Source organism: Gambusia affinis, linkage group LG16, assembly GCF_019740435.1.
Source record: "Gambusia affinis linkage group LG16, SWU_Gaff_1.0, whole genome shotgun sequence".
NCBI classification, from domain to species: Eukaryota; Metazoa; Chordata; class Actinopteri; order Cyprinodontiformes; family Poeciliidae; genus Gambusia; species Gambusia affinis.
This window is the reverse complement of record NC_057883.1, coordinates 18,751,663-18,808,718: the sequence shown is the minus strand read 5'-3', so window position 1 is coordinate 18,808,718 and position 57,056 is coordinate 18,751,663. Positions and strand designations below refer to the sequence as shown.

General features: G+C 38.2%; 2 protein-coding genes and 1 long non-coding RNA gene across 5 annotated transcripts; 2 read left to right on the top strand and 1 right to left on the bottom strand.

Moving 5' to 3' along the window:
• Window positions 1–8,264: 8,264 nt before the first annotated feature.
• Window positions 8,265–11,650, top strand: LOC122846295 (transmembrane protein 179). 2 transcript variants are annotated; one of them, XM_044143161.1, is made up of 4 exons: window positions 8,265–8,761; window positions 9,585–9,722; window positions 9,804–9,882; window positions 9,959–11,650. In XM_044143161.1, the coding sequence occupies exons 1-4, from the start codon at window positions 8,376–8,378 to the stop codon at window positions 10,130–10,132; spliced, it is 777 nt and encodes a 258-aa protein (XP_043999096.1). In that variant the 5' UTR covers window positions 8,265–8,375; the 3' UTR covers window positions 10,133–11,650. The 2 variants fall into 2 exon arrangements, with proteins under 2 accessions (XP_043999096.1, XP_043999095.1); XM_044143160.1 differs by having other exon boundaries at window positions 8,270–8,761; window positions 9,582–9,722.
• lg16h14orf180 (linkage group 16 C14orf180 homolog) lies at window positions 11,479–30,061 on the bottom strand. Of its 2 annotated transcripts, XM_044143157.1 has the most exons (10): window positions 29,621–30,061; window positions 28,332–28,362; window positions 24,079–24,165; window positions 22,077–22,197; window positions 19,317–19,347; window positions 18,780–18,888; window positions 15,679–15,842; window positions 15,461–15,590; window positions 15,133–15,156; window positions 11,479–13,909 (listed from the first exon to the last, which is right to left on the bottom strand). In XM_044143157.1, the coding sequence occupies exons 1-10, from the start codon at window positions 29,771–29,773 to the stop codon at window positions 13,704–13,706; spliced, it is 1,056 nt and encodes a 351-aa protein (XP_043999092.1). In that variant the 5' UTR covers window positions 29,774–30,061; the 3' UTR covers window positions 11,479–13,703. The 2 variants fall into 2 exon arrangements, with proteins under 2 accessions (XP_043999092.1, XP_043999093.1); XM_044143158.1 differs by lacking the exon at window positions 15,133–15,156 and having other exon boundaries at window positions 29,621–30,059.
• Window positions 30,062–46,719: 16,658 nt separating this feature from the next.
• On the top strand, window positions 46,720–47,781 carry LOC122846206. Its single transcript, XR_006373200.1, has 3 exons — window positions 46,720–46,738; window positions 46,858–46,997; window positions 47,491–47,781. It is a non-coding gene; the product is annotated as an uncharacterized LOC122846206 (long non-coding RNA).
• Window positions 47,782–57,056: the final 9,275 nt, after the last annotated feature.

The following is a 57,056-nucleotide window of genomic DNA, read 5'->3' as shown; positions in this document are numbered from 1 at the left end:
GGTCCACCGGCGGCTCACGTCGCTCTTTCCGGGCAGGCAGAGGATGTAGTGTTCCCGGAAGGCGACGCGGGGCCGGGTCCACCGGCGGCTCACGTCGCTGTTGCCGGGCAAACAGCGGAGGTGGTGTTCCCAGAAGGCGACGAGGGGCCGGATCCACCGGCGGCTCACGCCGCTTCTTCCGGCAGACTTCGAGGTTGTGCTCCCAGGCGGGAAAACGGCCGGGAGCGAATCCGGGGGGTGCCAAGGCCAGTCTCGTCCCCCGGAAAGCCTCCCTCTGCAAGTCGTAGTCCGACTTCAGACCCATCTCCTCCAGCAACAGCGGAGAAGGCAGGATCTCTACATCCTTGTAGAGATCCCTCTGTGCCAACTCCAACTGCTGCTGGATCCAGTTCTCTCGGTTCATCTGCCCCCAAAGGGGAGCGCCCTCACCTCGGTTGTGGTCGGATCCTTCTGTCATGTTGGGGTGTGGAGGTGAGGCAGAAACGCAGCTGGACTGGATTGAATGCAAAATAATGAATTTAATGAAATAAACCAGATCACAGGGAACAGGACGACGGAGGGACGAGACATAGACGTGACGAATGACGAAGTATGACGAGGATCCGACAAGACACAGAGACACAGGTGACACTAAATACACAGAGGGTAATCAGGGAACGAGACACACCTGGGAACTAATCAAGGGGAGACAGGACAACACGGAGACTCAGACACACAGGAAACTTCAAAATAAACACAGGAAAACACAGAACATGACACATTTGCACAAATCCTATGTTGAAATGAAAAGCAAAGGATTTGGAAACATAATAGAGAGCGTATCAAACCTAAGAACACAAAACCCCCTTCCAGACATAGTGGTAGTAACATCGTCAAAACCTCAATTTACTCAATTTAGGCTGCATCTAGTATAACGTCCATGTCCATCATGAGTTTATGTCATTTCTGATCAGCACTAAAGCTTTGTGTTCTTTATTACAGTGAGGTTGTGTGGCCAAAGAAACCAAAGAGAAAATCAAACAGCAGAGAAGTATTTCTGTCAGTACAGGCTCTGCGCCGCCTCACTCCAAGCCCATTCTCAATGGAACCTGTGGAAGAAACCGAACAAAAAGCAAATACAGAGGATGACCAAGGGGAACACTATGCTCTCAATTCTGTATGCAGTTTAAGTTCCCATAGTTATTATTTTTTTTAATGCATATGCATTTTCAAGTGAAACAGTCACAGATCTTTGTGTCTTTGTTACAGAATCAATCTGAAACACCGGACATTCTGACTTCTGAGAATCAAAGGTCTTTGTCTGCCCTTTCTTTCTCCTCTGCCTCATCTGCACCTCTGTCGAAACATCCTCACTTCTTTGAGAGCACCATAACTTTGCAGAGGATTTCAGCTTTTCTCACTGATCAGGAGATCCTAATTAAAGGAGATGATGAAGATAATGAGGATAATTTCACCTCAGTGTCCGATTCTTTGCCACAATGCTGGGAGCCAAAACTGTCACCAGATGGCGCTACAGAACAACTTTTCCAGCATGACTATGACAAAAGTTTAAAGTACCAAGATAAAGTAATATCTTATGCTTTGCAAGGTGAAGAAGACGACAGGAAGTACACACCAGGAGAGCAAGTTGTTGATGATTCTCCCAAAATGGTCGCTTCAGGTTCCCACAAGAGGGAAGACCAGTCAGATAGTTTTGTGGTAATATCAGCAGATCAGGTGGGCACAGCTCACAAATATGAAACTATATATGTTCTGTTGTCTGTTTTTTACTGCACATTTCATGATCAGGAAGGGGATGAGCACCACCAGCAGAAGGATGCTCTGGGATGTGGCATTCAAAACTTCTCCAGCACACCATCAACAACCCTCCAAGATCCAGTGACTGACCTGAACCAAAGCTTAGTTTCAGAGGACAACACTGGCCCGCCAACAATTGGTAAGCAGGACATCTCAGGTTGTAGCTCCGAGCCATCCTACAGCTACATATCCACTTCTACTCTCTTGACTGCTTAGAATTCCTCAAAATTTAAGTATGTCTAGAAAATAAAAAAATTTTTTTAGATTGCTATACATTTTTCTAACAACACCAAGTAGCCTGGTTGTATCCCCCCTTCTGAAGTTTCATCCACACTGCCGGATGAACAGTTTTTGTCCTCTTCTCTTTAATCAACAATTCCAATTGCTTCATAATCCTGGGTGAAGAAAGAGTTTCCACCAAAAAGTCTGCACCCATCCACCTCCACAAAATTCATCCACTTTATCATACACAGATTCTCAAGTAGCCAAAGGGCTCATTCCATCACTGTTCTGTTTTACCAATATATTTCTTCTCAAAAGATTTTTTTGTCCAAAGAAACCAAAATTGGTTGTGATTTATCTGTTTCACGCTTTGAAGATTGAAGGTCTTCTAGCTTGAACACACAATTAACTGTTAAATTGTATATTGCAGAAAAATAAATTAATTGCTAATTAGTTCTTTTGAGAGATGACTGAATCACAGAGAAACTGTTGTGCTGTTCAAGGGTTAGAAATACAAGTAGCAGCACCAAAGGGATAGGGACTGGGGAGAGATTGGTTTCCTTAACCTTGTGGTGGTAGCCATTCATCCATAAACAACCCCTATTTCTCCACTGCATTTCCCCCACCCCATAGTCTGTGTATGCATGTGTGAGTGTGTGTACGGGGAGTACCTTAGAGCTCTGCAGATGCACCTCTTTTGATCACAGCTGGGCTTGTTGTCCCTCACTCATGCATGAGACTGGTTGAAAATTATGGGAACATTTTTTTCTTACCCAACGGTTCATCTTATGTGATGGTTTCTTCTAAAAGGATCTTTAATGCTCACACAATGCTGACTTAATAGCGATATCTTCCACATTTACCTTTCTCAATTCATACTTTTCCTTCTACTTGCTCACAGAAAACACCACGTCTTCCTGTCTACTTGGTCTCTCATTCACCAACAGTCTGGCCAACTTTACTGATTTTTCTGCAAAGCAAACAGATGACAAACAGGTACTTTATTTTTTTTCCAGTTCTTCATATATAGAGCCGTTGTCGTCAACGATGTGAAATATTATCCGGCCTTTAGGGGGCACTATTGCTCCAGTTAGCTTCTTGGTGTTGCTGGGATGATCTCATTTTTAGGCCCTTGGGATTTCTCCTCATCACAGCCCAGCAGGTGTCCTCTTTACTCCCCTTCATCAGTTGTTCTTCTGTCCTACAGCGTAAACATCACTGCTTTTTAAGATCTCCTCCCACAATGATGTCATTCTTAAAACAGAAGTGCAGGTCACATTGTTGCTTTTGTACATTTGTTAAAAAAATACATGTGCTCTGCCCAGTCTGACTAGTTTCATATGGATTTTGTGCTTTTTCTTTGACCTAGAGGACTAAAGGACTCATTGGTGGATTAAGATGTGTGTACCTCAATTTTATGCTGATTGGGTAATGAATTATTAGGGATGTTGTATTATTATTATTGAGAACAGGAGTGGGTCCACACAAAGCTGTAGTTCATTAAACTGTATGGTTAATATAAAACAACTACAGATTATTAACCTAACTGCGGTGCCCTGCAAAATATGTTGAAATTTACATTTTGTCATCTAAGAACTTCAGTTTTTTTTTTGTATTTTGTTTGCAAGTAACACATAAAATTTAAGCTGAAGTAAAACAATACACAGTCTTCAGTTTTTCTGCAAATTAAAATTCTGAAACATGTGGTGAGGATTTATATTTAGCCAACTAACACACATGCACACACGCCTACACATGCATGAAAACAACAGATCAGGCAATCAACCTAAACTTGAAACAGAGCACTGAGAGTCAAAATTGAATTGGTGACACTCACAGAACAGCAATACAGTCAAAAACTGGAAATACAGTCAAAAACCAATTGGTAAGCATACATTTGAGACAATACAATTAGAAAAATAACGGTTCTATGCCAGTTTCTTATTCAAACCCTGTTTTACTGCTTGTAAATTCTGAATCCAGAATGGTTCTCTTTGTAACAAGTCTGCTTCTGTCATGCCTTCTTTCAGAAACAGGCATTTAATTTTCTTGACATTTAAAGATGACTAGCTATGTTAAATTGTCTAGCCACAGAGGATTTCTCATCTTTATCCCAAACATTACTTTCGTGTCCCGAAATGTCTGACTTTTGTTCAGTTTCATCAATCAATCCAAAGCCGCATAGGCATTTCTATGAATAAGCTATATTGTATTGATATGGTATTTGCAGCTCCTCTGGAGTTCCCACAGGCATCTTGACTGATCCTCTGATTATTTCCTTTTCCAACCGTTAGTATAGATTAACATCCATGTCTTCAAAAGCTTGTAGTGCTATTGATGGCTTGAACTGACTTAAAAGACATGTTCAAACTTAACTCTTCTTTAACTTCCCCACAACGTTGTCCTTAACCTGTCTGCTGGATTCCTCGGGCTAATGTTATCTAACAAACCTCTAAGGCCTTCACAAAACAGTCTTATTTGTACTGAGATTAATCAACATGCAAGTGGACTGCACTGATTAGGTGACCTTTATAAATGATTTGTTGCAATGGATTTTATGTAAGCTAATGAGGAAACTAACATTTCTTTTGGTTTGGAAAATCCAAAAGAAGGATATTTAAACTAGCACATGTAGACGTGCAAAATTAAATGTAAAAAATCTGGATTAAAACGGCACTGCTTGCTCAAAGAAACATGAAGCAATGCAGTGCTGGACACTGCTACAAGTTAAAATGTTAAAGGTTTAAGGTGAGATGAATGGTCTCTATTAGGAGCATTTAATCAGTAGTTGGCCCAGTGCATCCTTTCTACTGCACCCCCTCAAGGGGAAAGATTAATGGGTACAGGATATTTCATTAAGCCCTTCACATCACTGCTCAGGATATGAGGCTGTAATTGTGTCTGTTTTTCACTCTTGCTTTGTGTTACAGGCAGAAGGAAAGGAGCTTGCAAGTTGGAGAGGGAAGGCTCCACAACAAAGAGTCTTGAGTGGAAGAACACAATCCAGGAAAGGCAAACGAGTGAAGAGAACATGATGAAAATAATGCATGAAAAAAAGACAGTTTTTTTTGAAGACATGAAACTTGTTTACATATCATGAACTCACACTCTGTAACACTGACCGATCAACTAAACACTGGACATATTTCTCTGAGCTATATCTGAAAGTTTCACAATATATATATATATATTTATATATATATATATATATATATATATATATATATATATATATATATATTCACCATTGTCTGTTCATTATTAAAAGGATACATATTGTTCCAGATAAAGACACAAATACACCATATTAAAAATCCACTGATGTTATCCTTGGAAGTGATTCCACTCTGTACATTCTTTGCTGGCTTCCCCCATGCTTGGAAAAAAATGGGATGTTTGCTTTGCAACCATAGTATCTCATGAAAAATGGATGACCTCCCAATGCTTTCTTCAGCCCATTCCCCTCTATATTTACCCAGAGTCCAGGGAATGCATTTGGGTTAGCGTCCCTCCCCTTATCCCTCTCTTGTTCGGGTGAGTGAATAACTTAACACATATTTCAGGTTGACACACTTCTCCTGCAGATCTCCCCTGGGCGCCCAGTTCACGAGCCCACACATGTTGTATAATTTAAAAATGAGCTTTGGAATTCTGCTCATGTAATTTCCTCTTCTGGCTTTTTTAAATTTAAGACTTTGACCTTGCAGTTGTTGCAGCACTTCTGATAGCAGATGTTGTCCGAGGTCTAATCAGGTAGGACATCAGCTCGACTACATTTAGTTAACTTTGTGTTGAGAAACAATCCATCTGTTTCTCAGATGGATTTAATTAATTTTTTTAAACGGATGGATCCTTCTCTTTCTAAATTAGTGATACTATTACATGATTAAAATGACAAAAGAGATTTATGCTTATTTCCCAGCATTTAGATTCTTTTGTTACAAAAATGTCATTATTCCAATTTAAGATTATATGAACCATCATTGAGGATTGCTTTCCAGTTGAAGGACACTTAATATTATTAAATTAATAAGAAACCTTCCAGGTTAATTGGAGTAAACAGGAAGGACAATCAGAGGTTCAGATATTGGAATGACTCCACTACAGACCGTTCCAGTGGTGCTCAAAGTCAGTCCTGGTGATAGTACAATACATATGGACCCAGGTGCATCAAAATAAAGACTCCTGCATCTTAACGGGGAATTTTGTATGGGGTATATACATATATATATATATATATATATATATATATATATATATATATATATATATATATATATATATATATATATATATATATATATATATATATATATATATATATATATATATATATATATATATATATATATATATATATATATATATATATATATATTATTAAACTGTAAAAGAAAATCTCCATCCCAAAATTTTCTGTTGTATACTTTTCAGAAGCCTTTAAAATGATATGAAAATACCATAAAACCGTCTCAGTACTTTGGAATCAAATCAACTTTAAAGCCTAAACCTCTCACACACAAACATAAGTCAAGTTAATCTGTGAGCTGATAAGATCATGAAAATCAGAGTGCAGAGCTGCAGCAAAATGACAACGCCTAAATCACACACCAGGGAGATAATGCAAAATACTGCAGTTCATATGATGGATACAAATAGCCTTCTGTTATCTCTAAAGCACACATATAAATACTTGTCTTTATGTTGTATTGAATATTGCAAGGCAAACTACAAGAATAATAGTAATGGATCCTGGTTTTAAAAGACTCCATAAGACCCCTGATGATGAAAAAGCTATTGGTTCACATTAATGACATCCATCCATCCATTTTCTAACACCCTTTCCCTTAGTGGGCTCGGGAGGAGGGCTGCTGCCTATCTCCAGCCAACGTTCCGGGCGAGAGGCGGGGTTCACCCTGGACAGGTCGCCAGTCTGTCACAGCACATTAATGACGTATTAATTAAAATAACTCTGTATTTGTAAACCCTTTTGTTGCAGAATGTAAAACTTGAATGTTTTGACATTTTGCAACAAAAAGGTTTACAATTAAAGCTGGTGATCATAACATGTCTGCAGACTAGCAGCTGGGACTTTTGCCCACTGGAGGGCGCTGTGAGAAGGCAAAGTCCCACCAAGTGGACAGAGACACCTTGCTCAGCTCAGCAGATGGGCTCATTGAAGCATGTCAGATGGCTGCGACAGGCAGCTACCTGCCCTTCCCTTAAGACTGCCACCATGTATAAACAAACCATTACTCTTATTTTTGTGTATGTATTGCAAAATGTAGGCTATCAGTGCAGTAAGGATATGTCACATCTCATATAATTAGAATATAATATGACACATATCTCATGTCAGACATGAGATATGTTACATCTCATGTAACAGATAAGTATTTTGAAAAACATGTTTTTTAATTAGAATTTGATATTTTATTATTTTTCTACTTGATAATTGTCTATTTGTATTCATGTAGTTAAAACATTTTACTGCAGATGATGAAATGTGTTGATATCCATAATAAAAATGTCAAGTTTTGTTTAAATAAAAATATTGTTTAATGCTAAAATTATCATTAATATATTATTATTATCATCATAACTGGAGTACTTCCTAGGACCACATTATTGGGCCAAAGTAAGGGCAGCATTCAAGAAAACGTGTTGAAGACAAAAGCTGGTTACTAAATGATAGAAGGCAAATAAAGATCCACACTGAAAAACAGAAGTCAACAGGGTCTTTCCAATGAAAAGCTAAAACTACAATCAGAATTGTATCAAATACTTGAAGTTCTTAAAGTAGAGAAGATAAGTAGAAGGAATCTTTATGCTAAAAAAAATATGTAATATGGAGTACCAGATGTGTCCCAAAAAGTCTAACAGATCATGATCTCCCCAATTTAGCTCCCACTGTGTTGATAAAACTGTTTGGTTTTTATATTTAGCTTATTACTCTTTATTTCTCTTGCATGAGATTTTTTTTTTATCAAAATGCAGTTTGTAGGGTTTTTTGGGAGATATGAAAATAAAATACAATTTTATTATTATTATTATTATTATTATTATTATTATTATTATTATTATTATTATTATTATTATTATTATTATTATTATTAGATAAAACTACAGTGCGTTTAACCCAACATAGTTACGGCAAGGTACCGTGCATATCAGCTTTGGTCAAATCCACTCCAACAGTAGTAGTTGCGCTCTAAAACGTGGCTGCTCTTAAATCCTTCTCAGCAGTTTAAGACCGGAGCAGCAGTGGAGCGGTTCATCGCATACGGTCTGGATGCAGATGGAGAGCCCTGAAGGCCTCTGCCCACTCATTAATTTGCTGCACAGTTCGTCCTCGGATGCTGCGCCTCCGCTCGTCTCTGCTTCCACTGCGCAGCCGCACTTTCTCCGGCGGGCAGAAGGCAGAGGCGTCAGACGGGAAAATGGCCCTCGACAATCTGATCTTCGCGCAGTGCATTCTCTACTTTCTGGCCTTCGTGTTCGGCTTCATCGCTGTGGTGCCGCTGTCGGAGAACTCGGAGGACTTCGGGGGGAAATGTCTGCTGTTCACCCGTGGAATGTGGCAAAATGAGAACATCACCGTGTCGAAGCAGCGTTTCATCGTGGAGGAGTGGGGACCCGAGTGCTCCTGCAGCTTCATCACTTTTATCGGGATTGCATCCCTCATCCTATCCGCAGTGCAGGCATGGAGGCTGCTGTTCTTTTTGTGCAAAGGACACGACGAGTGAGTGGCAGTTCACATGTTCCCCTTGAGCAGCTACGTAGGAAAAATGATGCAAAGATAATGGAAGCACGATGCACCACTTATATGTTTAACAATTTGCTTTAAAAGCTACGTCCAACGCCTGGGATGTTGTGTCACAATTCCAAAATGTTTTCCGCATCTTCTAAAACGCGCAGTCATCGTACACTGCAACTGGAAAATTACGCTGTACCTCTTCAGAATATGAAAAATTCGCCTTAGTCTCTAATGTAAACCACAATAATACATTTTTTTTTAAATAAAAGTCTGGATTTGTGATGAACTGCATAATTATCACCAAAATTAAGCTATGTTGAATCATTCTATGACGTCTAGGCCTTCCTGGTATAAAGTGTTTATTTCTGCTAATTTTGATGGTTATGTCTCACTTCACTTCATTAAAAAAAAAAAAAACTAAAATTCAGTATCTCAGAAAAGCGTCATATCATGTAACATCAATAAAAAGAGTATCTCACAAAGAAATTTTATGTTGCTTTCCATCATCCAGTCAATGACACCCTGCACAAGGAGGATACGTCTAAAAAGGCTGATGAAAAAGAAGCTTCTCTATCCACAGAGAGCTGTATCCATATTATTGGAAAGTGTGGGGTGTCAATAACTGTCTTCTAGATAATTGTCCCTTAGAAGTGTTCTTACATAACATTTCTGTATAAAAATCTTTTTTCTGTTGGTCTTATGCAATATTCACATTTTCCAAGAAAGAAAATTCTGGTTTATATTAGTTGTATTATAGCTTCAAGAGCAGCATATACTGATTTTGTATGTTTCTTCTTTCTCTCAGCAGCTCATTTTTCAATGCCTTCCTCAACCTGATGATAAGCTCCCTGGTGATGTTCACCATCTTCCTGTCCAGCACCATTGTCAGCGTGGGTTTCAACCTGTGGTGCGATGCAGTCACTGAGAGTGGGACCATGCCTAACAGGTGAAATAGTAGCACACGATAATTGACTCCAAGACAAAAAGCATCATATAGTTCCTTTTAACATCTGGTTAATTTGTTTAGCTGTGAGGAGCTGCAGGACACGGACCTTGAACTCGGCGTGGACAATTCTGCCTTCTATGACCAGTTTGTAATAGCTCAGGTAATGGTTTTTGTTTCCTAGATCAATCAGATTATTCTTGAAGTGCAGTCATAAATGGAGGATGTCCTTGTTTCAGTTTGGCCTTTGGGCAGCCTGGCTGTCCTGGCTTGGGATCACAGTATTAGCCTTCCTGAAGGTCTACCATAACTACAGACAGGAGGATCTGCTCGACTCCCTGATCCACGAGAAGGAACTGCTGCTCAGCCGCTCTTCACGCTGCAACTCTGACCTCAAAACTGGCTTGATCTAGAAACTACAACTCTCTCATCTCTGCCCTACAGTGCTCGTCACAAGTTCACATACGCTCGACATCCACATGGATCTCATTTTAGATATTGATGATGCATTTGAACCGTTTTTTAGGGTGGGCTGATAATACAACAAACAACTTCACAGAATTTCATAGACAATTACATCCACAAGTTATCTCTAATTTATTGGTCAAAATGTCAGGTTAGGTTGTGGAGATGTTAAATTCTGGGCTTAAATTTTTACTACTGTTTTGGAAAAAAAAATTATTTGCCAGGCAATTTTAGTTTAAACCACTCAATTAGGTTTATTTATGTGCTGCACAAAAACAGTCCAAAATAAAGCTCTCAATAAAAGCTCAGTCAAACAACCACCACATATTTTTTCTTTTCTTTTTTTTTTCTCCCAAGGACAAGACAGTAGAGAGACTGTCTGTCAGAATTCTTGTTTTAAAATTCAGTGTAGTGAGTTGCTGTAACACCAGTTTAGCATAAAAAAACTGTTGAAATGCACAACTAAAAACCCAAATAAATATGAAAGTTGTTGTGAGTTTATGTAAACCTACTTGTGACCAGAACTGTAGGTTCTCATCTGCCATAAGATTCACCAACGTTTGCCTGTGGAGACAATCAAAATGAATTGGCTTCTGCTTTACATTGTCATAGAATCAAATCAAATGAATCATTTTCTTCCTTGTATGAAAGTCATAGTCAGACAAAGATCTCCAGGTTTTAACCACTGCTTGTTGATTACAAACCAAGCCAACTATTTACCTGAAATATTCACGGTACTTGAGTTTTCTTCAACTCTTAATTTTCTAGCCACTCAGTATTTATGAGTTTGTTTATTTGTAAATCATATTTCTTTGTAAAGTTTTTGCATGGTACCCAGTGCATGACAAGCTGAGCGGGTGGTTTTAGATATAAAGAGGTGTAGTTGTTTTCTGGTCTTCTCTAGATAAACATTCTCCTTAGGTAGGCTTTTGTTGTGAAAAGGCACATCTTGGTGAACTCAGGCTCATTTGCATGCTTAAACAAAGTAGATCAATCTGTGCTTTTGCAGTGTGTTTACACAGCAGCTACCAATAGTTGTGTATGACAAATTGCATCTCAAAGCATCAATATATTTAGCAGCTAGTCCAAAAAAGCTTTTAGCATCAGTGGGATATAAAAGAAACAAACAGATTTTATGATGTGCTGTTTAGTGACTGAGGCTTCTTCTTCTCACTTAATAGGCTACAAAAACAATGTATTTTGCTGCTGTGACATATGTATGTATACCTGCATGCGTTCCCGTGGCTACTACATTACATCCTATATTGGTCAGGAAGAGCACAAACAAGCTATCTGATTTTGATAGGCAATGACAGTTTTATTCAAAACAATTGAAAACATAAAACAAAAGGAACAAAGAAAACCCTCCATAAAGGCACTTTTTCCAAAGTGACCATAAATGTTCAGACAACAGTAAAAAGCAGCTAAGTGTGCATATACAGCAGGGGTCTCAAACTCCAGTCCTCGAGGGCTGCAGTCCTGCAGGTTTTAGATGTGCCACAGGTACAAAACACTGGAATGAAATGGCTTAATTACCTCCACCTTGTGTAGATCAGTTCTCCAGAGCCTTAATTATTCTATCCAGGTGTGGTGCAGCAGAGGCACATCTAAAAGTTGCAGGACTGCGGCCCTCGAGGACTGGAGTTTGAGACCCCTGATATACAGGATGTGAGTTTACTGGGAATCCTTTTATTGCTAATGACAATTTAGTTTGACAGTACGGAGCGGTGGGTGTTATTTTTGTTTTTCTTTTATTTTTTTTCTTTTGTGCAGGCATTGATTTGCCATATTGCTTCAAAATTCACATGTGAGATCTCCACAATCAAACAGGATCATGATGATTTCCCTGAAACCTGTCATACAGAGAGCACTGTTCTGTCATTGTCTTATTGCTTATAACGAGGTATGTTGGATGTGCATCACTGTTCCCTTTGATTCCTATATAATCCATTTGTGTGCAAGTTTGGCTGCTTTTTTGAATTTCTTTGCTTCATTTGATAAAGGAACTCATATGTAACTCATATCTACAATAAATTCAGTATGTGGTTCTGATATAATTCTGAGTTTGGCCTCAATTGTTTCAGGGTTTTCTTTTGGTCTAAATATAAACAGAAGTTTGGAATTGGAGTTACACCAACATCAGGTGAGAAAATAGAAAACAATAAAAATAAAAGTATATTTTGGGATTTTTGAATTGATAGAGACACACAGTAGAAGACAGACATATATATGCATATATATACATAACAGGTGAGATTCAAGGATGAGGGGCATCAGGCAGTTTGTTAAAGCTGTCATCCTTCATATACAGTGCCTTGCAAAACTATTGACCCTCACCATGACATTTTGCAACTGTATAGCCAGAAACTTTAATGTTTTTTGTTGGGATTTTATGTAACGGACTGACAAAATATAGAGTATTGTGAAAAGGATAGGAAACGTTTCCAGTATACTATACAAGTAGAAGTCAAAAAACTAAGGGTCAGTTTGCAGATGAGTTTAAAAGAGGGAACCAGAGGAGAAAGAGGTAGTGACTACTTATAAATATGTGATTGGCTCCTTTTACTCTGATATTCATAAAGAACGCCAAGAGTATCAGAGAAAAACTAGCTTAATACAAACAAAGACATAAATCTGACCTCATCTAGCCCCTATTACTTTGATACCTCTAAATTAAATCAAATGCAACCAAAGTACCTTACGCTCTCTAAGTTTATATCCATAGGAATGTAGAAATCATGGATTGCTCTCGTTCCACTTCACAATCTTGTGTTGCTCTGTCACTTCAAATAAAGATAAAGCATAACAGAAAAGAGCATGTAAAGGCTTTTTGCAAGGCACTGTAGTTTAAGTATATTCTCTTCGATTAACAAGTATGTGCTACAGATGTTACGCCCAGAAGGAACAGATGGACAAGAAAGAATAAAGTGTTTTCCCTCTCATTTAACCCCGCAGTATGAGGTGATGTAGCCCTGTGTTCACCAAACACCCGATTCTATGCCCTGCAGTTGGGCACTTCTGAAACATTTTCCAACAGCTCTACATTCTTTAATATGGAATTACAAGGTTAAATACTGATAGTGATAGACCTTATTATATTGAGCCATATATACACATTCATTTGTTTGAGATATATTAATCACACAAATTGTGTTCTGTAATAAAATAAATATTTGCATTCCTTGGAAACATCCACTCACAGGCAAAAGACTTGTACCCGAACTGAAGGATGAAATCATTGTGGGGATTATGTGAACATTATAGTTGCAAATGTGCAAAATATTTTCACAACTTACATATGGAGTGGCATATCCAAACTGTAGTGCATACGTAGATACATACATACAGAGATGGAAGCTACATGTTTCTGGGATTAAACATATTCCCTTTTCAGTGGGGAAGAGGTGCAGAGTTACCATTGCAGAGCCTTGCAACATGGCAGAGCTGTTTGTAGGCTTTAGGCACCTCCAAATATATAAAAAAGAAAAGCTCCATGTCTCCATTTGTGGTCTGTCACAGTCACTGCATGGTCAGCCATATCCAGCAGCCCCACAGGAGCTGCTTCATGTGAACCAGGTAGACGGCCAAAGCAGCCTCCAGCTCCTCGCATGCTCTCTGCGGCCGCCTGCGGTCGGTGCAGTACATCGCAACGCCGAGGAATGACATGAGCAGGAAGAGGCAGGTGAACAGGGCAAGATGGGGCCGGGCCGGCGTTGTCTCATAGGCTGAAAAATGAAAGCACTTTGTAAGTGTTTTGGCTTGTAAATGGCTAGCACTTAAATGAAAGTGTGCAAAAGACTTTCTCTTTGGATCCAAGAAGCACAGAATAGAAAAAAGCTGATTGTCTGCAATCAAAAGGCAAATAACATCACATTTTAGAGTCATAAACCTGTAAATATTAAAACCAGGAAATTTAAATATGTCATAATTAACCTTTCCACTAATTTTCAAAGTAGATAAGTACTTTTAAAAAAGATTTTTCTCACAAAACAGGAAGTGCCTAATGGGTTATTGTGGTACACAGACTTTCTAACTGTCACTTTTTGGTGACAGAAAAACGGTGGAATGATTATGAAGATTGCCTATTGATTATAGTGATAAGGTGAATGAAAGTACATAAGTGAAGAGGATGTGTTTCTCATGCAGATCTTCCCTATCTGTTAAGGGAATGAACAACACAAACCCAAGAAGCTGGAACAGATAGCTTTAGCAGAAAATCAACAGCTAGGCCACAAAACCAACTGCAGCTGTTGTTTGCAAAAATATTGTTTACTAGGTAAAAAACACTTTCTTTTATAACAGTCTTTTAGTCTGCGTACAAAACATCGGGTGATGTCTGCAGATTGCATTAAATCATGAACTGCTGTCTCCTCCAACATGTTTAGAAAAAAACAATTATGAGCTTTAGGTTATAATTTCTCCCAATGAAGAAAAGGGTGCTAGACTCAAAGGTTGAAGTAATTTTTGGGATCCAATCTTCTATGTGTATGATTGATTTTGTATAAATTTAATTTACTGCTTAGTCCTGTAAAATTTATTTTCTTCTCTGAATTGAACAGACATCACTCAGGGTAAGAAACAAAACTATCATGACCTCCAAATCTGAAAAATTATGTCACAGTCACTGCATGGTCAGCCATATCCAGCAGCCCCACAGGAGCTGCTTCATGTGAACCAGGTAGACGGTGACAGAAAAACGGTGGAATACTAGGCCCTTTGATGACAAATTAACCATTTTTGTACAATTTGTGATATTCATTTGCCTTTGATTCTTAAAAACAAGGGAGTATCAGTGATTAGTGTAACCACGCTGTGCATATCAAGCAAAAGTAGCTTGTAACAAATTATGAAAGCTAACTATTGTGATGATTTTCTATAGATATTGGCAACAATATTGCAGTGTTGGTGCTCCCCCATGCAACTCAGTGTTCCTTTTGAATAAACTTACCACCTAAAGTGTCACAGTAAATATCTGTGAAACCAACAGAGAATAGATTTTGAGTCAACAAAAGCCAACTTCAATGATATACACCAGTTACAAATCAGTTATTGTGGTCTGACAGTCCACTTTCACTCAGCACTTAATGTACTGTCATTTGCATTGCAAGAGTTATTTGCTCTTTCATGTTTGGTCGCATATGCATTCCTATGCTTGAGTGCATTTTCTTAATTAAATTCCTGTGAATGTACAGCTGACAGTGACAAACATCAGGGAAAAGACTTTTAAAAGTCGTGCAACTGAACTCTGCAAAGTGTTAAAAGTTTCGTTTTCTCACCATGTACAGTGGTTTCTGGCTCCCTGAATCGAACCCTGCGCTCGCCCTTCCGTCTGTGGTTAATTTCTGCGTCTGACCCATAGGGACTTGGCCTCTTTAGAATGGAGGTAGGGACTTTGCCACTGGTTGCCTACATTAAAATGAACTCAACATGAATAATCAATGGACAAAAAAAACGAGAAATAACACAGATTTTGTGAACAGGTCCCCACCCCTACCTTAGGATTTGGCGTGTCTTCCTGTTGGAGGTGGGCATCTTTTCTGTGACGCACCTCGCAAACTTTCTCACGGTGGGAATGAGGAAGACAGTTGACGGTGTCTCTGAGGGACTCTGCAGCAGCGAAGCGTTTGGACAGCGCCGACACGCACTGGCCCAGAGAATCTAGAGAGAAAACCATGATCACACAGTGCATGAGCAGGGAGCTGATTAATGTTTCTGTCTGAGGTAAAGACAGAGAGAGTGAACCGAAGGTAAATGTGGAACATGCAAATGTGTCCCAACACAGGAGCCAGGATGTTAACCCTTGCATGTTGCTATTGTTCTACTATTGTTCAGCATTAAAGTATGAATTTCCCTCTGGGATTGATAAAGTATGTATATTGTGTTCAGTTCTATTCAATTCAATAGAATATTTGAGAAGTGATCAATAATGAAAATGCAACTATGGATAAAGATTGTAAAAGCACTTTATCTGATTTTCTAAACAATTATTACTACTTAATAATCTTGTTAAATATCTGAGCAGCAAATGAGTTTAATCTATATTTTTCAACAGAAATCAATGTGCAATGTGGATGTAGTGATCATTGCCATCCATTAAAAAACTCCTCATAATGTTTACAGTTTTCTTACAGGTGTATAATATTTCCTTAGCTGATACTTCAGCCACTGATGCAGACTGAAATCCTAACAGCTCAGGAACCCTTATAGTATTTAGGAGCCTCTATCCTGATTGTGAGGCAGCTTTAATGTTTCATTTTTTCCAGTGTATAATAAAAGCTTGTGTTTTCATTTCAACAGCTCTAACTCCATGTTGAGTTAGAGCTGGAGGTAGGGACTTTGCCACTAGTTACCTACATTAAAATTAACATGCTCAATGGTAACCATGTAATGTAAGTTAATGCATAGGGTGGGTTGTTTATTGACTGAAAAATGCAAATGATTCAAGAGGTCATGTTACATTTATTTAATTAACTGGCAGATAAACACTCCTTATAGTTTGTGGCACCCAACAGGGGTCAGTGTTGGGCACTAAATTGACTAAATTGTTTGTTTTATAAACCAATGAGAATTTAGCTTATCCAAAGAGAACTAGAGAACTAAGTGTGCTTATTTGCGGAATTTACTTGGTGTGATGACTATGCTAAAACATATAGATTTCACATTTTATTTAAGCAAAAACAGTACGTAAAAAAAAATAAAATAAATACTAATTACTATTTTCTATATCTTTTCCAGAAATACTGCTCTACTAAGTCTAAATAGCTCAAAACCTCATTAGTTATTACTACATTTTGCTGTAGTGCATCTACTGTAGTCCTGTATTGCCACACTTAATCTGATTAAATACTTTAGGTTATCTTGTGTCTAAAGGTCTATTAGGACAAACACGCCTAAAAATAACAGAGAGAGACTAAGGACAAACCCGAATCAGAAGTCAAAACAAACAATGATAAATCCTATAGATGATCTAGAAAGCTTAGCTTAGAATGAGTCTGCATGTTGCTACAGGCACTTCGGCGACAAGAGTCTGGTTTCTATTTATGAGTGAAACAAATCTGAATTGATGAAAAAGCCTGGAGGCAGACTCTACAGTTGGCAACTTTGAACTACACAACTTTGCAGCAGCTTTACATTCACAGAGCAGTTTAAAACACACAAAGGTGATCAAAGAATACATCATTATTTTTTAATGAAAATGATAATTGAAGTTGTATTATTTTTACAGATAGATAATCAGATTATGGAAACAGTCTGTTTGTGTTAACAAAATTAGTAAATTAGATTGATAAAAATAAAACATATTTTAGCTTTTTATCCATTTTGGGCCCATTTATGTAGATTCGTTATAAATTATCTAAATAATACAATGTATTGTGTTTTAAAGGAGTTAATCATTGTTCAACATTAATATGTGATGGGGATACAAACACGATGAAGTATACAACTTGTTGTGTATTTGGAAATTACTGTTTATCAATGGTAATGTCCCAACAGCTGCTGACCAAAAACAAAGCTAAAACGCACCAAGCAGAAAACATGGTGGTGATTTATGATTTTTTTAAATTATTATTTTAACCTCAAGTGCACAGGAGCTGTGCAACAGAATGATAATTCCACTTATAAAAGGCCCAGTCAACATGGCCCAGTCAAAGTCTGGACTTAAACCCAATAGGGTTACTCTGGTTTGTTTAGAAACTCTTATATGAGGTTGAATTAAAATAACTATGCAAAGATAGCGGGGAAAAATCATTGCAAATTAGCAGATACTTAAAAGCAGTTGTAGAAATGAATGGCACAAGTTGATATGAACAGCTTTTTCCCCCTTTAACTAATCAAATAATGACCTAAAACCTAATGCTGTATTAACTTGGGTTATATATAAGAGACTAAATACTTTTTGACAACAAACAGTAACAAAAAAACAGAACAAGCGTCTATTTATTTCATCTAAATTTCTGCTTTCCTCAACACAAGACAACATTTTGGTGAAGCAAGACCTTGTTTCTAATCTTCTCTGAGCAATAAAGGATTCTGATAAGCTTTCTGGTATAACATGTATATTGCTGTGTCTCTTTGACACTGTACAAAGTACAGCTACCATTTGGCCCCACAGAAAGCTGACTTAGCAGTCTGCGTGATTTTAATGCATTATTCTTTTTACAACACAGCAGTCCTCACAAAAATGCAGAGTAAAGAAGATGGAAGGAAGAAAGAGAGGGAGAGAGTCTTTGGCTTTGCAAGTGCAAGCGAAGCATACTCACGACGCAACAAATCGTGGCCTCAAACTATCACAGAGCCATATATCTGCTTGTTGTTCTGCATAAAACCATTTCTATGTTCAACGCAACTGCAAGTGTTTATTAATTTTACATGTTCACTGGTTGATGTTATTCTTTGCAGAAGCACTTCAGATCAGCTGTGCATTTTCACAGGCACTGCCCCTGAACAATGTTAACAGGCGTCTTCCACTAGTTACACACCCATGTTTAATTTACAGCAGCTATTAAGTTGTGTATTTTAAGCATCTCTGTTGTAACATTTCTTCGGAAGGAGACTTGTGTTTGCTTTGCTCTTGTGCAACATTTGAGTGTTTACCTGAATATTCAGTCTTGCCGATCTCAGCATAGACGGTTGCCATAAGCTCCAGGCTTCTGGCTGTTATTGGATGGTCGTTACCAAAGGTCCTCTGATGAATCTTTGTAGCCTAAATCACACAGATAAAGGCATGTTTAATCTTTAAAATGGATGCTGTAGCAAACAAGAAAACAATGTAGAGAAGCCAAAACATGTAACATATCCATACTTTTTCACCCCAATAATTAGACGAGTAGCAGCATTTTGAAAATGGAGAATTGATTTAAACCAACATGCAAAAAGTGCCAGTAATACAAGTGAGTGGATATGAAAAGTGAATAACTTCATTGAGATCTTTGGGAGACAGGAAGGACTCTACCTAGCTAAAAGTTTCAATTGGTAAAAATCTGCTTTTACAATGGAGCTAACAAACTTCTCAAATTAATATATATATATTTAGAGGTATCAGAATAATTTTAAGAAAGATATTGTCCAAATAAACAATATTCTTTATATATGCACAGGCAGAAAAAGCAGTAATAAAATTCACAAACATACCTTACCACTGTATTCTAGGGCAAGATGTGGTCTAAGAAGAGAAGAGAGAGAATTGCCATTACACAAAAATGACTATATCTTTTTTCTGTTCATAATAACAATAATAAGAAAATGTTAAAAATAAGTCTTTGCAGAGACACTACCAATAGGAACTTCACCACCAAATCAGTTCTAGTTCTAAACCAGTGCAACTGCTTACTTAGAATCAGCTATTCCTGTTTCCACTGCTGCAAACTCAGGCATCAATCAACATTGTTAGGCCTGGGTTTAATACTTGGTAGATATAATAATTTGTTTTGAGTCTCATTTAAGACAAAAACAGTAAAAAACAAAGAGCTTCATTATGAACAAGCAGGATCAGTATCAGTTTAACTTGAGCTCACTGCCTCTTATCTTAAACCTGTTTATTTTACTATCATCTAACATTGCTTGAGCAGGTCATTGCGACACATTGAGCTCTATAAACAGTAGATATATTCCAGTAAATCCACAAATGATTCAGAGTTTTATTTCCCTTCCGTTTAGATGTTGATTTAGTTAACCAGGAGGGAGCAGATATTAAGTAATTAGGAAAAATATGACTCTTGAGTTTATAATTTGCGCTAATCAGTTTTTAGATTTCGATTTTCAGTGCTTCTTTTACATTGGTTTAAAAATAATCTTTAAGCAATACAGAGATGTCTTTGTGCTTCTTTAGAGTGATCAAGATAGAATATTAACTCACTGCTGTTTGATCAATAATTAAATGTGACCTACAATATAAAAGCTGTTATTCACAACCAGCAGGGTTGAGTTTCACAGTTTGGATCATAACAGCAGGACATTTGAACATGTGCACGCTGTGAGTGGACGACACAGCTGTAGGCATGCAGGCGCCTCGTTGAGGACGTGGAGACCTTTCATTTCTGCCAGCGCTGCCGCCTTCTATCCTCCAGGGAGAATTATGGAAGGAATGCTGCTTACAGGTTGGTTTACTGTCTCATGCTTCCCTGTTGGTATCCTGTCAAGTGCTAAGCTAAGTGAACGTGATGTGTTTCATTGAAGACCTGCCAGTTGTTCCATGCATAAGTGCCCTAAAAAAGTCAACCAAGGGCATTTGTGGCCCTCATAGCCAAGCATGTGCCTGTTGTTGTAGAGCAAGCTGTGTTTAGTGTTCAGCTTGTAGGTACCAGGTGCCAGGTTCATACAAATTCATCATTTCAAAAATGTCATACTTTTCATACCGGTCTTCAAATGTTCTGTAAATCTAAGTGCAAAAGCTTTATACTACAAATGTGTAGTGATTATAATATTTTTGTTTTGTTTTTATGGTCCAAGAATCATAAAACTACATAACGGTCAAATCTTTTATGTTTGTCTTCCTGTTTTGCATTTTGGCTGATTTAGGTCAGCTCTGCTTTAATAAAAATCTAATTAGTCAAATTAGTTTCTAATGAGCCAATTGATATGAAGTCCTCACCAGATGTCAGTAACAACCCAAGCAACACAAGAAAACCAGCGCATATAAATCCATAAATTGGATGCCAAGTAATGTCATAAAAATTACATTAAAATAAGGATGGAATAAGCTTACAGAAATAATTAAATACTGAATAAAAGTCTGTTTTTGATAATAATCACCTCCATATATCTTCCATTTCTCCATATGTGTAAATTACTTGAGTTGTTACCTGAATATAAATATGTTCAAATGTTGGGTTCCATACTTAGTTTATCCTCTCCATGAGAAAATCTCTGTCCAAAGAACTCCTTACTCTAAAATATTAAGGATCAGTTACACATTTTTATTTACAAGGAAGAAGGCCTGAGACTTATATCTAGTCAGAGCATCGAGGGATCATTTTCATACATGCAGAGGCCGAAGAGAGTTAACATGTTTTTCAAGCTATCCAGCCATTTTTGGGTTACATTTCAAAAGCACAGAGGAACAATGTAAGAGGAGAATCAAATTCCTGTGTCCTTATTTAGGTGGAAACCCGAGCCATGACAGAGTATAGCCATGCTCAGTCATTACCATCTCATTTATGTTTAACTACTGTATGCTGCTTGCATTAATTAAGCGCAGTGACCAGCACACCACTGTGCAAACATTCCACCCTCTGTTACCCTCCACAGCAATCAGGTTAAATGGCCTTTTCTTAGCAACGACAACAGAGGCAGAGAAAATAAAGAGTATGGTACGGGCTGAACAAAGTACCAACACTACCGGAGACACCGGATACAGGGAGAGAGAGCAGTGTCTTTTTCCTCAGTATATGCAAAAACATTCAACTCATTAAAGTTAGAGTTCTCCATAAGTGGAAAATAAGTTATATAAAAAGCCTAATATAGCTATTTGTAATAAAAAATTTTTAGGAATGATTTTGGCTAAATTCCTAAAATAGTAAACTATGAGCATGTGTATAGATATAGATTCTTGAATTTTTATATTTTACTTTTTGCAAGGCAGTGAATCTTCATTAAAATTCAGTAACCCCCACACAACACATAAACTATTTATATTTATATATTGAATTTTTAGGGCCTAGTTCTACATCGGTTTTGTGAGGCAAATAAGAAAAGGCAACAGAACCATCCAGCCTCCCATATGATGTTAGCATTATTTAGAAAATAAAAATCTAAGTATCACAATAAAATTATATAGTTTGTGACAGTAAATCCACCCATGATGAGCCTGTTGAGTCGTTAAACCTGCAAAATGTCTTACACCCCATTAACTACTTTACATTTGAGGCCTCAACAGGATATAGTTTTACCTACTGTTTGCTCATGATGCAGAGCTGAGCCAGCCGTTCGAGGTGTTGCGCTTGAGAGGCCTGCTCTGAAAGCTCCTCTGGGTTTGTCCATCCTCCAGAGCCCAGGGTGGCCTCCTCCTGAGGCCCTGTTACCGAAACACAGGGCATGGAGTAAGTCAGTCAATAATGAGCAATCTCCCCTTGAGTTTTTCAGTCTTCCCAATCCAGACAGAGTGCAAAAGATAAATTTCAGCAACCAACTATCAGCCTGTCTGACACTGCTGCAAACTATAAGCCTGAAATGTGACGAGGATCCAACTGAGGGCCGGAGACAAGAGAGCAGAGATAAGCACAGGACAGAGCAGATAAGGGCGTCAGACAACACGGTTTCCACGCCCACGATGAGAAGCACACAGTGGCCAACCACAAACAGAAGGAGAGCCCATTAAGCACACAAAACACATACGCTATCAATGTCACAAGTGAATGAAAACAAATCAGTGGTACAGGCGAAGACTTCCTACTCAATTTGAATCCAAATACAGTGATAAATAGGTCAGCAGTCAGAAAGGAAATACACTGAGGTGGATTAGAAAAATGGCTTCTCTGACCCGGGAGAAGTCTACAGTCCAACCTGAGTCAGTGCTGATTCAGGTGCTTCGGTTAGCTGGAGTGACACAATTCCTAATGAAAAAATGTGACCATTTGTCTCCCACTACGCCTGTCCCTGACCTCCTCCACCAATCCCACACAACACTAGTCTGCTGCCTCAGCAGCAGACGGAGGGGAACAGGCAGCCGTCTGGAGCGGCTGCCTGTTCTAACTCAGAATGCTTGACACAAGGCATCCCCAAGCTTATCGTAAAACAAGATACAGCTGTCAACTTTAAAATGTTTAAATGTCTGACTTGTTGACTTTTGAAAATTACATGTATACACTTTATTTTAGCAAACTAGTTTATTCCCACTCTGGCATCAAAAATTGTTGAGTGAAGAAAACACAAAGTTGACCAGCTTCAGTTTTTTGAGAGGTGTTGAAAATAGTTTTCAGATGAAGAACAAAAGCTGTAGGAAACTAGAAATGAAGCTGTATTTTCTATGCCGAACAGACATTTGTTTTTCGGTTTGTAGTTGGAACTTGGATTTTCCCAGCTCTCAGTCAGAAATTCAAAGAATGTTTTTGAAAGCTGAGACCAGAAGCACACATTATGCTGTATTATGTCTTTTGTTATCATCTGGTAGCTAATAGCAGTGGGCACTACAATAATTAAGAAATCCGATATGACCAAGTACTATTCAGATGTGAGGTCATTCCCAGATTTAAGCTCCAACTTCCAAAACACAAACAGTGTAACACATCAGCACTAGAACAGGAACCTAAACCTGTTCTGTTTCAACCTTTTAAAAGATCTAAAGTTAGTAAAAACATTTTAATTGCAGAGCTGTGCAACAGCATTTTTTTCTCTCCCTGTTATGTTGCCTCTGATATAGATTATGACAAAAAAAAAGCTTAGTATGGCTCCTATATAGTTACAGCGAATGAATGATTTCACAATAAATCAGACAACATAAATTAAATCTTCTGTTATCGATTTTAACAAGATCTGGTATGAAAACTATTTTGTGAAATGTACCTGTAACTTATTTTTATGTAAATGAAAGCTCTTAAAAGAAAAAAATCACAATCAACTAAAGTTGATACTGGCATGTCAGAAATCAGCCACATCTGTTACTTATGGATCCTTATAATTTTATACTCACTAAAAGACAAAATTCCTATGATATTGCTATTATTCAGCAAAGATTTTAAAGCTACTTTCTTAAAGTGTTGTTTGCTATATATGAGCAGCCAAATGTCATAAATATTACCTGGAAATGTAGGTCATTGGAAATTCTCGGAAGCCAGAGTCAAACACCACAAAATCAAAGTCCATTATTGAGCAGTGGACTTTGTGTGGACGCAGTGTGTGTGCACTAATTTTCCTAGAAATCTTCCCTGAAAAGTGGAACTTTAAAAAAAATACTCACCTGGGCTCCCCTGAAGAGCGGTGAGCTCGATCAATGCCACTTCGTAGAACATCTTTTCAGCCTGGATGAACTGGAGGGCCTTCCCATCTGTTTATATAGGTGAAGGACTGGTCTCACATGACAACAGGATTAGTCAGTTGTGGGAGTCAAAAACAGCCGTCACGTTTCTTTTTTCCGTCCCGCTGGACAACAGCCATTCAGGCCAAACAGAAGGTGCAGCAATCCAAACCAGGCTGTTAGTCTCATCATGTGGATCTTAAAGTTCAGATTTAGTGTCTGAATCACACATTGTCTTGAAGAGTAAACAAATCTCTTACTGCATTAAATCCTTTTTTTGAAGCCAATTTTAATCTCTTAAGTTTCTAATTTCAGTTAAAATTCTTTGCAAAACATTTCGACAGGAGTTTTTTGTTCCCATAAAAAGACTCTATGAATAACATCCTAAAAATAGCTCACTTTGCAAAAGCATTCAGGGCACTTAATGTACTTGTCACTGAAAAGAGACACCATTGATGTACGTCGGATTATTATGACGACCAATGGAACAGAGAGTGCTTAAAATAAATCCACCAGTCTCTTTTTAGGTGTCCTACTTAACGTCAGATTTCCCATGAGTAAAACTTACAACCAAAACATCTCAGTTTGTATCAGTTCTGTGACTCCACATGAAAATTACACCAAAACATCAACAAGGTTAAGAATACAAACAATAGATTTTTCTCTTCTGAAGAGTAGGAGGGTTGCCTGATTATGTTACATGCACAAAACCATAAAACTTTACAATCCAAACAAAAAAACTTATCTAAAAACCCATAAATGGACAAAATGGAAGACACGTTGCTATTCAAAACTATTCACAATCCTTGAATATTTTGACATTTTGCCACATTACTTTGATACCTCTTATTAAAACCTGTTAACAGTTTTCAGAAATCATACTTAGTCAGCAGACACCTCGGAGATATTGTTCTGGAGAGCTTCAGACTAAAGAAGAGCACATTAAGCAAACAGAAGACATATGCTATCAATACCACAACCAAGTGAAAATGAATCAGAGGTACAAGCAGAGGTTTTCTGCTTAATTAGAATCCAAATACAGTTATAAAGCCGAAATACGGTGAGGTGTGCAAGAAAAACAGTAGCTCTGACCCAGGAGAAGTACTGCTCAACCTGAGCAAGCAGTTGGGCCATCTGTGCAGGAGAATAAAGGGGATGAGGCATTGCCCAAGGTTGGCGCACTTCTTCTGACTACTATATTTAACTCCCCTGAAGCATAACAATCCATCAACAGGAACCATGCACAATCCTTTCCTGGGAACAGCCTCTGCTCTGAACTGGTAATAGGACCCCAATAAAAAAAAAATGTAAAAAAATAAAACAACAGCTTGCATTAACACTAGGAACTTCAAAGGCAAATCCGCTCCCACGTGCCACGAGACCCAGGTGTAAACTGAAATGACCTCCTGGGGAAACAACTAAACTTTAAACTCAGAAACCATTTTAAAGAATTGGTCTCAACATAATTATGTAGGTTTTAAAACTAAAAGACACTCAACAAATTTGATTGAATTCTAAAAAAACAGGAGTAGGTTTATAACTGCGATATAAATCATACCAAACATTGTTTAAACAAAACAAAACAAAATAAACAACCTTTAAATATATCCGAATAAGGCAAAATGCAAACCATGTTGCATCCAGGAGCCAGAAATGATTTCAAGTTAAAATAAAATAATTATTATTTTGCAGTTTCATCAACTCAAGTTTAGACTAAATTGATGTCAGTAGCTCTGCAAGGTAGAGATATGCTTAACATTCACACTTTGATCAAAATAACTGTTTTTAAACTAGATTTAAACAGGAAATCTTCTATACAGTATTATATTCTGAGTGTCATTGAATTTGCCTTCAAAATTCTAATGTTTTCCAACAAAAGTCATGACATAAAGAGATTTTTAAATTGGATTTCACTAATACTAATACTGCAGATTATTTTTATTTTCATCTCTAATACAACACAGTGGCTACAATTTCTGGCACATTTTCTGTGTGCAGATTGGTCTTTCACATCAGCAGGGAATTAGGCTATTTGAATATTTAAATTCTCTTCCCAGGTCATGTATTTATATTTTGCATAGAGAAACATAAGAGAAGAAGCTGGTATTTTTGCTCTCATAAAACATTTGTGTGAAACCATAAAGTTCCCACATTCTATTTCCTGTTTGGGCAGACTGACCTCTAACCTTCTTCCCCAGAATGCAGCTGAAAAAAGAGCACAGCTCTACTACTTCTGCTCATGTGAAAATTACTTGAGTGCCTTCCAAATTATTCACGTCAACTGAATGTCTTGTACTTTTCTTCTCAGTACAACCATTAACCTCAAGTAGTGCTTGATTTTGAAGCAGAAGGAAAGTCGAACGTGGTTTTCAATTTCTTTTAAAGACAACATTCTAAAAAGTGTGACATGCATTTAACCAGTTCCATTTACTCTGAAAATCTTGTGTAGACAGTTCCCTTTAAAGTGATATAATTTCAAAAAAAAGAGGCCACGTAGGCAATACAACAATTCTATAAATACAGCAAAACTAACAGGCTTGTTGGAGAGCATTAAAGAACAAACATTAAGGATTAAGGAAACGATAGAAGAGGTGGGATAAAATTGCGAAATTTAAAGAAGCATTTCAGCCCCGTTCAATCAATCATGTAGGAACTGAAGGAGTGTGCCACATGGTAACTCTAGAGGAGCTGCACAGATCTACATCTCAGGTTGGAATATCAGAACACATCGTTCCCCATGCTCAAACACAGGTATTTTAGTCCCTAGAATCAACTCTAAATTAGCTTTTGGTTCTTTCTATTTCATTATGCTCCTGTTTTCCTATGTTTGCTCCCAAAACCAAAGAGCTGGAACTGCAGAATCATGTCTCAAAATTAAAGAATTATGTAAAATTTTTAATTAGACTGAATGTTTTGTGCCTGTGTACTGTTTTAAATCCAATATCAAACCTTTGGGCCGACATATCAACAGTGGTGCATAGTGCAGAACATGAACAGTGGTCAGAGATGAAAAATCCCAAAAAATTCTTAAAGAAAACATTTAAAATCTGCATAGATACTATAGATAAAACTGAAGGTTTACCCTCCAGCATGACAACAACCCTGAACATAAACCCAGTGTATATAATGGAATAGTTTAGATCTAAGCGTATCCATTATTTTTTTTAATCAAAGTTCAGACATAATCCTATTGGAAATCTGTGTCAATATTGAAAAATGTTGTTTAAATGTGCTCTCTATCCAATTGTACAGAGCTTCAGCTATTTTACAGACTATGGAAGACGTTATTGCCACTTTGCATTGGTCTGTAACATAAAATATCAGTAAAATACACGGATGATTCAGGTTGCTACTATAGATTATTAGCACCATATTTAAATTCATTGCAGCTTGGTTTTAACAATTATTATTATTATTATTATTATTATTTCAACTATTATTAATACAACAGGACATTCTTATGGCTGTAATGTTACACTAAAAGTAAGAGAGTGTTACTCTACTGTACATGAAACACCCCAATCTGACCTGACAAAACCCAATACTATTAATGAGCTCATGTAACTCAAAAGATTTAACTCTGTGATGGTGTCCTGAGCAGGCTGGGAGGTTGCAGTGCAGTAGCCACTGATAGACAAACTCTGCAAATGAACCTGTTTTAGACAGAGATAGGTAAAGTCATGCTGAGGTGGATAACCTGAGCTGGCTAAATTAAGCACAGAAGTATCTCAGTAACAAGGAGACGAGCCGCGAGGGTAATATATCCTGAAACAGAACACCTTTCTATTATCTCAGTGTCCTGTACTGCTGTAGTTTATAGTGGCAGTGAAGTGGAAATCCATGCATGCGCTTCTCGGCGCAAATGCAGGTTAATTAGTGCTCTCCCATTCTGTTGTACTGAGATAAGAGCCCACAAATCCTCTTAAGAGACAAACACACCTTCTGAGTGACACACAAAGCATGTGGCATTCTGGGACAAATGGGTTATTATGAACTTGTCCAAAGACATCCGCTCATCCCATTCTGCTTAAATTACCTTCTATAAATGGTCTACATCTTCCATTGTCCTGGAATTTGCTACGCCTGTTTCATGCATGTTTGCCTCACAAAGAAAAAATAGTATTTTAGTTTGCTTTCTGGGACAAGTTTTAATTTAAAAAAATATGGCAAGCAAGACAGTCTTTTAGGAAGGATACAGTTCTTTTCAGTGATGAACAGTTCAGCAATCTGTGAAGTATAGAAAGACAACCAAAAAAACAATATATAACAATATATCAATATACGTACTGGGAGTTACTTATACATTTTGGCAGATAAAAAATGTTGAAAAATTCTGCTACATGAGCATTACAGCTTACTCAAAGTAATATAGTTTTACCACGTGTTTCTACAGAATTGTAATAGAACTGCGATTCAAATATCCCAACAACAATATTATTTGATTTCATCTTGTGATATGCAGATTCTTCACTCACTGGATTCTTGAAACTGAAGTCGATGGCATAAGTTACTTTTTAATTAATTTGGCGAGTAATAATCTGAATGCACTCATGAATTGCTGATATTTAATTCCTAGTAAGTCAGTTGATCCTTGACTTAAAAAATAAGATGAGAAAATGGTTATAGGAAAAGTTATACACCTCATCCTCACACAGCAGAAGACTGTGAATTCCACACCTTTGATTCCAATATACTGTACATGCAATACAGGATAGTACTGCATGCACTTCAGAAATTTATAATTTCCTAAGGAAATTAAATTAATGCAAATTGTGTTTTTCACAACATCCACATAAAGGGCAAAATATTTGAATAATATGCAGTGTTGGATTTTTCTGTTCTTTTATTTTGATATTTAGATTCTCTTTGTTTTGGTTGTTTTAGTCATCACTACTGGATTATATTTTATATATATGATAAAATATTCAAGCTTGGAGGTGGGAAATGCACGGTGCTAGTTGTTAAAGCTTGTTATATTGCTCTAGTCACAGACAGGCAGGTCTGGTCAACATCATGCTGTGTTGTAAAGTTCTGGAATGAAGGCAGTGTTTTGACTTTAGGCACATTCCTTTATGCACTACTACAGGGTGAAAACATTACAGCTTTGCTACTGTGAAGCAAACAAACAAAAAGAAAACCCTGTAAAACACCCTGAAATATAATCAACTAAAAGCCAACTAAGTACAAAAACATAATTCTCCTAACGTAAAAAGAAGACTGTCACTGGACTCCTGCTATCACTCAGCAGCATTCTGGATGGGATGAAGGGGATCTTCCAGAGTCAGCAAGTAAGCACATAACAGGCTGCTCTGTTAAACTCGATATTGGTGCTCAAGATATCAAGGTTAAATATGGCCATTACTGTGGTGCTAGATAATATTATCTATACATAAAGTGATGCAAATGTGTCTGCACAGCTGGGCAAACATATGATCCTGCGAGGAGAAAGCTGTACTTGTATGTGTCCCGCTCCCATCCAACTCACCTGGTGCAGGCAGTTGGGCAGAGAGGTGAAGCTCTGTACATGGGTCAGTCCCAAAAGACAGCTGAGGAAGCAGTGGAGGGCGGCCTGGTACTCCCCCTGCTGCTGGAGCTGCTGTCCCAGCTCAAACAGGCCCTCCCTCCCTCCGTTCAGCATCCCCAGTCCCAGCCAGAGTCAAAGCTGCCTCCCATCAGAGCTCTCACTGGCCGACGATGAACGTCTTTCACTTCTGCAGCAAAGCACCACAGGTATAAGAGCACAGCCACAGGGGGGAAATGTTATTTAAAAAAAAAAAAAAAAAAAAAAAAAAAAAGACTGGTGGCAGATAAACAAACAGGAAAGCTGTTGAAGGAAGCCTGCTGTCTGTGCCGCCCGTGCTCACTAAGTCAAGGACAGGTGGTAAGGAGCAGTGTGAGATAGTGCCGGCGTCTCACACAGAAAAGATCCATTCCCCTCCCTCCTCTCAGGCTGCACCAGGAAAGGAGGACAGAGGAAGTTGGAGAGTATTTGCTGTGTGAGTGGCAGTGCTCTGAGCCAACCTCTGCTTTGATTTGGCGTGGTAGCTCCACCAGTGTGCCGAGTGTTTCTCCAATCCATGAGCAGGGATAGAAAGATGAACAAAGTGCCTAAGGGAAGTCTTCATTCCTCTGTAACCTTGTCACATGTTTCGAAAGAACAAACTTTTTTTCTTTTCTGGAGTTTTTTATGTGGTAGACAAACACAAAGCTGTACATTCTGGCTTGATGTCGTCTCAGAACAGACCAAACAGATCCACAAAAAAAAAACAATGAGCACAGAATACAGGTCAGAGAAAAAGCAGCACAAAAATTTAAAGAAAGGTCTAACATCTGAAAAAATTTTTAGTATAACCTTTAGTATAACCACCAAACTGACAGGCTTTGTTTGGAGATCAATAAGAATAGTTGCAAGAGAAGATACAGAAAAGTGGTGAGCTGAGCAATCCACATAATCAGCTTCATGGAAGAGTAGTGAAAAGAAAGAAAGTGACTAAATGTCACATTGGCAGTTAGCCACAATACATAAAGGGGACACATAAAACATGTCCTCTTCAGATAATATCTACTTAAAATGCAATCTGTCACACAAAACTACATGGCGGTGGCAGCATCATGCTGTGCAAATGCGATTTCTTTTTTTTTTTTTTTGTATGAATAGGGAAGGTGCTGGGAGTTGACATGAAGGAGGAAATAAATACAGGACAATCTGGAAGGAAAACTTGTTAGGGCTGTAGAAGACCTGAAACTGGGGCAAAGATTTATCTATTAGCAAAAATATCCCATTAAAACAATAATCCAGCCAGAGATATAAGGGAATGGCATCAATCGGAACATATTTATTAGAATGACTTAGGTAAACCCCAAATATCAGAGTAATTTAGATGCTTCTCATTCCTTAACCAATCCACACAGCATGAGAAGGGTGGAGGAAAGCTCTGATTTTTAAAAAAATGAAAGAATTAATTTTTAAAATTTATTTTCACAATCAAACACTACTTTGTGGTAAATTATCATCTAGAGTTCAAATAAAAAATATGGAGATATGTGAAAGTATATGTGATAAAACCTAAAGAGGTATGCCTACATTAGTGAGATACAGAATTTAAGTAAGCTTTGCAAAAAGCTCAAACTGCTCCATCCTCCCACGAAGCGTCTGCTCTGTGCATTTGAAATCTCACTGCCTTTTCAATTATTTATAAACAGGAGTGGAATAAGGATTTGAATGCAAGTATGTACATCTTCATTTTCAACATAAGATTAAAGCAGCAGCTGCAAACACGGAGTAATTAAACAGTGCCTTTTCTGCATGTGTGCAAGAAAAATAAACTCAGGTCAAACAACAAAAGGGAATATTTATTCAAGAGGCTTGCCTCCTCAGGATGTTTGCTCACTGCCTTTCATGGTTATCAGCACGGTTGTGGGTCCATTATGTAATCAGAAAACAGAGGAAGTTTGGAGAGGAAATCCAATTATTACACCTGGTCTGCTAAGTAATCCAAATGTTCATGAATGTGTCTTAACTGTGAGAGCAACCTTTCCTGCTCCATTCAGAAAGAAGCTACTTATTTTGGAAGATCTGAACTTCAGGGTTAAGAACAGTGATTTGTGAACAGTCCTTATTTTGGAGGAACAGCACCAGCAGAGGTAATTGATTAGGCTGATGCAGGCCAACTCATTCCCCCCAGACAGTTTATTGTGCTCACTTTACTGTCCGGTCAATGCAGTTGAGTCAGAATCCAGCGAGAGGGAAAATAAACCTTTCAATGTAATGCAGTTGGAAACTCTCTGAAGGACACTCAGAGCTCAACTCTAATGGTGAAAATGATTGCAGACAAGTCGAGCTTTAAGGACCAGGGCCCTTGGAGAATCATTTTAGCAGAAGTTGGAATACATGGAGGACGTTCACTAATAACATCTCAATTAGGAGATCAAAAAAACTAAGAAGCCTACCAGATGTCACCAGAGGCATGTGAATGTAAATTTATTTTTTATTATTTTATCTTGATTAAATAATACTTTCCAATAAAACAGCAAAACAAATACATGAACTGATCACCATGTGTTTTTCTTTGGGTGACAAATTAAGTGAGTTTGATTCTACAGAAAAGTCTGGCACATAGCTTTGTTTTTACTGAGCTACATGCTCTGTAAAAAGCAATTTGCTTATATCTTGCTCTAAGCTAACTTTACGTCCTTGTGCGGGGAATCTTTCTGACAATGATACTGACTGATGCTCACTTTTCTCCGGGTCAAGAAGGGAAACCTACCTGTAATTGGAATATTGATCGTCTGTCCTGTGGAGTTGCTGGAAAAATGCATCAGAATAATCAGTAAACATATCACACATTCACATGGAGGAGCCAATACATCAGACTAATGTAAATGAATAAGGAGCAGAGTCAGTGAGAGAATGCAGAGGAGAGAAAGTGTGTCATTCACACCCGGTTATTGCCAAGCTGTAAATTTTTTAATATTAAATCACCGTTGATGTGTTGTGTAAAATCCATTTACTGTGGTGTACCTATCAAGTTGCTGTAAATATAACAATACATTCTCGGCATGATGCTAAATATATGAATTTTATTATGAGGTATCAGCTCTAAGACTCTGATGTGTTTACATGTTTGGGCCTTACCTAGTTACAAGGCTAAATTTTATATCTCATGAAACATTTGTTAGAACACATTTCCCAGCAGGTTTTGTAGAGAAACATTTGCTCTTCTGTGCAGAGTCGTCCTGTGACACTGCGGATGGCCCGACATCAGCATATACTATTTATATTTACTGCACAGTGCAGATATATGGCCACTCTGTGCAATATTTCTACAGCCCAGAGATCTTTGATCTCTGTGTGAGTGAATTCCAAATGTCATCACAATAGGAAAAATCACTGATTTTTCTTTTTGTCATAAACCTTCCTGGAAGATCTACAGGTAAGAAAGTTCACAAAAAGCAATGTCAGATATTGCTTTCTTCAAACTGCATAGTTATTTTATGAATACTCTCTCGGTCTTGATGCCTTCAATTTTTTTTCTTTTTTAAGTTGCAATTTCTTCCTTGAACAGCAGCAACCCTCTAAGATTCAAGCTCTGGTGGTTTAATAGGCTTGGTCTTGGCACCCCTCCCAGCTACTGAGAGCAAGTTTACAGCCTCCATGTAATCAGCAGTAAATGCTGCAGCCATCTGTCTCTTTTCATTCAATTATCTGACCCACTGACTTTTACTGACAAATGCTGTCCAGGTAAACACAGAACTGCAAAGCCCTCAGCCAAAATTTTGACGCGCCTATAAGTCTTCTGAATCGCCAGGTTTTCTTGATGGTCCAGTTAAATTTGAGCACTACTTTGCATCTTTTGTCTATGAGCAGCACATTCAAAGACCTTAGAATATATTCTTTTATTCTCACCACTGTTAAAGAGGAGACAAAGAGCCCAGAAGAGGCTGAATCATAACACATCTGAGCTTTATGGAAATGTCCACTTATAAGGATTTATGAGGATTCATCTCAGTCATTCTGAGTTAAAATCAATGTGTTAAAAAATGTTACTTAAACGGAAAGCTTCACGCACCATTCTTGTACAGCTCGGTATCTTTTGCTCTACTCTTGCACCCTCTAGTGGCTAGTTGGAGGATGTTAACAAAAAGGGTTTGACTAAACCTTTGTTTTCACTGAGTGCCAAAACCATCTTAAACCTTTCCACGTACCTGATGTTGCAGGCACTGTCTTTGATTGAGATTTTACGGGAAATATTTCCCGTAAAATCTGTGAAGATAAATGTGAAATAATGAAAATGCTGCACTGTTTTCAAGTTGTTGTTTTTTTTTTTTCCAAAACCAGAAATCTGAACTAACCTCCCCAAGTCTGTACTTTCCAGAACCACCTTTTGCTGCAGTTACCGATCCAATTCTTCTAGGATATGTATATACTTGGTAAGGAGAGTGAATGCGAATAAAGACAAATTATTGCACTTTTTCTGGCAAAAGTCCTAAAAACCATGTATTGTTTTCCTTCAGTTAACAGTTACACACAACTTTGTGTTGGTCTCACACAAAGTCCTAATAAAATATTGAAGTTTGTGTTCAGAACATGTCAGAGTTAGGTAATAATAACAATAACTTGAAAACAAGACATTGGATTCCCAAACTAAGCTGATTAATAGCTAAAGGCTATTCCAGTTCACTTCATCTATGATTTATGTCTAAATGTCATAACTGCCTAGTTATATAACCGCATCATATGCAAATAGTTTGAATATATGTATTATTTTTAACAAACAAGAAGTTTTTCCAAAACAGCTAACCGAATATTAAATAATATATTAATATTAAATAATATTAAATATTAAATTGGAGGTTTAAGCTCACATTTTAGAGCTCACTCTTTTTTTCAATTTAGAGAATTCAGAGCCATCTGTTACCAAAAAATAATGTGAAGGCTTGTTGTCTCTTTGTGGGAGGTAAATTGACAGAAAACAGCGGTGTCGGAAAACAGATTTTTTTCCTCTCACTTCATTAATTTGACCAATCTAACATTAAATCCGATGCGACTGCTGGCTGAGACTGTATAACTCCTACTTCTTCTATTTTATGAAACTTTCAAAGTCATGTATTACATGTAAACAGTTTTCATCATCACTGCTCTTTAAGCCATGATGTCAGAGCATGAGACAGGAGTGCTAACAGTGATGCAGCTTACTCATCCTAAGATATAATGAGTCAGACATTTACAGAATTTCTGTCCCTTCTCACACACATCTTGGTTTTAAAGCACATTCATTTAGGCTGAGAGGTCGAGCTGCTTACAACATCATGAACAGTAGGAGCTTGATTTTTTTGTTCGATACAACTCTGAACATATTCAGAGTCATGCTGAGCTCCCCGTTTCTCATTTGGAGGAGACAAAGTGAAAATCAGCACACATGAGGTTACCATGCCAACTGGCATCAGCCCATTCAAGGTGTTTTCTAGTTGTTCAACAGGCCACTGAACTAATACCTGAGTGAAATTCAAAATAGACAAGAGAAAAAGAACAAAGAAAGGGAAACCTGCAGTCTTGATGGCTAAATTTGTTGTTAGGTTATCATTGGAGGCAATTGTTCATACTGTTGCCTCAAAACGAGGTATTTGTATGTTCCACTGAATATGTGTGTGCTGACAACATTCAAAGTCATATGTAATTCTGATTAGCTGCTCTCAAGCACATGAAGGAGATTTTGTGAGCAAAGTGATGATCTGACAATCTGTTAAGGGTTTCCTCCACCTGAACGCTGACGATAAGAACCAGTTTTACCCCTTCGAATTCTTCACGGCAAACTCCAAGATCTCAGATGTTTCTTATGCGAGTTACTGAAAGGATTGAATAGTAAAAACTAAGCTTAGAAGTAAAGAGTTTCTATGAGGTGAAATAATTCTTTTTGAACTGTGACTTCATGTTTCCCTTTCTTGGTTCTTGGTTCTCAGAAAAATAATGTAAGTTGAAATTATGCATGGATCAGTGTGTCCTTTCAAAATATGATAACCATCAGAAAAAAATATCCGTGCAACTTTGAAAAGAAAGACTGGCAAAGACACAGGGTGGATCTCTGTTGCAGCTACCAATCAATGTAATATGTTTTTTGGGTTTTTTTTGTAAAATTTTATTAAACTTTAGAAAAAAAAAATGTTTGAACATCTGCTAAATTTTACTGCTAAATGACATATATTTTTGTCATTTTGTTGTAAAATAGCCTAAGCATTTAGTTAATACGAAATAGTAAATGTGCCTACAGTCAGCTGTTTAATAAAACAGAGCTTGTTTAAATTAGCTTACTTGTGAAAAATTTTGAAAAAAAACAGTTGAATTATTCAAACCCTCATAAGATTTCCATAAGCATCAAATCACAAGAAATAACAGTTTGGTATGAAAGACACATTTATTCAGATTTTAATTAGTTTATTTTGTTTTATATCACATGTATGCTGTTTTATCTCTCCTCCTGTTTTATCTTCTGTGTTTTAATAACTTATAATTTGCAAAACACTTAGGTAAAGGGCAATAAGAAGTTCACATAATAAGGAACTTGAACATAGAACAAATTTTCTTGACATAATCCCAGGATGTTTTTATCATTTTGTGTCAGTAGCCGAATACCTAGAAACTCAATATTTTTACAAGTCTTTGTAGCTGGAAAAACAAGATTAAATTATCTTTCAGAAAAATTACACGCAAATTGTATTTTTATTAAGTAATACAATATTTTATTCCACAGGCCTTACATTAAATAAAGACGTGTGCATTTAGTTCTATTCAGCATCACTTCCAGCATTGCATAAAGAAATCCAGCACCAACATGACAACTACATCTCTCTGTTCCTGTATGAGGCATTTTTGCTTGTGTTCAGGCACATTACTCTTTGGTAGACTTTATTCTTTTATGTCAGCTCTTTATAACATCAGGTATGAACAAGTGGATGAGAGAAGCACAGTTTTGTGCAAATTACTTCAGATGATTTATATATCTGTGCAGGCTTTGCTTCTAAGGGGTCTTTGTAGTGAGAGGAGCGTTTTAATTTGCTGTCCTAGCAACTTTATTAGCAGTTCTCTTTGATTTGTTATTCTAACCATCAACTGCAAAACTTAACTGTTAAATTTCAAGTCAATATTATAATATATAAAAACAGCAAACAGAACCACTTCCTGCTATAGAGTAAGTTACATCCACAAACATCAATAAGAAAAACATAAATTTAATGAGATCAAACTTCTGTTGCAATAAAAGCTGCAAGTCGCTTGGATTCAAACATCTACAGGCCTAAATCTTTGTTCATTCTACTTTGCAAAATAACCAAAATGAATAGAAAACCTCCACAAATATCAATTTAAGTTTTAACACAGATTCACAATTGTATTCACTAAATGCTTAAGTCTTTGTACTTTGAATAGGCCATTTCATTTTAGGTTTGGCTGCATGTTTAAGGTTATTGTCCTGTTGGAGGTAAACCTCCATGCTTGTCTCAAGTCTTTTAGAATCCTTAGTTTTCTTCTCGGATTTACCTACATATAAAAAGAAAACACACTACATTTTGTGGTTGTAATGTGACAAAATGTGAAAAATATTGAAGGGAGACATACAACTTCACAACACACTGTAAAGGGATATGTGGATATCCATAATTTGTCCAAAGAAATACATAAATGAGAGATTTGTAGAGGTGAAATGTTTTTGAATTTCAATTTGTTGCACCTGATTATCTGGTGTCTTCTATTCTAAGAAAAATGCACAAACATCTAATAGGTTTGAAGGTGTACCTGTGGTTAAATAAAAGGTTAAGTTGTCTCACGTTGACCGACCCACTGATTTGATCATGACTCTTGATTCCACAGCCTCAGGAGAACTTATGGTGAGCGTCACGGTCATTCAACCACTGATTTGGGCTTCACAGACACAAAGCTCACGATTACTCAATCTGTTTAGATTACTCCCATGACCAGCAGGGAGTGACCACACACTAAAAATGTTTACAACATCAATCCCACACCAAGAGGAGCTTTTCTCAAATGTGTTTTTATTGTGGTTCGTTCAAAATTGAAAAAAAAAAAGGGGGAGCATTAAAATTTAATTGGTTGGAAAATTTGGTCGTTTTGTTTTTTGTGGCATGGCAGTTTGCTGCTAATGCACTCAATTCTGGGGATTTCTAGTCGTTTTACATGTGAGTGGTTTAGAGAGCGTCAAGGAAATTGGCTCATCACTCAATAAGAGCTGTGAGACCTCTGTTGATGACATTTCCATTAACAACAGGATATAATATGTTTATAGATCCCTGCTTTCTGGACCTTTTAATTTCTCCCTTTGCAACACAGTTTCTAATGTAGACATGGGGGTGTGGATGGTGGACTTTATGGATTAGCTACACAGGGAATCTATAGGCAGTAAATTGTGCTGACAATGCATATTAAAGTGACTGATACAGAAAACTGCATCTCATATTGACTTACAAAGCAAAAAACTACTTTAAAGAAAAAAATTGTAATTAAAAAAGAAACCCTAAATTTTAGAGCTTAAAATAAATTTACAAATGAAGATATTTTCAAATTATCAAATAAACTGAGCATCATATAAATGGATTTTCTGAATTTATAAAGAAACAGGAAGGTAACTGTTGCAACAGGACTTCCTGTTCAGTGTCGTTTTCAAGCAGGTATTGCGATGTCCATAAATTATGTGCATCTGATTTAACCTTTGTTGACCAAGTCTACTTTTAGCATGTATTTCAGTTGCAAGACCATGAAAAATAAATGCTTTTTCCATGGTTCAAAGATTTGTAAATGTTTCATGACCTCTCTGTCTTATTGTTCTGAAGTCAGGATTGCGTGTAAACTTGGTGTCTTGGGAGCAGAGAAACAAATGACAGCTTTGTTCATTGACACGACACGACTTAAAGCAACTGCATTGACTTACATAAATGATTTAATATTAGAAGAAAATTCCCCTGAAATACAGATGTGGACAAATTTGTTGGTAAACATGTACAAAATGTTTTGTATTGCAGTTGCTTAATCAAACATTGAAATTTTTTTAAATAACCAACGTTTAATTTGTGCATAGTTTTTCTGAAAAGTAATCTATGAATTCCTGTTTCCCTAGCATCCAAAGTTTATGTGATATAGGGGTTCATTTTCACCACACTGGTTGAGCATGATGGCAAAAATATCTTTAAAGTTAACTGATAGAGACAGAGTGGAATCAAACTGTGACATCTGGGGGTCCCAAGTTTCCATAACAACCATTAGGGAGCATCTACTTGCCAACTGGTTGTTTGGGAATGATTCCAAAAAAAGTTATTGTTCTGTCCTACCATCACTAAGAACAACACATGGAGTTTGCTAAGGACTACTGGGACTTGAAAACCATGTCCAAGTAAAATCAGAATTATATTGACCTTCACATTTTAAAATTTTGGTATTATCTTTCAGGACTTGTCAAATTATCAAGCACCTGATTATATCTCTGACCTGAAACAGCAATAGCGCTGTACTAGATCATAAAGGATTAGAAGGTGTTACTGATCTGCCAAAGCATCTTAAAGCTGCAGAAGGTAACCTTTAAAAAATGGTTTATTATATTTCTTAAAATTGTCACTATCTCCTGGCAGTGTAACGAGATAAGGAATCTGTGGTAAAAAAAAAAAGAAAATCAACCTCATCTACCTCTTCCCAGGAGTCCTACTGAGACCTGTAGAAATCTTAAACTAAAAGACAGATTTTTCTTAAATGTTCAGTACAGTAAGGGTTTTAACACTTTTCTTTACCTATGGTGTAAATGGTCAACTATGGTCAACACTCGGTGTTGTGTTTATGTTTTGAAAGGTAAAAACATGTATATGGAGCGTAATAATTGCACATTTTAAAGTAAAAGACATTTGACAAAGCATTTGCTCTCAACTCTCTCTGATTTGTTACTACTTCAAAGGAAAAAAGAAAAGGTTGCACATCTACGCAAGCTTCCACAGTGATGATTACACAATAATAATTGCTGTTGTCACCGCCAGCCAAGAACTGCTGCTCCATAAACTGTTTATTTACGAAGTCATCAACCTGCGGACAATTTCATCATGGGAAATAAACTATCAGGGTCACGTCCTTCACTCATGAAATATGCTGTCTTGTCTGTGAGGTGGCACGTTAATAAAACATCCTGGCAGAGGGGCATAAAACTCAAGTATTAGGTGTACACGTGTGCACAAAACCACTCTAACAAGGTTTTAGACCAGATTTGGCTCCAGATAAACAGACAAAATGAGAAGCTTATTGTGACATTGCAGTTCACCTAATTAATAGAATCCAACAGGGGATTGTGGTTCTGACACAATTTGGATTTTCATTTGTTTGATGTGAAATTGGAACTCTCAAAGGACACATTCTGTACACAAAGAGCTCAGATTTGCTATAAGATCTGAAGGAGCAAAGATTAATATTAGAGTCTAGTATAAAAGAGACAAATCTTGCTTTTTAAATTGAATAAAAACTAAATAAAGCAAACATTTTATTGTGACAAAGAATAGATTTCATTTATAAAGCACCAGAATTATATAAATAGCTGTTTTTTACCCTGCACTAACTTCTTAGTGTGTAAAATCTTTGGATGCATGAATAAAATATAAATTAAAACACAACTACAGCATAATTGTTTTTAGGTGAAATAAATCAAGATCTTTATTCACGAGAGAATGGCAGTAGTAATTGGTATGCTGATTTATGGCACGTCTTCTCGATTTTGCTGATAATTGAGCTGAATCTAAGCCGTGCTCCCCGTCAAACAGCACGCAAACGCACCTTTTTAAAAATGGGGTTTTAACTCTTTTCATCTGGCTGTGACGCCCGTAAAGCATGTCCGCTCAGGGTGTCGTGTGTGGGGTCGGTAGCTCTCATGGGAAATCTAGGAGTTTGTTTGTCAGGAAACAGGAGGCGTAAACAAATGGAAGGCAGTGCAGGATTTACAGCTTCCTGATGCATGCATCTCTGCAGTGGGACAATCCCACCTGCTCAGCCATGGCTCATTCTGACAGGCACCTGAGAGCACGCTGAGCCTGTAAGCATTGAGACGGACTACTGCTCTTTTGTTATACAATACACACGCAAAATGCACTAAAACTGGAGAAGCAACATAAAAACCATAAACTTTTTGGTGGAAAACATCTGACGGCTTGGAGATCACTTTTAGTAGATTTTTGCCTGCTATAAATGTGATATACACACCCATACCCAGCCAGCATGCATGAGTGGGCCCCACTTGGGTTTGTTGTGGGGTACATGGGTAATGAGTGGGCATGGGTTTTATCTGGGCAAACTGCATGAGACACATGTGGTTAACCTAACATGGGACCCATATGGGCTGGCCCATTTGGGCTAAATGTATGGGCCCTATTTAGCAGTGATGTGGGCTAACTGGGAATGGGACAGATGTGGGCTACGCTGTGTGGGGCCCATATGGTTTCTGTATCATGGGCCCCACATAGGAAGCCCATGTGGGCTGACCACATTGAACCCACATGACATAAACATGGGCTGACCGTACATGGGTTGGACCTGGGCATGGATATGTAGGCCCCAGTCCTATTTTATGTGGGCTAACTGGGAATGGGACAGAAATGGGCTACACTGTGTGGGGCCCATATAGTTTCAGTATCATGGGCCCCACATAGGAAGCCCATGTGGGCTGACCACATTGAACCCACATGACATAAGCATGGGCTGACCGTACAGGGGTTGGACCTGGGCATGGATATGTAGGCCCTAGTCCTTTTTTATGTGGGCTAACTGGGAATGGGACAGAAATGGGCTACACTGTGTGGGGCCCATATAGTTTCAGTATCATGGGCCCCACATAGGAAGCCCATGTGGGCTGACCACATTGAACCCACATGACATAAACATGGGCTGACCGTACATGGGTTGGACCTGGGCATGGATATGTAGGCCCTAGTCCTTTTTTATGTGGGCTAACTGGGAATGGGACAGAAATGGGCTACACTGTGGGGCCCATATAGTTTCAGTATCATGGGCCCCACATAGGAAGCCCATGTGGGCTGACCACATTGAACCCACATGACATAACCATGGGCCGACCATACATGGGTTAGACCTGGGCATGGACATGTAGGCCCTAGTCCTTTTTTATGTGGGCTAACTGGGAATGGGACAGAAATTGGCTACACTGTGTGGGGCCCATATAGTTTCAGTATCATGGGCCCCACATAGGAAGCCCATGTGGGCTGACCACATTGAACCCACATGACATAAGCATGGGCTGACCGCACCCGGGTTGGACCTGGGCATGGACATGTAGGCCCTAGTCCTTTTTTATGTGGGCTAACTGGGAATGGGACAGAAATGGGCTACACTCTGTGGGGCCCATATAGTTTCAGTATCATGGGCCCCACATAGGAAGCCCATGTGGGCTGACCACATTGAACCCACATCACATAAACATGGGCTGACCGTACATGGGTTGGACCTGGGCATGGATATGTAGGCCCTAGTCCTGTTTATGTGGGCTAACTGGGAATGGGACAGAAATGGGCTACACTCTGTGGGGCCCATATAGTTCAGTATCATGGGCCCCACATAGGAAGCCCATGTGGGCTGACCACATTGAACCCACATCACATAAACATGGGCTGACCGTATGGGTTGGACCTGGGCATGGATATGTAGTCCTTTTTATGTGGGCTAACTGGGAATGGGACAGAAATGGGCTACACTGTGTGGGGCCCATATAGTTTCAGTATCATGGGCCCCACATAGGAAGCCCATGTGGGCTGACCACATTGAACCCACATCACATAAGCATGGGCTGACCGTACATGGGTTGGACCTGGGCATGGATATGTAGGCCCTAGTCCTATTTTATGTGGGCTAACTGGGAATGGGACAGAAATGGGCTACACTGTGTGGGGCCCATATAGTTTCAGTATCATGGGCCCCACATAGGAAGCCCATGTGGGCTGACCACATTGAACCCACATGACATAAACATGGGCTGACCGTACATGGGTTGGACCTGGGCATGGATATGTAGGCCCCAGTCCTATTTTATGTGGGCTAACTGGGAATGGGACAGAAATGGGCTACACTGTGTGGGGCCCGTATAGTTTCAGTATCATGGGCCCCACATAGGAAGCCCATGTGGGCTGACCACATTGAACCCACATCACATAAGCATGGGCTGACCGTACATGGGTTGGACCTGGGCATGGATATGTAGGCCCTAGTCCTTTTTATGTGGGCTAACTGGGAATGGGACAGAAATGGGCTACACTCTGTGGGGCCCATATAGTTTAAGTATCATGGGCCCCACATAGGAAGCCCATGTGGGCTGACCACATTGAACCCACATCACATAAACATGGGCTGACCGTACATGGGTTGGACCTGGGCATGGATATGTAGGCCCTAGTCCTTTTTATGTGGGCTAACTGGGAATGGGACAGAAATGGGCTACACTGTGTGGGGCCCATATAGATTAAGTAACATGGTCCCCAAATAGGAAGCCCATTAGGGCTGACCACATTGAACCCACATGACATAAACATGGGCTGACCGTACATGGGTTGGACCTGGGCATGGATATGTAGGCCCCAGTCCTATTTTATGTGGGCTAACTGGGAATGGGACAGAAATGGGCTACACTGTGTGGGGCCCATATAGTTTCAGTATCATGGGCCCCACATAGGAAGCCCATGTGGGCTGACCACATTGAACCCACATGACATAACCATGGGCCGACCGTACATGGGTTAGACCTGGGCATGGACATGTAGGCCCTAGTCCTTTTTTATGTGGGCTAACTGGGAATGGGACAGAAATGGGCTACACTGTGTGGGGCCCATATAGTTTCAGTATTATGGGCCCCACATAGGAAGCCCATGTGGGCTGACCACATTGAACCCACATCACATAAGCATGGGCTGACCGTACAATGGGTTGGACCTGGGCATGGACATGTAGGCCCTAGTCCTTTTTTATGTGGGCTAACTGGGAATGGGACAGAAATGGGCTACACTGTGTGGGGCCCATATAGTTTCAGTATTATGGGCCCCACATAGGAAGCCCATGTGGGCTTTCCACATCGAACCCACATGACATAAACATGGCCGTACATGAGTTGGACCTCAACAAGGAAATGTAGACCCTATAGATTTTTATGTCAGTTAATGGTACAAAACTTTGGAACATCTTAATAGAGAATGTGGTTAACCTGTAACTTTCAAACTTTTCACTATATGTCAAAAGCAAAAGCTGCAAGAGCAAGAAACTAAAAATTTGGAAAAAAAATTACCCAAAGTATCAGATTGATGGTCTTGCCAAGGCAATTTGTACTCAGTTGGCCTCTAATGTAGTTGATATGAAGTGTAGAAGCAATTGCATAAGCTTTTCTGTCTACAGAAGGAAAAGCTTTCCTTGGATGGTTACCTCGTCTTGGAAGTCACCAAGGTGTATTGTATTTGTACCTAAAACATGCTCACTATGTGATCTCTGTGTCTGGCTCATTTACTAACACCGACATGACACTACGCTTCCAAAAAGACCAGGATATTGCCATTAAAAAATAATGCTTCAATGCTTTATTTTTTAAAACAGTTCAGTATTGTTCTTACTACACTTTGAACACCTAACGGTTTTTCTTTTTATTATTTACACTAGAACAGTCCAGTCCAGTCTGGATGTGATTTTTGAGACATAATCTGTTTTAAATATGCACCATGTATATGTAATCTTCTGCTCACTCAAAATTAGGTTCAGATCTGGACTTTTCACCTTGCTTTTTTTAATGCAAAGGGTTTATTGCAGCTTTTTCACAACAGGATTTAATTCTTATTTGGAGAAATTGTTCAGATCAGACCATTGTGAAAAATATTACAAAATGTTTAGAAAATAAATTTAAGCAAAACTCATTATCAAGTGAGAAAGACTAAAATTTTGAGCATCTGTTTCATATATCTGCAAACATTTTCCAAGTTGTCAGCATAAATAAAATGAAATAAAAACTTAACATTTCTATTAATGATTAATTTTATATATTTTAATCTGGTTGCTATGATCTTTTTAACCATTTTATTGCTCTATTGCAGCGACGTCAAACTCCAGTCCTCAAGGGCAGGTGTACTGCAGCGTATAGATGTGCCTCTCCTGCGCCACACCTGAATAAAATAATTAGTTCATTAAGGCTCTGTAGAACTTATCTACACAAGGAGGAGGTCATTAAACCATTTCATTCCAGGGTTCTGTACATGTGGCACATCTATACGCTGCAGGACATGGAGGACAGGAGTTTGACACTTGTGCTCTTGGCACCTTTGCCAATAAAGATTGGTGAATTGAAGTAGGCATTTTACACATCCACTAAAGAAAATAGTTCCAAAGAACATTTGAATAAGGAGGACGACCAGATTTATTTATTTTGTTTGAGCACGTTTTTGAGTGTTACATCGGTTTTACATTTGTTAAACCGATGTAACACTCAAAATTAATCTTGTGTTTCTTGGAAAACGTAAAATTAACTGCGGATGGATATGCGGTTTCACACTCCAACGTATTCTCCTCATCAGTCCGTTTGCGCGGAATCTGCAGGTTGACTGTCCTACGAAACAATCTGTAAGTACTTCTCTTCTGTCTTTTTTACGTGTATTATATCAAATTTTAGGGAGATTTTAAATCGCCAGTTAAAGAAATGTGCTGGTCGTAACAGATCGGATGACCGGCGCACCCCAAAAGATTATTTATGGGTTTTTTTTTTTTTATCCTTTCTTGTGACAGTTTTTTCTGATATTGTTAAAACACAATAAATAATCTACCATCAATAAGATAAGAATATTTTGGTGCAGAGCGATTTCAAACTCCGTATTGTTTTGAGCCATAACATTTTCAAATAATGCGGCGCCATTATTTGCTGAGCTACCATTGGTTCATTTGAGCGCTAACCCGGCAGAATAAATTCGGTTCACTAAAGAATCTAAGTTGCTAGCAGAATTTGTTTCAGTGTCTTGACACAATAAAAACACTTGCATGATTTAAAAAGAGTAACTATTGTGATTTCATTCTATGTACATGGGCTTTTAATAATCTTTCTCACAATCAGTTAAACCAGCATGCATGGGTGGCTTGGCTGGGACCCACCTATGCAAGGGTGCTTTTTTTTATTTTAAATGAAACTGCATTGAACGTTTTGTTGTGGGCTAGATTGGTAGTGATTGGGCATGGATTTTGTGTGGGTGACTGCATGAGCCCCATATGTTTAACCTAAGATGGGAGCCATATTGTTGACCCATTTGGGCTAATTGTATGGGCCTTATTCAGCATTAATGTGGGCTAACTGGGAATGGGATAGATATGGGGCCCCTGCGATGGACTGGCGACCTGTCCAGGGTGAACAGCCCGGAAAGTAGCCGGGGATAGGCACCAGCAACCCTCCTGACCCCATTAGGGACAAAGGGTGTATAGAAAATGGATGGATGGATGGATATGGGGCCCACTTGGTTTCAGTATATTGGGCCTAAAAGCTTTTTTGTAAATAAAATAAAGGCATAGCAGTTAATATTTTTAAATCATGTTTGTTTTATCATGTAAGTGACACTTTAAAGTGTTTTGTTTTCTCATAATTTGTTTCAGTCTGCAGCTGTTGTGTGTTGGTCTATAGACTAGTCTTCAGTGGCCAAGCCTGATTCAATGATTGAAAGATGAAGAATTTCTCTGATATTTTTGCAATATTTTGCTAGCACTTATGTGAAATATACTTATATTTAAGTGTAGCTCTTGTTCTTTTATGTGTACAATATTTTAGGATTTATTAGTAATATTTATTAGTGATTTTTCTAAACTACTCTTAAGATTAATACTACTGTCAGTCCTGTCACAGTACCAAATAAATGAGGATAATTGCATTAGTGAAACTGTTCAGTGTTTACAATATAAGGCTTCAGTGATTAATCTATACAAAGGCTGATTTGCCTTAAATATATATAGGCTTTTGAAAAGCCCAAATGTTATTTTAACTGGACTAATAAATATTTTTCGCAGACTTCAAGAGCATCAACCTGTGAAGATCGCTTTGACGATTTGAAAAAGGTAAATTAATACAAAAATTAAGCATAAGTGGGAAATAATAACAAACTGATTAATAAAAATAAAATGTATCATGTATTCTGATTTCAAAATGTTGTCTTATTATTGTCATTATACCTAAGGTTGCCATGGTTACAGAAATTGGAGGAGTGTCCAGCTGTGCGAGTCCTCATGCCCCATGAATTGGCGGTCCAGTTCAGCCTTTTTGGACGACATTGGAAACACAAGCTCCGTGACCCGCGTCTCTTTGAAGTTGTGTATGGTAAATATCAATTTTAATGGTCAGAGTAAATTCTTTTTCCACTTTTCTTTCTTAAACATATGTTAATTTATTTTGGTTGTTATATGCTTTTTGTTTGGTATTTTTAGTAATCTTTTAGGTTAAAAACTGAGACTTCAATTTTTGGTTTTATTTTCATAGTTTTCTTTCATTGTGTTGAGAACTTAAAAAGTTTTGTTACATGACAAAATTTGAAGGTAATATTGTTTGTTTTTCAAACAGTATTAACAAAATCTACAAAACCATAATAAAACCTTTCTTATGCCAGTAGTTGATTTATATAGATGGATATATTTAAAATTTACCATAAGAATATAGTTTTGTACATCATAATAATGACTCAAGAGTGCTTTTGATTATGGCAGATCTCTGCAAGCATTTTTGCCCCATGAAGGGGGAGATGCAAATCTCATAAATTTTACACTGTACTAAAGTAAAATACTAATACAATTTCTACCTTTGCTTGTTATTTTAGGGACACTTAAAAGAAATGGATCCATCTACAGAATCACACAAAGATATGGAAAAGGCACTCTCAAAGTGGTTTACTGGAGCCTGTGACTGGTGGAAATAGGAAAGTTAGAACAACTAGGGAGGCTGTCAGTTCAAACTCAGGTGGGCAGATCTTTCAAGATGGACAGTTTCAATAATGTATGAGAGCTTTCTAAGTTTAAGCATGCATGTGACATGAAGGTTATTCTTAAAAATGTTTGACAAAACGGTATTGTGAAAGATCTATATAGCTCTGGGTATGTATATACGTATATATCTAGTACAGACCAAAAGTTTGGACTCACAGTTGTGTCCAAACTTTTGGTCTGCACTGTATGTTATATAGATGGTATTTAGATTTATACATTAATATAGATCTTTACAGATATATGTAGGTGTCTTTATATGTGTGCAGCTATAGATATATGTTCATTAATCTATATTTATAGATCTGTTTATATGTTTGTTATAGTAAACTAGTTTCTGTTTTCAAAATGCCATGTGAATAATTGTTTTTTTATTTTATTTTTTTTAACAGCGCATTTTGTTGTGGCACCATTTGCTGAGTGTTAATGAAGTTCTAATAATTGCTGTAGTGAGGTAAAAAATAACTTCTGACAATATTTCAAATTACAAAATAAAACGCCTTGACCAAAATAAATTTTTCATCTCTTTTTTTTTCTATTGCAAGTTTTATGCTAACACATTTTAGGACCTTTGTTTTGTTGATCAAGATTGCATATCTAAGAATGTAATTCACTTCCAGGTTAGGTGAGAAAGACCCCAGTGTTCCTACAAGGATAACCATCTGGGTCCCACTGAAAACCCAGTTAAAGCCCATTAAAATATACCTGGGCAAACCCATGTGGGGCCACCATGGAAACCTTGGACAAACCCACTTGTTACCCATATTCTAGCCCAGATCAGACCCAATTGGGACCTAGGTAAATATTCCTCAAGGCACCTTCGTGGGTCATACATGGGCCTCATGTAAGATAACCATCTGGGCCCCACTAAAGACCCAATCAGAGCCCATTAAAATCTACCTGGGCAAACCCATGTGGGGCCACCATGGAAACCGTGGACAAACCCACTTGTTACCCATATTCTAGCCCAGATCAGACCCAATTGGGACCAAGATAAATATTCCTCAAAGCACCAAAGTGGGCCACAGGTGGGCCTCATGTAAGTTAACCATCTGGGTCCCACTGAAGACCCAGTCAGAGCCCATTAAAATCTACCTGGGCAAACCCATGTGGGGCCACCATGGAAACCGTGGACAAACCCACTTGTTACCCATATTCTAGCCCAGTTCAGACCCAATTGGGACCCACATAAATATACCTGAAAGCACCCAAGTGGGCCACAGGTGGGCCTCATGTAAGATAACCATCTGGGCCCCACTAAAGACCCAGTCAGAGCCCATTAAAATCTACCTGGGCAAACCCATGTGGGGCCACCATGGAAACCGTGGACAAACCCACTTGTTACCCATATTCTAGCCCAGTTCAGACCCAATTGGGACCCACATAAATATACCTGAAAGCACCCAAGTGGGCCACAGGTGGGCCTCATGTAAGATAACCATCTGGGACCCACTAAAGACCCAGTCAGAGCCCATTAAAATCTACCTGGGCTACCATGGAAACCGTGGACAAACCCACTTGTTACCCATATTCTAGCCCAGTTCAGACCCAATTGGGACCCACATAAATATACCTGAAAGCACCCAAGTGGGCCACAGGTGGGCCTCATGTAAGATAACCATCTGGGCCCCACTAAAGACCCAGTCAGAGCCCATTAAATTCTACCTGGGCAAACCCATGTGGGGCCACCATGGAACCCGTGGACAAACCCTTAACACTACAGCTAGTTGGCATCAACGTTCAGGCACGTGCAGAGAGGGGGCAAAGGGGGTTTGAGCCCATGCCCTTTTTATCCGTGATGCCCCTAGTGCCCTTTTTTAATTTTTTTTTTTTTTTCAAAAAATTTTTTTTTTTAATTTTTAATTTTTAATCTGTATGTAAGAAGGCCTGTTTGTGCCCCTCGGCTATAATATTTAGCCAAATATAAGTTAGCAAAATAAACTAGTCTGGCTGCCCTCAGTCTAATGACTCTCAGAGCCTCCATGTTGTTCACACACCGGGTCCATGGTAAGGAGGAGGGGGGCGGATCTGTGTCCTCTAACTTTCAAATTATGGGCAAGAATATTTTTTATACATTGGTTTGTGAATAAAAACGTAGGTCTGATGTTGATGTTAAGAAAACTGTAGGCTATATTTTTATAATCGTCCTTGCAATAACGGGACAAAATCCGCCTCGCCCCTAAACACAGAAATGCTTCAGCTGCAGAGAAAACTTCTGATTTTAACTTAATCATTCTGCTAAAAGCCTGGTTCACTACAGGCAGCTTGAGTCGGTCCACCGCAAGTCGCAACGCAGCTCAAAGCCCCGGTACCACCCGGTACCACGCGGTACCACCTGCTGACTGTTTGCTCTGCTTCTCCTTAACGTTTCTACCAGGCGATTTAAAGCCGCTGCTGACGGGATCTGGGCTGGAGGTTCGCGGCTGTAGAAGTTATTGCAGAACCTCAAGTGTTAAAGGAAATGCTATGGGCCGAATCTCGGGGCCGAATTCGCAAAATAAAAATCAGAGAAAATATTGTAGCAATAAAATCGCAGAAAAAAGCCAGACATGCCACAATGAAATGAATCAAAATGTCTCCAAGCATTGGCGGACTGACAGGGGCCACCGGGGGATTCCAGGTAGATTCCAGAGATGTGCATCTTAGCGGCTGTTCATGCAGGACCGGTCCAAGGTAATATGGGGCCTTAGACAGAACCCCCCTCCCTCCAGAACCCATCCTATTAAGAACCTCAGCATCACTAACATGTTTAAATATCAATAAGGTGAACCCTGTGAGAGGGAGACCAGGTTTATTGGCAGAGTTTAAAATCAATCACTGATTATTGGTTATTTGCTGTGATGTATTTGTGAACAAACCCAATTCAAAGACAAAGATTACATCATGTTGCAGCCATGGTAACAACAATCAAACTATCAAGATGATTCTTTAAAATTCTACAAAGTAAAAGTCCTAATTAAATCCTAAATGTACTATTTATTTTTCTCAGCTGAATGCATTAAATAAAATTTAGTAACATTGTCATTCTCTATAAATGATGCTACAGGTTTAGATCTATGGCCTGTCTTACAATTTCTAGGGGCCCCTGAATGGATCCTACCAGCAGCTACTGAGTTTTCTTTGCCTTGATATTCCAATCTTATAATTCTAGGTCTCAGAGTTGCTAACATCAAACCCCTTCGAGCTTTTTTTTTATTTTTTTATCTATAAATCATTCTGCAGTCAGGTTGTTCTAGAGGTTAAATAGATATTATTAGGGCTTAATTAGTAAAATGGCAGCAAATTAGCTTATTTCATAACTTTATAACCAGAGACCTTCTCTCCTCTGGTCTGTTTAACAGCTACAGTCTCAAATCAACTCAGACCTCCAGGACTGTCAGCAGCAGAAACAGCAACTTTATACCTGTTGGGGGAAAATATAGATTACATTTGCTTTGCATTTCCCCAGATTATGGTAATGATATGGTAGGATCCAATTAGATTCTTGATTAATATGGGTTGTTGCTATGTTGTTGTACTGAGTTTTGTTCAATGTGCCCCTTTTTTAAATTTGAGCCCCTGCCTCTCCAAAGGTCTCTGCACGGCCCTGTCAACGTTCTTCCTTAGCATTTTTTCTGTAGCAGTGTAACATTTAGCATCACGTTCACAAGGTGGATTGACAGTGCTAAGATGCTCCTCCTGGCGGTCCATTTCTTCAGATAGCAATACCAACACAGGGAGAAAAATGTCAGATCTAAGTCATGTTCACAGTCAGATCTAAATTCTAGAGGTTAAATAGATATTATTAGGGCTTAATTAGTAAAATGGCAGCAAATTAGCTTATTTCATAACTTTATAACAGAGACCTTCTCTCCTCTGGTCTGTATTACATTAGTATGCTACTGCTGATGTGCACATATTTTTGTTTTACTGCATTTGACAATAAATGATGGGGATCCAATTAGATTCTTGATTAATATGGGTTGTTGCTATGTTGTTGTTTTAACTGTGATCTAATAAAAACTAAAATTCATCAAATGCTTGACAGTCTCCCCTCCAGGAGAAGTGCACCGGGCATACTGTAAAAAAATCCATGGTAATTATCTCGCAATATTGGTTTTATTACAGTAGGATGTATTCCAGTCACATGCTGATTTTTGTTATCTTTTCACCAGTTCACCTTTCACTGAACAAACAGAACCACTTGAACACCAATCAAGACTCTCTGTACATCAAATTTGTTGATTGTAAAACACCGAAAAAACAAACAATGTGAAAAAGTTTCCAGTTAACATTGTAGCTAATTATTGTGGGTAAGCATGCAGGAGGAATGTTTGAACATAGCAGTTATTGAGTTAGCTCAATAGTCAATGGATAACAGTGGATGATCTGAACCATGGTAAAAACATATTTTCATAATTGAGAAACTTTGAGAAATCATCTACATTATTCCAATGGTCTGGCAGCTGACTCTGCCAAAGTTAAATATGTTCACAAAGTGGTATGGACTCTGCTATGTTGCTTCCATTGTTTTAGGCCATGTTTTCCCTTGAACCCAAGAGTCTTATTGTCCCATAACCTGGATCTAAAAGTGCTTCAGACAAAGACTCTATTTTGGGGTATAGCTCAGAAAGAATTCGTCCACTTGACCTATTTACTTTTCACGAAGCTCATCCTCTTTACATGTGTAGAAGATCTTTAGGGAAAGTAACCACAATACATTTTTAAATGCGCCAGGAAAAAAAAAGTCCTTTGTTTTGAAAAACTGACAGTGCCTTACAAACATCTTAGAGCGGTTTGGCGAACAGTATATTGTTTCCTAAAGCCACACATTAATTTTTCCAGTCATTTACTGTTCATAATCCTATGTATGTAATTTTTTGATTTCCTACCTACACCTTTTAGTATTGCAAAAGCACATCTCTGAAATGCTCTCACTTTCTAAATTGCCAGCTTTAACTGACATCCAGTAATGTCAATTTTAAATTGAATCTTAAGAAACTGGAAAGGGTTAACCCTGCGGGGCATATGAAGTGCAGGGCGGCTAAAAGCAGTCTGGCAGTGCAGTTCAGTGGGGCATTAGGCCTGTCATAATTGCATCCACTGTCTGAGGTCAGAAAAGGCCAGCAAATATTGCACCAAATGTGTATCACTGATGAAACCATGTGGAGTGAGAGGAGCCCATTACTGCAAGTCTCAGACAAGAGTGAAAAATGAAATGGCTTTTCAAAAAACTGAGCTGGTGTAACATTTCGGCAGCATAGTGGTGGAGTAACTGTGTCAGGAGGAGAGTGGAGGGGAAGTGGGCAGCTCAACAGGCTCAGCGAAGATAGAATGATATGAGAGCAAGGTGTAATTTCCTGGGAGTCCCCCCAGAGAATCCCAGCTTCTTGTTGGAAATTCTCACAAATTGCAGATGCACTGCACAGACACCCACACAAAGAAACGGATATCTGGAGTTATCCCTCTTCCTCTTGTTATTTTTTATTTTTTTATCACAGGCAGTAACTAGCTTCAACAGAAGCTACATCTGCTGGTGAGGAGGAATAGGGCTAATAAAACAAATTGAGTTGCAAATAAGTTACCTGGTGAGTTCAGTAAGTCATTCTCCTTCAGGGCTTCAGAGGAAAAAAAAAAACTATAAGTAGGAAAGAAACACAAGAGGGAGGAAAAAAGACAGCAGTATACCTGCTGTGTTACATGCAATGCTGCACCTGCCACACCTATTGGGTTAATTGGATTTGGTGACATTCAGGGAACATGCTGCTGAATCTGATTGACTTCATTACACAGGCGTTTTAAAATTTCCATATGATTTTCCAGGCCTGAAGAGGGCAGGCTAGTTCTTTTTCCTTTTTAATGTGCGGAAATAGCCACTGGTTCCTATTTTTATGTCTATAAAACAAAACTCAGAAACCTGTTAATTTCCTTTGCTTTTTGTGTTAGAAAATCACCATTTATCATAATTTATGTGGAACAGATTTAAGAACATAGATCTACACCAAAGTGTGTAACAACACTGCATTCAAACGTAAGAGGCAAACACACTCCCATCACATCCATTAGTTCCACCAATGTAACAATGACAATAGCATGATAACTGCCCGGCAGGCAACAGCAATCAGGCGAAATAGAAGAATTTTTCTCTGTCATGTGAGCTATAAAAGGCATCTATCCACGGAAGTGAATATGTGTGTGTGTGTGTGTGTGGTGGTGGGGGAGCTCAGACAAAAGACAACATGACTGGAGAGCAGAGAAAATGTTTGGCCTTTATCTTTATGATTCTGTGGTGCCGGTGCTTTTACCACCGCAGCACTTCCCTTCAGTCAAATCCTATTTTGTTTTCTGTTTGTGATTGTTAACACCAACAAATACACAAATGGCTTTTTTGTTAATAAAATTCATAAACCTAATTTATAGTACAGGTTGTAAATTACCCCAGTATTTTAGGCTATAGTGGCCCCTTTGAAAGAGCAGGGAAAAGAATAAAAAGTAACATTGAACATTTTTCTTAATAAATACACTTCTAAAGGAGCTGATGCTCTGAAATTCACAGCAGATGTCAGGAGCATTCAAGGCAATCCACATACTTTTAAAAAATCACAATGAAAAAATGTGAAAAATTTGGAAATAATTTTAAAATCCTTGCAGTGTTAAATAATGTTTTTAAGTGACTATTCTACACAAGCTGTCTTCAAATTTTAAAGGTTCTGGGAATTTCTTTATTTCTTCTATTCTTTTCAGGGATTTTTAAATTTGATCCAAGCTGATTGGGCCATTCTAGCAACTTTTATTTTCTTTGTCTGATACTGGAGCTTTCCCATTTAAGATTTTCTTGCAGAAAAATCTGTTTTAAGTTCTTCTTCAGAAATGTATCAAGTATTTCTCAGTTAAATTCTCAATTTATCCTGCTTTTATATATGCCAGTGCTGAACAATAGTATGGTGTCTGGAGCAATGCTCTTTCTCCAATTTTAAATGCTTCTAAAGCGCATTTTCTTTTTCTTTCTGTGTCAGAAATATTGTTACAAGTGTCTGGTTGTAGTTGGTATTATTTAAAGTTATATTATTTCCTCTTCTGGATTTTGGTACTCACAGCATTTAAAAGGATGAAAATATGTCAATTTCATCGACACATTTCCTGTATTTCTATGCACTTTTAAGCATACTTTCTTCATCTGCTCAATGGTTTTAATTATGGGTATTTTTTTCTTTGTGTAAGTGGATTACTCCTGTTACCAACATCTGCTTTGGTCAACAGCTTCATTAAAAATGTATTTATCAAGAAAAATAGTGTGAGGTTTAATATTTGTTTCTTCCATTGAATGCTTGCAAACAGCAGGGTTTTTAAAGACAAAACTGATGTAATAGGGCAACTGAACATTTATACACACTCTGAAAAATCTCATTAACAACTTGCTGAAAACAGCAAAAGCATAGAAAAAAAAAGAATTGTCTGTTGAATTGAAGTAGACAAGCTTTTTAAATTACAAAATTACATTTTCATAGAAAAAATAGCTTTTTAAGGGGAAATATAATGCAATTTCTGCTGCTGCTATAATAAGATTGGAATAAACTGGTCTTTCTCAGCATCACATTTACATGTTGTGGAATCTATTAGTGTGGGATAGCTGAATATTATTACTCTGTGGTCACCAGCGCCATCTCTCTTACTGTAATAGTCCATAAAATTCTCAAGTAATCATCTCCTTTTAGTCCTGTAATGTCGCAGTGTCTTCGATAAACAATGGTACGACTCAGGCGAGATGATGTGTCCTGGGATTTGGCAGCAAGTTTGGCCTGTCTCAACAAACTAATGGAACAGGATGCTCCTTCGTTCCCCCTTTTATGGCGGAAATGAAAATGAGTCAGGGTGAAAAGATAAAAGCTCGACAAGCATTGCAGTCAATCCTTCAGTTTAACAGCCAGAGGATTCACTGCTAAACAAATGTGAGCCGGCTGATGGGATGAGGGGGTTTGCATGTTATTATAGAATAAAGAGAAAAAAAATAATAAAACAAAGGAATCATGTAAGTGCTGAGAGAGCAAGTACTTTGAACGCTGCAGAAAGCTCATCTTCAGACCTTCGCAGAGTTAACTGGATACAACACCTTGACTTGCTGATGTCTGTTTCCAGTCTCTTTGGGGGGGATTATTCTATAATTCGCTGTAGCTCCATGAGAGTGTGTCTGCTGGGCAGTGATGCAGTGACTTTTAATCAGTAAGTGATTCACGGACAACATCAGGGTTTCACAACAAACGTGTTGTCCCCTCATGGGCTGCTGACCTAATTGCAAGAGTAAGCAATAACTGAACTAATCCATGAATGTAACACCAACACTTTCCCCCCCAATAGTAAACCTTCAAAGACAAGCAAAGCTGTCCTCATTTGGCTCTTACAGTCACAGATCTAAAATGGACTTGTCCTTTAATGAGATCACTAGCCATACAACAAACCCTTGAAGCATAGAAGTGCAATGGGGAGAGGAGACCTTTGAGCAAGCCTCACTTGTTCTCCCAAAATTCCTACCATTATTTGCAAGTCCATCATGTTCCATTTTAGCCATAGATTTAAACCTCAAAAGGATAAAACAATGTACAGTAATTTAGTTGTCCTTTTTGGTGAAATCAACTCTTGGCCAGTGGTTAAATGTCTTGTGTCAAAAGACTCCATTCATACAAAGGAAAAAATGTCAGAAGAAAAATGACTTGTCTCACCAGATGTCAAGTTTTTGATTTTTAACGGTTTGAATGAAATGCTAAAATGCCTCAAAAGAAAACCATTTGTACAATGTCACAAAGACAAACAAGCAGCAGACACATAGCTTCATTTGTCTTTTTCATTTCTTCATGAACAGCATGTGTCTCATCACATTTGCTCACCTCTATTTGCTCAGGAAGACATGGATTGGAGAACAGATATGCAGTGTAAATCAGCGTCTGAGTGTTTTCCTTCCCTGAGAGACCACAAATGACAATTAAAAGAAAAAACATGCTGCCTGATATTGGCCTACCTCTGAATAAATACACGCCTCGGACCACGAGTCAGGCTGCTTTGTTGTAATCATTAAGGATACATGATGTATTAAGAAATCAGCTGGTTGGGGTTGGACATGTAGTATTCGTTTGTGACAGTGATGCAGTACAGAATTGCGGGGTGTGTTACCGAAGCAGAAAAGCAACGTCAACAATATGGTAATTTTTTCACTGTGTCCAAAGGTTAGGAAAGTATATCATATTGGTAAATTTAGGACAAAACAGCATTTATACATTAATAATGCTTATTAATATCTGCCCAAATTTTCAAAGCAGTGCATCTATACACCGTGTTCCAAATTATTATGCAGGTGATATTTTCTCAGATTTTCTTAAATGGTCAATGCAAATGATGGTCAGTATGATTTTCAAGTCATGAACTATTACAG

Coding starts and splice junctions, on each gene's coding strand:
- LOC122846295 (XM_044143160.1), top strand. CDS start 8,376: ATGCTGCGCCTCCGCTCGTCTCTGCTTCCACTGCGCAGCCGCACTTTC. Junction 8,762..9,581: donor TTGTGCAAAGGACACGACGA/GTGAGTGGCAGT, acceptor TCTTTCTCTCAG/CAGCTCATTTTTCAATGCCT. Junction 9,723..9,803: donor AGTGGGACCATGCCTAACAG/GTGAAATAGTAG, acceptor TAATTTGTTTAG/CTGTGAGGAGCTGCAGGACA.
- lg16h14orf180 (XM_044143157.1), bottom strand. CDS start 29,773: ATGCTGAACGGAGGGAGGGAGGGCCTGTTTGAGCTGGGACAGCAGCTC. Junction 22,198..24,078: donor CGCTCTTCAGGGGAGCCCAG/GTGAGTATTTTT, acceptor TTTCGGTAACAG/GGCCTCAGGAGGAGGCCACC. Junction 13,910..15,132: donor TTACTGTGACACTTTAGGTG/GTAAGTTTATTC, acceptor TTCATTTTTCAG/CCTATGAGACAACGCCGGCC.